The 60,948-nt window shown below is 40.6% G+C and overlaps 4 protein-coding genes across 9 annotated transcripts; 2 read left to right on the top strand and 2 right to left on the bottom strand.

Annotated features, from left to right (window-relative positions):
* Positions 1–1,592: 1,592 nt before the first annotated feature.
* On the bottom strand, positions 1,593–14,128 carry znf384a (zinc finger protein 384 a). 4 transcript variants are annotated; one of them, XM_063899540.1, is made up of 12 exons: positions 13,989–14,110; positions 12,786–12,839; positions 11,858–11,925; positions 10,712–11,027; positions 9,690–9,812; positions 9,335–9,486; positions 9,154–9,230; positions 8,757–8,981; positions 6,884–7,051; positions 6,120–6,198; positions 5,644–5,802; positions 1,593–4,169 (listed from the first exon to the last, which is right to left on the bottom strand). In XM_063899540.1, exons 2-12 carry the CDS (start codon positions 12,832–12,834, stop codon positions 3,759–3,761), a joined length of 1,827 nt encoding a protein of 608 aa, XP_063755610.1. In that variant the 5' UTR covers positions 12,835–12,839; positions 13,989–14,110; the 3' UTR covers positions 1,593–3,758. The 4 variants fall into 4 exon arrangements, with proteins under 4 accessions (XP_063755610.1, XP_063755607.1, XP_063755608.1 ...); XM_063899537.1 differs by lacking the exon at positions 12,786–12,839 and having other exon boundaries at positions 13,989–14,114; XM_063899538.1 differs by lacking the exons at positions 11,858–11,925; positions 12,786–12,839 and having other exon boundaries at positions 13,989–14,128.
* A 3,787-nt stretch (positions 14,129–17,915) lies between these two features.
* Positions 17,916–27,164, bottom strand: flot1a (flotillin 1a). 3 transcript variants are annotated; one of them, XM_063899980.1, is made up of 13 exons: positions 27,004–27,152; positions 26,608–26,671; positions 26,247–26,322; positions 25,691–25,781; positions 24,660–24,803; positions 24,277–24,396; positions 23,369–23,464; positions 22,940–23,092; positions 22,656–22,837; positions 21,730–21,775; positions 21,482–21,619; positions 21,095–21,259; positions 17,916–20,657 (listed from the first exon to the last, which is right to left on the bottom strand). In XM_063899980.1, the coding sequence occupies exons 2-13, from the start codon at positions 26,648–26,650 to the stop codon at positions 20,637–20,639; spliced, it is 1,275 nt and encodes a 424-aa protein (XP_063756050.1). In that variant the 5' UTR covers positions 26,651–26,671; positions 27,004–27,152; the 3' UTR covers positions 17,916–20,636. The 3 variants fall into 3 exon arrangements, with proteins under 3 accessions (XP_063756050.1, XP_063756049.1, XP_063756051.1); XM_063899979.1 differs by having other exon boundaries at positions 17,917–20,657; positions 26,608–26,688; positions 27,004–27,164; XM_063899981.1 differs by lacking the exons at positions 26,247–26,322; positions 26,608–26,671; positions 27,004–27,152 and having other exon boundaries at positions 17,917–20,657; positions 25,559–25,781.
* Positions 27,165–28,113: 949 nt separating this feature from the next.
* Positions 28,114–39,438, top strand: LOC134875221 (tubulin beta chain). Its single transcript, XM_063899694.1, has 5 exons — positions 28,114–28,243; positions 34,638–34,746; positions 35,692–35,802; positions 36,103–36,347; positions 37,157–39,438. Exons 1-5 carry the CDS (start codon positions 28,187–28,189, stop codon positions 37,967–37,969), a joined length of 1,335 nt encoding a protein of 444 aa, XP_063755764.1. The 5' UTR covers positions 28,114–28,186; the 3' UTR covers positions 37,970–39,438.
* Positions 39,439–41,005: 1,567 nt separating this feature from the next.
* On the top strand, positions 41,006–59,884 carry LOC134875236 (uncharacterized). Its single transcript, XM_063899712.1, has 10 exons — positions 41,006–41,173; positions 46,041–46,102; positions 46,400–46,417; positions 46,862–47,134; positions 47,904–47,991; positions 48,644–48,939; positions 49,798–50,085; positions 50,758–50,936; positions 57,067–57,159; positions 59,044–59,884. Exons 2-10 carry the CDS (start codon positions 46,057–46,059, stop codon positions 59,491–59,493), a joined length of 1,731 nt encoding a protein of 576 aa, XP_063755782.1. The 5' UTR covers positions 41,006–41,173; positions 46,041–46,056; the 3' UTR covers positions 59,494–59,884.
* The last annotated feature ends 1,064 nt before the right edge of the window (positions 59,885–60,948 follow it).

Here is a 60,948-nt window from a genome sequence, read left to right as displayed (position 1 = left end):
ACAGAGTGGATGATGGGAGAGCATTGCGGGCCATTTCCTTATTCTCAACGACTGCAATTACATCATTCACTGGTTTTGTAAGAATGTCAGGTATTCCCAGTGTTTCGCGGCGAATATCAGAGTCATAAATTCCATTGATTAGAACATCACGGATAATGTGGTCGGTATAGTCTACATTCTTGCCACACTCGCATACTGCTGTGTAGGCGCATGTCTCCGCCTTTCCTCGCACTCTGGCAGTGAAGGCACGGAATGCTTCATCCCGATCCTGGTGAAACTGAAGCAGCTCGGTGCGCAGGACACATGTGGCTACTGGAATGACAGCTAGTGAACGCATGGCAGCGATCAGATCCACCAGGGGCCCAGAGGCGATGTTGGGATTAGCTTTCAACAGGCTGTCTCCAAGATCAGGCCCAGCGCACTGAAATAACTGGAAAGGGGCCTGGGCAGCCCCTATGCCTGAGCCGGTGCGAAAGACATCCCAACGACGAGTGAATACGTTCCATTCCTCTATCGTCACGCCAACGTCGACTTTAGGCCGATCAAGTTTCGGGCCATGTGCAGTTGGGACTTGGGCTGGCGGGTTCTGATGGACAAGTCCGTGATTCGTCAACAGAGCAATGGCGAGTGCTTCGGATACATCTCCAGTTACGAAAGCGCAGCCAGGAACAGAACATCCAACAACAACCATGGCTTCTTCATGAAGAATTACACTCCTCGATGTCAGATTGCTTATTTAATGACAAAGATGAAGAAGCCCTGCAGCAATTCACAAAATAACAATATGAGCTACAATCAGTAATTCCTTCATGCACATGTCTAACACAAATATCAGCAAGAACTTAATAATGATGATATAAGATGACATAAATGACAATGATAACCAAATAAGATAAAGGACTTACATGAATTATGTTAGCATGCTTAGAATCCAAACTCTGTAACAGGAACGTCTGTATTGCTTACTGTTTAACTTCTGTAACCGGAACGTCTATGATACTTACAACAATATGGCCGACTCCTAACTGAGTATTAATAATATACTACCCCCTAGTGGCCAGTGGTAAACTCTGCAATATCAAACAACGCACGTTGTGCGTTATTGTAGCCATTTCACACATATCATCTGATTCTCCGTCAAACATCTCTTATTGAATCTTTAAATGTATCCTAATTTGTAATCTAACCACCTTTCCCTCCACTGTCTTACGAATTGATTGTCCTGGCTTGTCTGCATTCCTTTAAATAGAAGTTGGATATGTTGGTTTCTCTAGTTGATGGTGGCCAGATGTTTGAGGTTAATATCTCAGCAGATGATCTACAAAATTGTGTTTATAATTATCAATCCCAAAAACCTGCTTGAATGTTTTTACAATAAAACAAAAATGTTTCTGCTAGACTGACTCATTTACTGAATTAGTTATTCCCTGACAAAGCTGCTGGTTCACAGTGTGAGATAAGAAATATTATTAAATATTTCAGACACTTTGATCTCCAGTTTCATCAAAACATTCTAAAATACATGACATAATAATAGATTATTTTCAGTAGCACAGTCTGGAGTTGGAAAAAATAAATCAGAATATTGCAAATAGTTTTTCATCATAAACTGTTTTTCAAACTTTATTCTCCTTTGGGGAAGAAACAGTCTGTTCAGATGAGCAAGAGGTGTAATTGTGCATACAGTATGCGAGAGTGTAGCATAAGAGGGCAGGTAATAACTGTACTATTATCAGGAGCATCAGTAATAACATTAACAAGAATATTGAGAATCTGTTATTTTTCATAAAAACTCACAATTAAATACAAGGAGTATACATGAAGACAAGCAGTTGCTTTGTTAAAGGCTGCCTGAACATTTTGATTGGGTAGAGATAGCTTGTACACCAAAACATTGCAGCAGTGTCCCAGGTCACTGATTTATTATTTAGTCATTAAAATATACTCTTAGATCAAATGTTAATGAAGGAATTCTCATTGGTGATCAAGGTTGTTGTTTCCGCAATAACCCTATCTATACTGCTACACACTAAGGGTTATTTGGGGAAACCATTTTATGTAACATCCTCATTGTAATAAATATCACCACGTGCAAAAGGAAGGCGGGGCTTAAAATGCAGGAAAGGTTGCGTCATCCAACACATCATAATTAGATCAAATATTTTCCCTTAGTGTCACCTGCTTTTGGGGGTTTTCCCAAACTTCTCAGGCCTTGCAATTATTGTTTTTGCATTTTCTGATCGAGATGACCTGGGAGGCAGCCAATGGTTCGGCACATGCTAACAGGAGTTCCTTTAGTTCCATAAATGCTTTACACAGGACATACTTCCCTTTTACAGATGAAAAAAGTATTTTCTATCTATTTTATGTACAGTATACTGCAATACTATAATGCCTCGGATTGATAATAATGTGGATAACATTTGAAATAGTTATAATGAAAGTCGTAATAATATGTATGAAACATTCTTTAAAAAAAAAAACGGATTGATAACAGTACCTGTCAGCCATTTTGATCAGACAATCATTATTTCCCCAACAACTGACTATGATGTGTTGGGCCTTTTCTTTTTTTACTACTTTCTTTGAATAGCAACCAAAAAAAAAAAAAAATGGGACAAAAGCACTCTGTTAGGACCTCTCTCTGTTCCCTTCACATTCATGCATCACTTTGCTTTCTCTCTGTTGGTAGAAAAATACATACATATGATATATTAAAAAAAAGTACAATAATGACAAACATAGACATGAAGTACAAGCTTCATCAAGTGCTTTCTAGTTGGCAAAGTAAGGTTCTTCCGCCCCCCTCTTGATTTGTGAAGTGAACACTTCAAGAATAAGCTCCAGGTTTTAGCCTGACCCAATAAAACACCTCTTTATCTTCCTTCTCCAGCCCCTCTTCTGTTGTAGTGTTTTCTCAGGCTTCGATTGAGCATTTCCGATCCAACTTGTGAAGTCAAAGGTGTCATTCATAGGTCCTCCACTTATTCACTTAGTCCTTCCTTACAGTTTTTCGGTGCTGATTACCTTATCTTGTTTTTTTCTCTTGTTTTGGCTTGAACTAAATAATGGAGAATGTTCAGATTAATGTGATCTGAATGTGCTCAAAATTACACCGTTCCCTGTACCATAAACGTGCAGAGAGTAGTGTCATTTTTAAATGTACAGATATTTTACATCTTCATCCTCCAATGGTGCCTATTGCAAACAATGCAATAAAAAAGAGAAACGACACCAGTGAGCCTCTTTTATCAAAATTCTCAGAGGACTGCTGGTTTTGGATCAGTATATTAGGTCGGTTTTACAAAACTCCAATGACTCGTTGAAATTAGATTTAAACATGCTTTTGAGAAATTCAGGTCTGGATTTAATCACCATTTCATTCATAATGATGTAAAAGCCAAACCTGATCTCATAATAGGTTTTGTTAAGTTGTTACAAACTGGAAGAATGTGGCTCTAGCCTAAATAATAACCTGCTTATATCAGTGTCCAACACCAGCATTTCTACTGAGAGATACTTGGCATAAGTGGGCTCAGGAATCGAGAAGCACATTGTAAAATATCTGTGTTCTAACAAGTAATTCATTATTCTACTCAGCATTAAAGCTTCTTAAAATAAAGGAAACAATGGTATTGGGATTCAACATAGCCATTTTTTTCCTGTTTAAGAAGAACTTAATACTGAATAGAATTAAATTACCTTTTTTATATTGACCTTTTTACACCATGGACTCAATCAGTAATCAAAGACTCGGCCTATGAGTTCATGTGCTCCACCTGTATGGCTGATGTGGAGACGGTGAGGCAGAGGTCTTTGTGCGCCACTGGCAGGTCTGCCACAGTGACCGGTTTGTACTGGATCTCATTGGCTGACACTGTCTTGTATTGGTGCAGGTCGAACGGGCACTGAACCACAGCCTCGGGGGGCTGCTGGCTTTGCTGGTAGCTGCCTTGTGGTCCAGGGTTGTTGTTCTGGCTGTTGTTGTTCTGGCTATGGAGCTGGCCCGCTCTGCCTGCACCTCCTCCACCAGCCCCTCTGCCTCGGCCACGCCCTCTGCCCCTGCCTCCGCCCGGTGTGAGGCCCTGGGCCTGCTGAGCGGCTAATGTCGCTGCCACTGTTAGCGGGTCGGGGTTGTGCTTCCTCATGTGTTTCATTAGATACGTTTCCTGGAGTTAGGGAGAGAGAAAAGTATAAGACATGACGACACAACTATTTAAACCTCCATGCCTGTAATCCCTGTCAACTCTCTCTTTGGGTATACTGCAAAATAAGGGCCTTCAAGTTTCTTCCTTCTGAAAAAATTAGCCAGAATATCCAGGTTCAAAGACAGGTACACAAGCAAAGCACTGCAGGACACTTATCAGGTTCAATAAAGTGTGCAAAAAAGGGCATTTTCTTTTTTTTTACAATTAAATATTGTTATTCCTGCACTACTTTAGACTGTAAAAACTCTTTTGTGAAGTGACACCGTGCAACATATACCCTTTTGCATTTCGTTCATGTATTTACTGGCTGCTACATCCTTTGTTTTTATACATTTTAAAGGTGCCATAGAAAGCATCTATAGGTATTTAAAATTATTCTGATGTCTACAAAGAAGGTATATAACTTTGGTTGATCAAAATGTCCAGATGCAGTTTTACAGGCCCATTTATAACCCTATGATTTGGTCCTAGAATGAAACAAGCTGAATTGCCTTATTTGGGGCTCATTTAAATAATTATGACGAGCTCTGCTCTGATTGGCTGGTTTACAAGGAGCTATCCATGGCAGCCTCAGAGCCCACAGAAGTAAGTGAAGTTTGGAAACTGTGAGAGATGAACCATGGAGGCTATTGGCATCCAACCTTGCATGTTTGAGCCTTTATCGGAGGAGGAAACGGATGAATTTGAAGAACAGCCAGTTGGTCGAAGATTGGAGAGCAACGTTAAGGAGTGGTAAGTGTTACCGTTAGTGTTTCCAGCAGCTGGTGCATGCAAATGTTGGGGCTGGACTACCGTGTGTTACGTCACACACAGGGACTGTTGTAATTCGCCCGTTTTACCGCTGTGATATGCATATTCATGATTTGCACGTGAAGGAGGAAACAATGGTGTTTGAGGTTCACGGTATGTCAGTTCAATGTACCGAGCTCTCCTTATTCAACTATGCCGAGGTAAATACAGTTTTCCATTCTATGGCACCTTTAACAAAAACTTGTATAATGTATATTTATTTTCCACCTGTGATGTGTACTTATTTTATTAACATGTGCCTGCATCCCTATTCAACATGATAGTCTACTATTTCTTTTGTTTTTTATTTACACTTTGCTGTAAGAATTTAAATGTCTCCGCTGTGGGACTAATAAAGGTTTTTCTGACTCTGATGTCTATGATACACCTAGGGCACTTCATGTAGGGCCATTTTATGCTAATGTCACTAAAGGTGCTAGTGTTTTTATGGATTTCATTTTACTCATTTGTTTAATACTTCTTAAAATATTATGTGTGCCTTTCTGTTTTTATGGATGTGCCTGTAGGACAATCTCCGATCAATCTTGAATAATAATGTATTTTCTTAGTCATACTGAGGCCAGAGTCTGGGCGGTGTGTGAACTTCTGCACGCCTGATGTGTGACTGACAGGTCTGAGAGCTCACCGAGGTGTAGGATCGGTTGCAGAGGCCGCAGGAGAACAGCTTGGCGTGCTTCACTGTGTGTGTGGACAGGTGCACCTCCAGACTGGCAGCATCTGTGTAACCACGGTTACAGTTGTGGCACTTAAACGGCTTGTCTTTGTTGTGCTGCCGACGGTGAGACTGTGGGGAGAGGAACAGACTTTAGAAAAATGTAAAAAGGATTATTTTCAAATACACATTGCTTGTCAACCTGATGTTCAGAAAATGTCCACAAAGAACTAATAGATTTAATTTACATTTAAAACTTTTATTCTCAACACTTTCTTATTTAACTTGAGCTCTGCTAAGCTGTCAAGATTCTTTTATTAGATCCAAACCTTAAGTTAACATTCTTTTCTCCAACAAAGACAAACAAATGGTCGGTAAATCAAAGTAACCTGTTTGCTTTCTAGATTCTATTGGTCAGTAGCGTGGATCAAACCTGTGATTTAATTTACCTGTAGGTTGGACAACTGAGTGAAAGCTTTTTCACAGCCTGGATGGTTACACTTGTACGGCCGGTCCCCGGTGTGAATCCTGAAAAATCACAAGTCACAGGTTTAGTTAATGACAGTGTGAATTATACTTTATTGCTGCACTTGTGAAAATCATAGTGATGTGTGAGTGTTAAGAATATTTTCGATTATTGTCCATAAAGCAATGTTAAATTGCAATTAAAGTGCAATTAATTACAAATAAAAGTAAACATAGAAAGAATGTTGATTGTTATGTCGTTGATATAATAGCTGGGGAGCTCAATCTCTTGCTTTAACCTACTTAACTTCCACAAAAGGCAGATCCTTCATCCTTATCTATTACATCTTATGATTGTGAAAACATTTGTGGTTTTTTTAGGACAATTAACTCTTCCTTAAGGCTAATGTATAATAAGAAAAGAAGCAAATGTGGCATTAATAATTAATATGCAGTATAAAGCCAGACTAATAGTAAAAGCCATAAGTGCCGAAAATGATGTGAAACCTAATCAATTTTAGTGTCAATCTCTTAGTTTGGCAAACTGAATTTGAAAAAAACTGAATGTTACAAACTGCCTGACAACACAGCATTCTGTCCAGTCTTAAAATATGCTACAAAACAGACAAAGTGCAATAAGATGCAAACAACCACAAAGCACAACTCTCTGCACACTCGCTCCCATAAATGCACACATAAAAACACAAACACCCATTCTACCCCCCCCAGCCCGGCCCAGCCCCAGTACCGTGTGTGCTGCTGGAGGTGACTGAGCTGCCTGAATGTTTTCTGGCAGTAGGAGCAGGCGTAGGGCTTGGCCCCGGTGTGGATGCGGATGTGCTGGGACAGGTAGCTGGAGTTGGCAAACGACTTGGAGCAGTGGGGGCACTTGTGGGGCTTGGACTCCGTGTGGTTTCTAACACGGGACACCAGGGTTGGAGGGGTGAGGAAGAGAAAGAGAGAGAGAAACAGCGAGAGATTTTTTTTAGCTACAGCATGACCAAAGCTCATGTTTAACCAAATCATGCTTTAAAGTTGACAGAGCATTAGAGAGTGTGCTCTTTGTGCTGTGTCTGAGTTGTGAGAACACAGAACAAAAACATACAGCAGGCACAGTCACGCTCTCTCTCTCTCTCTCTCTCTCTCTCTCTCTCTCTCCATTGGTGTGCCCTGCTTTTTAGTGTGTGGATGTAATATCTGAGCGCATCTTCCCGTTTAAAATGTAAAATAAAATGGCCTGAAACCTACACAGCCAGGCCGTCGCAATAAGGGATAATAATAATAAAATCACAAGGGAGGTAATTGACCATGTCCTAATCATGAGTCATGACAGCATGAACAGGACAGATGCTTTCATCACTTATATGGTCACATATAGTTACATGTAATACAAGTCAAATCCATCTACATTTTGGATTAGCAGCTTTATCTGAATGTCTGTATAATCTCGAGGGTGCTTGGAACATGTAGGCTGACTGCGGTCCATTAAAAGAATGAAAAAGATAATAAGGAACAAGTTTTGTTTTAAAAGGGGAATACACACTTGACTTTCAATGTCAATCTTTCTTTCTATCTTGTCATTTATGAAACGTAATAAGTGCCGTTATCTCCTCAGTGTTACTTTAGCCAACATCGCACTTTTACTGCCTTTTTTAAATGGGATGTTTTTACATTACAAGGGGCATACATGACAGGGAGAAGTCATTATAAGATGCCTCAAATAAAAGAGGGATTTTTTTTGTGAGTTTTGCAAAAGCAAAAGTGTCAGACAAACTAGAATAGCTAAGAAATGGCAACATTCATACACCACCAAGCCAAACAGATATGTTTAAATAGTAACTGTCGGTGGTGAAATGTAACCAAGTACATACATTCAAATACCGTATTTCAGTAAAAAGGGATGAACTTGTAGGTTTTACTCAAATGCTTTTTTTTTTTTACATAATTAGTTGCTAGCTACTTCCAGATTTAGATTTTTATAACAAAATATAGATCAACTTATACATTATTATAAATATACTATAGGTTAAGTTACCCAGTATATATAAAGGTGTTTTAATAAATTACTCAGTGCAACATCAAAGTGATGAAGCAAAGCAAAGTATCAGTAACTATAAGCAGCAGCATTTCAAATATATTGTGCTTAAATAGGTCATTGTGCAGAATGACTAGTTTCACTTTTGGTACTTGAAGTAGCTCAAAGCAACTGTTAAGTTTAATGACAAAGCTGGCTTCCTGTCCTGACCATTATCAATTACCGGAAAGGAAATTATCTTAATTGATATATAAAGTTAAAAAAAACAAACTGAGAACCATTATTTTATAAAGTTTGGTAAACGTGTTGCTCCTTTAGAGGCGATGCATAGAGCAACACTCTCCAAAAAGACCCTGGCACATCCCCAGGCCACCACCCCTTCCTTCATCAGTCCCCACACAGAGGACCACACTGACACATGCTTTAACAATGGAGACAGCAGGCAAAGCACACACACACACACACACACACACACACACACACACACACACACACACACACACACACACACACACACACACACACACACACACACACACACACACACACACACACACACACACACACGAGCCACTCAGGCCAGTACCGTGTGTGCTGCTGGAGGTGACTGAGCTGCCTGAATGTTTTCTGGCAGTAAGTGCAGGAGTAGGGCTTGGCCCCGCTGTGGATGCGGATGTGCTGGGACAGGTAGCTGGAGTTGGCAAACGACTTGGAGCAGTGGGGGCACTTGTGGGGCTTGGCCTCCGTGTGGGACTTGGAGTGGATCTGCATGTCTGACTTGCTGAAGAACGTCACTGCACACATCCGACACCTGGACGAGTGAGCAGTAACACAGAGAAGGAAACAGGTTTAATTGAGGTGTAGGCTTTAAAGTGGAGACGACAGTGTCCGTTTTGAAAGATTACCTGATGCAAATGCTCATTAAAAATCTGTGACGGCACAAACGATAACACTTTTCTCTAATCTTCATGTTTTTCCTTTACCTGTATGATTTAGGGCCATCTTTGTTGGTATGTTCGTCCTCGTCATTTGACAGGTCATATGGATCAGCATTGTGGTGCTAACACAATAACAGCATGTTAGTAATATCGAAAACACTGACAATCAACTGGAAAATCAGTTTCAGCTGAAGCTAAAAGATTATTAAGATAGAATTGTATTCACCTGTCCACCAGCCGCCAAGTGTGCCAATATTAATGCATCACTTCCTGGAGGGAGGACCCTCCCCATTCCGGCCATTCTGCCCATCATCTGTTTGCTCTTCCTGCCTCGCTTTGATGGCATGACGGGTGGGACAGCAATGTCCTCCTTCTTGTCTAGAAACAAGTGGAAAGTGTAGAAAGAAAGGAAAGGAATGCATGGTGGGTCAAAAAAAAGGAAATTGACTTGTGTTTCATTTCAGGAATAATTTAAACCTTCTATATTCCTCAATCAATTCATAAACCTTTAACTGCAGTTCGATCGAACATGACCATAAACCAAATGACTGAGGTGACGGTGAACTGCGACCATGTTTTACCTGCATTAGATTGGTGCAATGCAGATACGATCATGGTGGTCGCAGCGGGGTGTCCGGCTACAAATGACTGGGTGGAAGCGGTGGGGACCAGAGTGCCTTGAGGGGTGGTGATCACTAACCCCGCTAAGAGAAGAGGAACAGTGATGTTGTTATTGGTCAAAACAAACATTTTACATTAGGCTACCATTCATACTAAGAATCAAGTAGTATAGGGCTGCAGGATTTGGAAAATATAACTAATTGCAATGATTTTCTTACATTAGAGGAAATGCTCATTGGAAAATTAACAAAATGATCATGGTTTAAATTTGATCTGCACTAGACAAGAATTTTTTCTTAAATCTCTAGAATATGAGTTGCAGGCCGGGACACTCAAGCAAAATCACAATACACAATACACAATGGTATTTTAACCTATTTTGCCTTTAAAGGGGTCTTTTGTTTATTCGCTACATACTGACATTGTCACAAACACTCGTCCTTCTATTGGCTAACTGACGTGATAGGCTATGGGGCAGGACATCTCTAGGCGGTTGACCAATCACAACAGAGCCAGCAAGCTAAGCAATCAGTGCACACTGGGCTCTGGTTTCAAACGGAAAAAGACGGTGCTGCAACAAAGGCAGTATGAGAAAAATAATGACCTTTTTGAACATTAAAGCATGGAGACATGTCACAGTAGAGACACAAAATACAGATATGAAACTGTAAAATTAGCATTAAAGGGCCCCTTTCATTTGGAATGCTATTTTAATTTACTTTGCCCATTCACAAATATTGCTCTTACTGGAATTTGAAAATTCTACTAGTCCATATTGCTATATTGATAAAACCATCTACTTATAAAGCCCTCGTTGAATACAAAGAGACATTTAAGATTACAAAGAAAACTTTTTGCATAAAGATTTCTAGCAGCTGCAGTTAAATACTCATAGTGACTCATATGAACACATCTTGAAGAGATACTGACAAACTAATATCAAAAGAGGATACAGAAAGGTAAATAGGAGCGGCCCACTCACCTGCAGTCATTATACCTGTAGAGGACACAGGCACGACGGTGATGTTCTGGGTGGTGTGTGCCTGGTGTAGGTGTCCGCCAAGTGCACTCATACCGACGCTGCCAACACCTCCCCCTCCTACACCGCCACCTCCTTCCTGTTTGGGGACCAACCGCACTCCGGACCCTGTATCCACTGAGCCGGGGATGGCGAGCACCGCCGTGGGGTAGTGGGGGGAGGAGGTGGAGGAGGCAGAGGTGTGTTGGAAGGAGGACGCATTGGCCTTCTCATGACCCAGCTGCTCCTTCGCCTTGTTCAGGAACATGGCGTTCTCGATCTACAGAGGGACAAGTAGAAGGGGGGTTGGGGGTTAGAGGAAGGAAAGAAGGATGGGAAGGAATAAAGCAGTGTGGGATGGGTGAGGAAGTAAGAACAGGTAAGGGAGATGAAGGGTCAAATGCCATGAGAGATGAGAAATACAGGTGAGGAGTGATAAGAGGTGAGGAAAAGAAGAGGCCATTAGTATTAAGACAAAAGGCCAGGCGAAAGAAGATGAAACAGACATGGGAAAGGACAAAAGAGGAGGAGGAAAGGATGGAAGGGATAACACAAGAATGGAGGGGGAGAAGAGGATGGGAAAAACAGTAGAGGTGATATAGATAGCAAGGAAGAAGGTTGAGGTAATAAAGGTACCACGGAAAAAATGGGTCATAATGGAACAACGAAAGAAATAAGAGAAAAGGGAAGGAAACAGAACAGGTGGATAATGAGGAAATAATAATGAGTTAGATCCATGTGTCGAGAAGACAGTTTGGAGAAGAAATCAATGGGATAGAAGATTGAATAAAGATAATGCGAGATGCCAAAAGTAAATGTAACAAGGAACAAAGAGAGGATGAAGAGGTGAGGACAGGAGTGATCAATTGAATTCTTTATACATATCAAGAATATTCAAACAACTTTTGTGTGAGATTAAACCAACTTCACCAACTAGGAGACCATTATCAGGTGGTGTTATTTACTACAAGTTCAGGGTCAAATCAATGTCTGGTGTTATGTAATGTTTACAGAATTTCCACAAATGTCATAATTGCTTCCTGGGTATGTTTCGATAGCACATACCACCACGCTATAATGTGTATTTCAGGACAATAAGGTTGTCTCTACCTGTCCTTGTACAGTGGGGACGGGAGACCAAAAGTATGATGAGTTGAAATGGGAATCGTCCATTATTTCTGTAATTAAAAAGCAACACACTTAGAAAACACCTGTTCTCCTCCTCTTCCTCCTTCTACCTATGCTTTTTTATTTTTTCACGAGACCATGCATGGCTGCATTTCAATCATCTTGGTTTGTTTCCTTTCCATAAATCCTCTCCTCTTTGGATGACTCACTAAACAAGTTTCAAGGTCAGTGTGGAGTACTCGGACAAGTCATCAGATAATACATTTGTGTTGTGGCTGTTAAATCAGCCACTTTGATAGGCAAGCAATCATTGTTTATAGGGATCCCAGTTCAAAAGTGTAAGATGGCTGTTACACAACTGACTATTACAGGGAAATGCTTTTAGGTTTATAATGTTAGATTTGTTGCTTTTGTGAAATATTTAATCAGGTTAACAGAGAAGAGGATGTGAAAGGAATCAGGCAAAGATGTTCAACCGCGGGGGATGGATATATTTAAAAAAAAAAAAAAAAAACATCTACAGGAGGATAGAAGAGGCAAGAGTTGAGAAAACACTAACAATTATCATAATATAATCAGCCTTTGAGGTTTTTGATAATGCTCTGCAACACAGTCCATGCACTTCCTTGCTAGTTCCTTACAGTTTGCATTGCTATTAACAAATAACACAATCTTAGAGTGGTTGCTTCATCAGTGTTAATGAATCTAGTTTTGGAATGCAACCCAATGCTGTGTCAAAATGTTATAACCATTTATTGATAGAAAAATGTAACACAGAGAGGCGTGTTCTTCCAAACTAGATGCTTTTACAGTATGTGTTGCAAGAGTCATCCCTTCTAAGAGTGCACATGGTTTGTTGAGACAAAACGGACTGTTTGAAAGACTACTGTCTATCTTTTCATTATCAAACCTCTGATCTTCTGTTTCCCGATCATCTCCCACTGACACATAGGCAACATGTTTTCTGTAGCACAAGGAAGGAAATTTCATAGTTTCATTGTTCTATTTTTGCATGCATTTGCACTTTATTTCCACATACTTTGCTACTGTTACAGACCAATAGTTAAAGAAGAAGTTCCGAGGTATGAGTTTCTGTATGCATGTGAAGATTGTGAATGCCATGCATAGCCATTGTGCTAACATGCCGAGAAAAGCAAGCGTGTAATAACATGTTAGTAAAGCTGAACTGATATCTGAAATCATAACTTATAACAATAACTTATAACTGTTAGGACATTGAAGGGATCATAGGCCCATGACAATTAAAGTTCAACATAACAACCTCATAGACTAATCAAATAAACTCTGAGACACCTGAGGTAACAGTATAATACATGCAAAACATTCGCAATGCATAACTCAATGCATGTTTTAGGCTGTATTCATGAGCCCCTTTCTCCCCTCCCCAGGTGCACAGCCTTCAGATAAATAATATGGCAAGATCTAAGGAAAATTAAACAAGTTGGAATAGGGTGTAGTTATTAACTTTACATTATCAGTGTTATAAAAAGTCAATGTTTCAGTGCTCTGAGAGCCATGTTAGACGAGGGGCACTAGCTGGCTACAAAACTGCTAGCTTGCGTAAGCAGTAATAGAGGAAATAATGTAAATACGAATTTGTCATAACACGGTTTAACGTGGGAACCCTTTGCAAAGCACTCAGCATATGAGTCACACTGCAACTAACCAGCTGCCAAAGGCTTAATGAGCTATCTGTGTTATAAACAAACATGGCGTTAGCTGTTTAACGCAACAAGACAAGGGGAGCTAGCTAACTCGCCTCCATTAATGTTCTGCTTTTGTTCGCTGGCTTGCTCTTGCAACAAGGAGGCCTGTATAATCATATGCTTAACTAGCTTGCCGCTAAGTAAACACAAACACTCTTCCTCTCTACGCCTCCATTCCTCACTCCCTGCTCATCTCTCTCAGAGAAAATAAAAAAAGAGAAAAAAAGTCTCGAATAAAAAAAAAAACGAAGAGTGAAAAAAACGCCGTCGCCTCTGTAGGAGACGCAGCTTCATGCAGACTTCCGGCGGTCGGGACGAAGGCGCTCTCAGACACACTGAAAATAACAGTTCATTAACAGCCGTCTAATAACTCCAGTGTTAATTACCGGTCAAATGGATTCCCCTGCAACCCCCCCGGAGCCTCCTCGGGTCGGGACAGTTGGGAAACTTTGTCCAAATCCGCCCCTCAAACCCCTCACATATGCCTTTTTTTCTTCGCTTTTTTTCCTTTTTTTCCCTCCAGCTCTCTTCAGCAGAGTCAAGTCAATTCGACGTAAACAGTGGAGTTTCCGGTCACAACTTTAAAAAATAAAACCTCTAATGATTAACATCCATGGCGTTATCCAACATCCAAGATGATAAGTAGCCAGGACAATCCACGTTAATAACTGTTCATAAACATGTGTCATTCATTTTAGATACTAATTCGTTATTTGAGGAAACGTTTGTTTTTATAAATACTTTTTATTACTATTGATTGGCCTCCATATTATTATAAGTAGACGTTGTAATGAAAACATACAATAATCAGTTCTCCAAATTAATTAAAATGATATATAAACTTCCTATTTGGCAGTAGACTCCATTTCTAATGTGTTGGTTCCACTGACCTTTTTATTTATTTATACACATTAATGCCTTTTGGGGCATTAATGTGTATTAATTAATTAATGTGTGTTGGCTTTGGGGACGTGGAATGTCACCTCTCTGGGGGGGAAGGAGCCGGAGCTTGTGCGGGAGGTGGAGCGTTACCAGTTGGATCTGGTGGGGCTCACCTCTACGCACAGCGTCGGCTCTGGAACCTTACTTCTGGATAAGGGTTGGACTCTATTCTTCTCCGGAGTTGCCCAAGGTGTGAGGCGCCGAGCGGGTGTGGGGATACTCACAAGCCCCCGGTTGAGTGCCGCTTTGTTGGAGTTTACCCCAGTGGACGAGAGGGTCGCCTCCCTACGCCTGCGGGTCATGGGGGGGAAAACTCTGACTGTTGTGTGTGCTTATGCACCAAACAGCAGTTCAGAGTATTCGGCCTTCTTGGAGACCCTGAAAGAAGTCCTGTATGGGGCTCCTGAAGGGGACTCCTTAGTCTTGCTGGGAGACTTCAACGCACACGTGGGCAATGATGGAGACACTTGGAGGGGCGTGATTGGGAGGAACGGCCCCCCTGATCTGAACCGGAGTGGTGGTTTGTTACTGGACTTCTGTGCTAGTCATGGATTGGCCATAACAAACACCATGTTCGAACATAAGGATGCTCATAAGTGTACGTGGTACCAGAGCACCCTAGGCAGAAGGTCCATGATCGATTTTGTAATCGTATCATCGGATCTGAGGCCGCATGTTTTGGACACTCGGGTGAAGAGAGGGGCGGAGTTGTCAACTGATCACCATCTGGTGGTGAGTTGGGTCGAGTGGCGGGGGAAGCCTCTGGACAGACCTGGTAAGCCCAAACGTGTAGTGCGGGTGAACTGGGAACGTCTGGAGGAGTCCCATGTCCAGGAAGCCTTCAACTCACACCTCCGGCGGAGCTTTTCAGGCATCCCTGTGGAGGCTGGGGACATTGAACCAGAGTGGGCGGTGTTCAAAGCTTCTATTGCCGAAGCTGCGGTGGGGAGCTGCGGTCTCAAGGTCTTAGGTGCCTCAAGGGGCGGTAACCCGCGAACCTCGTGGTGGACACCGGTGGTTAGGGAAGCCGTCCGACTGAAGAAGGAGGCCTTCCGGGATATGTTATCCCTGGGTACTCCTGACGCAGTTGCAAGGTATCGACAGGCCCGAAGGGCAGCAGCCTCAGCCGTGGCCGACGCAAAGCAGCGGGTGTGGGAGAAGTTCGGAGAAGCCATGGAGAAGGACTTTCGGTCGGCACCAAAGTTGTTCTGGAAAACCGTCCGGCACCTCAGGAGGGGGAAGCAGGGTACCATCCAAGCTGTGTACAGTAAGGATGGGGCGCTGTTGACCTCAACTGATGGTGTGTTAGGGCGGTGGAAGGAACACTTTGAGGAACTCCTGAATCCGACAACTCCGCACTCTATGTTAGAGGCAGAGCTGGAGTATGAAGGGGGATCAATTCCAATCTCACGGGGGGAAGTCACTGAGGTAGTTAAACAGCTCCACAGTGGCAAAGCCCCGGGGGTGGATGAGATCCGCCCAGAAATGCTGAAGGCTCTGGGTGTTGAGGGACTGTCATGGTTGACACGTCTTGTCAACATTGCGTGGAAGTCGGAAACAGTACCGAAGGAGTGGCAGACCGGGGTGGTGGTTCCTCTCTTTAAAAAGGGGGATCAGAGGGTGTGTGCCAATTACAGAGGCATCACATTACTCAGCCTCCCCGGGAAAGTTTACTCTAAGGTGCTGGAAAGGAGGGTCCGGCCGATTGTCGAACCTCAGATTGAAGAGGAACAATGCGGTTTTCGTCCTGGTCGTGGAACGACGGACCAGCTTTTCACTCTCGCAAGGATCCTGGAGGGGGCCTGGGAGTACGCTCATCCGGTCTACATGTGCTTTGTGGATTTGGAGAAGGCGTATGACCGGGTTCCCAGGGAGATACTGTGGGAGGTGCTGCGGGAGTATGGGGTGAGGGGGTCTTTGCTTAGGGCCATCCAATCTCTGTACTCCCAAAGCGAGAGCTGTGTCCGGGTCCTCGGCAGCACGTCGGACCGTTTTCCGGTGAGGGTTGGCCTCCGCCAGGGTTGCGCTTTGTCACCAATCCTGTTTGTGATATTCATGGACAGGATTTCGAGGCGTAGTCGTGGGGGAGGGGGTTTGCAGTTCGGTGGGCTAAGGATTGCACCACTGCTTTTTGCAGATGATGTGGTCCTAATGGCTTCATCGGTCTGTGACCTTCAGCACTCACTGGATCGGTTCGCGGCCGAGTGTGAAGCGGCTGGGATGAGGATCAGCACCTCCAAATCTGAGGCCATGGTTCTCAGCAGGAAACTGATGGATTGTCCACTCCAGGTAGGGAATGAAGCCTTACCCCAAGTGAAGGAGTTCAAGTATCTCGGGGTCTTGTTCTCGAGTGAGGGAACAATGGAGCGTGAGATGGGCCGGAGAATCGGAGCAGCGGGAGCGGTACTGCAGTCGCTTTACCGCACCGTTGTGACGAAAAGAGAGCTGAGCCAGAAGGCAAAACTCTCTGTCTACCGGGCCATCTTCGTTCCTACCCTCACCTATGGTCATGAAGGATGGGTCATGACCGAAAGAACGAGATCGCGGATACAAGCGGCCGAAATGGGATTTCTCCGCAGGGTGGCTGGCATCTCCCTTAGGGATAAGGTGAGAAGTTCAGTCATCCGGGAGGGACTCGGAGTAGAACCGCTGCTCCTTCGCGTTGAAAGGAGCCAGTTGAGGTGGTTCGGGCACCTAGTGAGGATGCCACCTGGGCGCCTCCCTAGGGAGGTGTTCCAGGCACGTCCAGCTGGGAAGAGACCGAGGGGTAGACCTAGGACCAGGTGGAGGGATTATATCTCTTCACTGGCCTGGGAGCGCCTTGGAATCCCCCAGTCAGAGCTGGTTGATGTGGCCAGGGAAAGGAAAGTTTGGGGCTCTCTGCTGGAGCTGTTACCTCCGCGACCCTGACGGAAAAGCGGGAGAAGATGGATGGATGGATGGATTAATGCCTTTTCTTATAGAATATTCCTGATTTAATTTAAAGACAGTTCTCTTATTTCCTGTACAAATTCAGCTATCTGTAGCTAACTTAACACAGCTGCAAACGTCCATGTGGTGCCTTCCGGTGTATTAATTATCCTCTCAGTGTGTGGAGTAGGTATTATGATTATCAATTTATAATTAATTGTTTGTCTTTGATCGGACACCATGGCTATTCACTATAATACACAACTCAGTGTATTTGTAATTACTCCTTAGGAGGCACTGTAGATCTAATGGAGCTGCTCGGGTGCTAAAAGAGGAAAACTGCAGCTCAAAGAAATTGTCAAAGTAACCAGACATCTATAATCAACATTACATTTAGTTAAACTTTACTGAATTACTCCATCGTGCATGAAAGAAATCCTTCAGGGTCCCCATAAAAAAACCTGCAGTTACATTTCAAAAACAAAACAGAAATAAAAACAGGAACACATATATACGGCCCAAAACATGCACAAATCAAACGTATACAAAGAAATAGGAGTAAAGTCTAGGAATATAAAGCAGTTGAATAAGAATACACAGTCTGTTTCCAGAATAGCAGAGAACACAATTGGGTTTTCCTTTAACAATTTAAAGAAACTTTATTGTGTATAGGTTACAATAAATTACAATGCACCAGAGTGCAAATCAGTGAGTTGAAATAATACAGACATCTCTACAGCCTTTAATACATTTTCCTTAAAACACTGCTTAGCTAACAGTTATTAATGGTGGATTGTGAAGCAAACAGTGCTGCTGTATTCAATATCAAATATATACTGAATAAATATCTATATGTAGTGCAACAGAGTATCATTACAATTGAACATCCCAAAAATAAAGATCACACTTCTATAGCTAGCCAATACATTTTCTTCTACTTTGGTAATTCCACATTAAAGCCACACAGTATTGACAGAAAACATATGCATTTGCATATATTAAAGTTACAGTTAAAGTGTGACAATTATGCATCAAAACACTTGTATACATCTTTTCATAGAATGATTTTACTTTCAGAATACCATTGCAACACATTTGGCTTTGAATCAGCAGTGCGAAGGAAGAGTCAGACAAATAGACAGATAAATAGTGAGGTTTTTAGGCCGGATTTTCTGATTGAGGCCGGATTGGTTCAATTTAGTGCTGTCAAACTAATCAGAAAATTATTTTTCTAGATCTATAAAATACAGTTCCAACATAAAACATGTTTTGACCACCCAGCCCAGGGTGACAGTGTGATACAGTTATGGAATAAGGCAAGTTAGAGCACTTTTTAGGAACACTTCAGAGCTAGCTCCTAAATCTTTACCCGCATATCACCTAGGTGACTGAATTTGTGAAATGACTATTATAAAATGCAAGACATTTTCACTTTCTTACAATGAATTGATTGGTATTAACTTTGTATCATAAATAAATAAGTTATCAAATGAATACAGTTCACAATACAACAAGATTGACTAGAATACAGTCAAATAAAACGAAAAGAACTTAACCAACCTCTCATCTTTATCTATTTCCAAAATCATTCCTGACCAAAGCTTAACAATCAGGACAACAAGTTGTAACCAGTAATCCTTAAATACAAAAAACTAATAATTTACATTTGAGCATTTCCATGCTGTTACCTCAAAATGACACAACGCTATTCCCATTGCTACAATTGAAGGTCAAAGCTACATAATGTTTACCACCTGTTCCACAAGCTACATCTTTATGAGAGCTGCTACATCAATGCAACAACAACCCAAAAGCTGCCCCACTTCACTTTAGGTTTGCATTTACAAGTTTCAACGGAGTCTGAAGATTTAGGTTTTTTTGCCTCTGTTTTGGCCAAGATCTGTTGGACTCAGCATATTAGAATGCATGTAGTTTTTTAATTAAGTGCTTCCTTCTCTTAGAACATACCATTTTAGATATATACATTTTATGTACCATATGCTGTTGTATAGATGGATACAGTGAGCTTTAATAGAGTTACATTTCTTGGCTTTCCAACAATATAAGCAGCTAGTAGAAAGGGCTTTAAAGTGGCCATTGCTGTGATCTGATGAAAGATCGAAAAAAATTAACTAGATAGCAAACATGTTTAAGAGCTTAGTATTGGACATTAATTCAAGGGAGATGGAAATATAGGTGGGTTAGTTAGTGTAAGTGAACATGCACAGCTTCTGCTAATCATTTAAGTCACAAAGAAAGGTGTGGCATGGGTCTGCTGCACAGATTTGACATGTTCTGATTCGTTATAATACTGGTATGCTTGGAGCAAAGGGTCATCAAAAAAGGCCAATAAAAATATTAACACTAATTCAGCAGGAAAAGTTTGTATGAATGGAGAACACACAAATATAAAATAGAAAACAATGACTGATATCAAAATGTATGAAGTAATGGCAAACAGATTTACACATGGCATTACATTTTTGATTACCTGTTTGCTTAGACAATCCACGACAACTTGCTAAACTTAATGTCAAAATGATTTCCTTAATCAAATCCCATGATGAGAATGGGTGATTGCCATGACCACAGGCTGATGATTTGTTCTAGTATAAGACTATGCAATGTAAGTAGGATTAGGAAATGAAGGTGTGTTTGTGTTACAAACTCATGTTAAGACGCACTTACGGTTTGGCAGCAAGGCAGTGGAGAGGCAGTTATGAAGGAGACATTTAAAGTCTAACACAGGCAGTGGGGATGACTCTAAATAAATTATCAGTACAGTGACACAGGCACACACAATGTGACATAGTGCAGAGAAGAACAGGGAGTTAAGGATATAGGACTTAAAATGAAGTCAAAAACAAATGATGGTATACGCCGAGGCCACAGTTAAAAGTGTTTTTCTTATGAAGTTAAAAAGTATTGTAAAGCCAAAGTACATTAAGTCACTCAGGGACTTTCAAAATCAAGTATGTGAGAAAGAAACATATGTGGTAGTAGCCAGAGGAGCACAGTAACTCAGACCACATAGGGTATCAGTGACCAAAAAGTTATTTTACAACACAGAAAGATCACAGCTAAAGACTCAATGGGAGCAGAGGAGAGAGGCTGTTAGTGTGAGCGGACTCATGCAAAGAGCCGGAGTGGATCTGTCCGGTCACCACACGGCTGTATTCTCCTCAGCCAGTACCTGAGGTCACCTGCAGAAAGAGGGAAAGAGCGGGCAGTCTTTCTTTAAGTTCAAATGCTAAAATGTTTGAGTCTTGTTTGTAGCCTGGGCCTATATTGAAATTCATTATTTCCGACAACTCCAAGCACATGTCCACAACATGTTAAAGATGGCAATTAGCTGACAGAAAAGCTGCTGGATGTTCACTCTAAGCTCAGGAAAACAAGATCAAATGAGATCCTAATTTTTCGCAGGTTGCTGGATGTGTAAGAAAAAACCTGTTTGCTGAAACCTGCATAATAAGGTGATAAAATGCCAGGACGGTTTGTATTTCAGCATTAGCATTTTTGAGATCTTCTGCTGCCTATTGGCTAAATAGGTATTGCAGGTTTATTCAGCACTACATGTATCAGCAGGCCAGAGTCAGAAAGTCCAGTGAAACATAGTATTTATTTAAGGATGTGTCACCTGGGAGATGTTGACCCCGGTCAGTTTCTCCACAGCGGCAGGGAGACGGACCATGATGTCCATCACCTCTCCTGACAGTTTGGCTGCGCCCACCTCCCCCCCTCCACTGGATACCATGGTGATCTTCCTAGCTTCACACAGAGGCCGGCTGATCTCTTCTGCCATCTGGTGGGGGACACAGATTTGACCAACTGTTAAAACTTTTAAAAACTCATTGAAATGAAGACGACACATGAAGCAAGAGCCCAGAGGTGACAGTGTTCATAGGAAAACTATTAACATACAAAAAACACTACATTTATTTAATACAGCCAGCAATGAGGCATACAATAATATTAGGCTGTATATACAGGTTTAATGACTGCTCATTATGGTGCTGTCTCTCACCAGAGGCAGTTTCTCCAGCAGCATGTCCACCATGGCGCCATCCTTGTACTGCTGGAAGGCCTCTGCCTTCTTTGCCATCTGCTCCGCCTGAGCACGACCTTTGGCCTCCACCGCAAACGCCTCGGCCTCACCTTTCATCTGAAGGAGACAAGGAGCTTACTACCTTAGGGAAACTCCCATCCAGAAATGCATTTAGAAAAACTGAAGACAACTGAGTGGGAATTCAGCTGCAGAGATCTGTGACTCACCTTGATGGACTCGGCTTCAGCCTCCGCCTCCATGATCATCTTAAGACTGGACAGAGAGAGAAAGACAAGCCGAGTCAGACAGATGGGTCAGCCAATAGTGAGGTACTGCTAAATCATGAACATTACTACAGCAGGAGACAAGCATGTGAATTACATTCATTTCCTAGTCATCTAGTCAGTGGCTGTAAAAAGTTCAACAGTCTTTGTGGTGACTATTGTTACTCAATATCACCCTGGGATTGACGAAACTGGGTTAGCTAATTGGACGTGCTCATGTATTCACAACGAGCTTTTTAGGTTTCAATATAGTTTATTTTCAAAGGAACACAGTGTGTGCACAGACACGGTCAAAAAGCTATTGCTCTACAGTCACAATGAATTTCACCTGTGCCAGGGAGATCATTTATATATGTTGTTGCCCCATTACGCCATCTAGTGTTCAAACATTGAAAACATATATCTAATGGGTGCAGCAGCCTTGCGTTTATTCAAGTTTTGAACTTTTTTGAGGTACTTGTACTTTATTTAAGTGTTATTAATTCTCTGAATGCATAAATAATTATGATCCAATAATACAATTATATTATTCTGATTAAGGCTGTCTCTGGATTAGTTTTATTTTAAGAATAATTATACGTTGATACTTAATAATGTACAATTTTAAATGCAGGACTGAAAGCTTCAATACCTAACTGATCTGTGTGAGTTTTAGAAATCCTACTTTCAGACATAACAGGAAAGAGTTAGCAGATGACAAATAAAAGTTTGCTATGATATACAGTATATGTTGCAATCCTCCGACACCAGGCATTCAGTATCTTGCTTCAGGGCACATAAACACAAAAATGTACTGCAAACAGGGAGATTAAACTCTGGTAGTGTACTGTAGTTTTGGAAGAGCTGCTTTTAGTGAACATGCAACTCACCGCTGCGCTTCAGCCAGCTTCTCCAGCCGGTACCTCTCAGCATCTGCAGGTTTCTTCACCTTGGCCTCCAGCTCCTTCTCCCTGCGGGTGATCTCCTGCTCCTGCAGCATGATCTGCTGCGTGCGCTCCACCACCTGCACCTGCATCTTCTCCTCCTCAATACGCTGCTTGGTCTTCGCGACCTGGAAGACACACAGTACACGATGCATGTAGTATTTTGTGCAGTATTAGACCCCAGCAGGTGTCACTGATCGATCTAACTCTTCATAATCACCCCTGTGTACCTGCAGCTGGTAGGCCATCTCTGACTCCGCCTTCTTAGTGTTCACCTCCAGGTCATAGGCTGCCTTCTTCAGCTCATAGTCCCTCTGAGCCTTGGCCATGTCGATCTCATTCTTGTACTGAGCCGAGACTTTCTCCTGCATCGCATGGGCCTCCTGCAGGGACACAGAGAGAAACAGGAACAGAGTAAGGAGGCGGGAAATAGGGATCAACGGCAATAACTTGAGAATCATAAACAAGATAAAACTAATTTCAAGGAGGACTGAGCAGAAAAGTCTCAGGAAAAATAAGTGACAAAAACTAGACTTCTACAAACAGGAACACAAACAATTTAAATAAAACCTTTTTTTGGTTGATTTTATTGTTGAAAATAAACACTTTGAGAGGAATAACAATATCCTGAAGGATAGGGGCGAGGTGATGCATCTCACCCTGATCACGGCATCTCTCTTGTTCTTGGCCTCTCCGATGCGAGCGTCCTTCTGAACCTGGGCTGTTCGAGCCTTCCCCAGTGAATGCAGATAATCCTGAGCACCAGAACGAGATGTTAAAGTTTTGCGATCTTCATTCAAGACAGAACTTAACCAAGATGCATAAGTATTTTTGCAGCAGCCCTTTCTGTTGACAACAATAACCCATAAACTACAATGAGCATCTAGTGTTATGCCTCCACCAACCTGTCGAGTTACAGTTTACCTCCTGATGTGTTAATGATCAGTTCTTCCTTGAGGCCATGTTGACGTCCAGGCCACATTTCTGAGGATTGTTTTCAATCTATTCCGAAGAGATCGAGCACACTACTCCTGACGATTGACCACCTAATTCTAACCAGTTTATCCGTAAGTACGAGTGTATGTCTAAGCGATGCGTCCTAGAGATATCGTATACACGTGAATGACAGGCACTGATAATCATATTGACAAAACATCGTCCGGCAGTGGCTCAGGGACTTGGACTGGGAGCCGTAGGGTCGCTGGTTCAAGTCCCCGAACAGACCTAAAATATGGAGTTGTGGATTGCTACTTGGAGAGGTCTCGGTTCGCCTCCTGGGCCCTGCCGTGGTGCCTTTGAGCAAAGCACAGGACAACCCAACTGTACAATAGCTGCCACCTGAGACTGAGAGATGTGCACATTGAAGGCACGTAAGTAGAGGGTAAATTGGTCGTCAAATTGTTAAAAAGAATAAAAAGGACCCTACTAAAAACCCATTGAACAAACAGAAAATCAACATCATGTAGCTGCCTCACTCACATGGCTAGTGAAGGGTTAGCTGACAAAGAGTTGAAATAATTAAATGTAAAATGACTTATTAAAATAAACATAGAAGATATGTGGGTACCTGGTCGTCGTGAACATCTTTGAGTGTGTAGCTGACCACGCTGATGCCCATGTTGACCAGGTCAGAAGACGCCACCTTAAATACCTGCTCCGAGAACTTCTTCCTGTCCTTGTAGATCTCCTGTAAGAGGAGGAAGATGTTCAGTGTCTCTCAAGGTCATGAGAGTATCAGAACTACACAAGGTATTATTTCATATATTCAACCTTTTTAGAAGCAATGTGACAAAAACAAACATTTAACATGAGCTTTCCCATCTTATACTCACTGAATGCAACTAAGAACAATGAAATATTTGAAATAGAGGCAGGTAGTATGTGATTCAGGGTTACATTGTTTAATTCTTAACCAGGTTTTTTAACCCTTAATTTAATTGACACCCTTACCTCCACAGTCAGGTGGGCGATGATGGCCCGTTGGTGTCCCTCCAGCGTCTCCAAGGCGATCTGAGCGATTTCTGCTTCTGACTTCCCCATGAACATTTGGCAAGCTGCAGCTAGCATCTGTTTGTTCTGACCCTGGATCTTCATCTGTGGGGAAACAGCAACGTGTTTAATGTCAAAACTTCAAAAGATAGCCGAGTTCCCCATGGCAGCTGTTGTTCTTTGCAAACCAATACCACACACTCTAATGTTCAAACAATCATAATAATAGCAAGTAGGGTTTACAATTTACCAATATGAGGACAAATCTGTCTTTATTTTGTAATACACACGTTTAATTAAAAGCTGCATTACAATAAACGTCGACAGTTTTCTGTATTTACCTGACTGTTTAATATTTGCAGCCACATTCCTGATGACTATTTATCAAACATATCATTGTGTAAATATTTTAAAAAGCAACAAGTCACCCATACAACATATACAGTATATCAATATTTAGTTATTTTGTCAAAAGATATTGTGAGATTTGAAACCGTTGTTTAATTTGCCTCAAGTACATACAAATAGGAATAGGTTATTACTTACTAAAGCTGAGATGTTGATATGTTACAACAGGCTCACATCTGCCACATTTACTCTGTGTTTCGTCTTGGCTTTCTATTGCTGTTAAAATATTCTGTTTTTCCATATCTTTATTTTTATTATTTTAATGGTTTTTATAAGGCTCTTTGAATTGCCTCGTGTTGAATTGTGCTATATAAATGAATATGCCTTGCATTGTATGGTGAATGTAACTTACAAAGGGATACAGACAAGCCATAATGAACAAATTGACTGAGTGTATACAAAAACCTTCCCTTTGTATTATAAAGCTTATCCGCGTTAAGATGTAAACTGACCGTTGTTTCCCTTCTAATGACCCACAGAAACTATTTGTCCTTTAGTCTAGACCTGTCCCCCTCTGGAAACTTCCTCCTGCTGGTCCCCCGTTCCAGTAGCCTGCTGCTCCCTCTGCAGAGGCGACCACTGACCTGGGCTATCCCGGTGACAGAGACAGGCACCCCATGGCGGGTGTACACTTTATCGCTCTTCACATTCAGAGTCAGTGTGTTCAGAGAAATCCTGGAGAGAGGCAGCGTGAGAGAGAAAGGAAATTATGATTATTAATTTAATATCTACTGTCCTAATGGTATGGTTTTTTTGAAAGTGGGAGATAAAAATCAAACTGCTCTTGTGAGATGTTTGTTGTAGACAAGCAGGTAAACAATGGTTTATGTACAACACAAAATGTTAGACAAAAAACGAGATGCTCCTAATCATTTTTATCTGCTAAGGAGGGGGAATATGACCGCTGTTTCCAATAGGAGTCCATCAATCATCCTGGCACTTTATTCCCACATTTGGTAATGACTTTTATATGGTTTGTTACCTTTTAATAAAATATCCTGTAGTGAAAAGAGAGTATTTCCTTTCCAATTTGTATTTTATGCTTTTGGCATGCCAATCATCTTTGCCAAACCAGGTCAGTTAAAGAGCACCAATATCAGGAATAAAGATCGACAGAAAACAGTGGAAATCTTTGCCGACCTCTGTAACTGCTGGACGCAAGGGATGACGAACACTCGGCCTCCAGGTATCATCAATGGAGGAGAACGACAAAACCCTGGGACAGATAAAGATCGAGCAGACGTCAAAGGTTGAGTGGTATGAACAACATATTGCAAAATCGAGTATTTATAGTATTAGGTTTTGTAGCATGTTTTACTTCAAAATAAGATAGCAACTATAAACAGGTTGAATTGAAATTATAATCTTTGCTAACAAAATGATCTGAATTATTTATTTGAATGGATGGAAATGATTGAAAAGCAAGAATGATAAACTCTTTGAATATGGACTTTTCTTGTTGTTGTTGAAGAAAGAGGATTTATATAGGCCATCATTTTACCTGACACCACCATAGCCTCGTTGGGACCACAGGTATAGAACATGATGGTTTATCCTCTTTCAAACTGAAAAAGAAAGAAAGCTGTGGAATAAAACAAAAATAATAATAATATTGAATCACTATTAAATAAATACATTTGTATTACTTGGTTTGGATACTTGAGAGCAGACTAGCATTGATATAATGTATTTACACAAATGTTGCGCAGTAAACAAGCCACAAGAATAACATAAAACACCCCAAATTAGAGCCACTAAAAAAAGACGTGTTATATTTCTAGGTGCATTTCGCTGGTGGCTAGCTGTTTATCCATTAACTACATTAATTTGACTCCCTTATTTGTGTTTACAATCGACAATGGGTGTGGATAGAGACGTCAAATAAAGACAGACTTACCCGTTAGAAAATAAATGATGTGATTTATGTAGAGTAAGGTGATAATGGTGGAATAAATAGCGGTCTGTTTTTGGAACAGTTATTGTAATTTGGTCCCAGGTGACGTTTATTCGCGTCAGACGGCAGCTGAAATGATGCAGTCGGTGGACACACCGCTGCAGCTCAGCGGCTTTTATTCAGCACGCCATCACTCATACTGTGAGCGGCCGCCATCTAGTGGCGGGGTGGAGAACTGCAGCAACCACACCTTTATTCTGGAAAGCAGGTTAATGTGCTTCTTTGCTTAAAACAGTGTTGGGAAAAGTACTCAAATCGTGTACTTAAACCAAAGTAGCATTAAATAAATGTAGAAATACTCCATAAAAAACTTCCTCACTGCTTATGGGAATGAGTAAGTGAACCCCTCTGGAAAACAAATTTCAAATATAAGCAATTAGTTGTGAAGGAAATTAGATCTACTGAACATGTAGTTTGTTTCAACTGAATGATGAAAACGTATTTGTATAGGTTTGCCTTTTTATAAATACCCTCTGCTTGCTTTACTTGATTTTATTGAGATAGATATTTACTTTATTAATCCCAAATTGGGAAATTATTTGGTCCTGCATTTAAATGTTTGTAAAGTGTATATAAATGTATGTTTTTTATATGCATTTGTAAAAGTGTGTGTCTATAAAAAGCCAAAACTTAGCTATAGCTACAAAGTTGGGGAAAAAAGTGTGCAAAAAACATCAAAAAACAATAGGGTGCAAATAAGGTGCACATCTAAAATACACCGAATATAAAGGCTACAACAAAACTAAAATCAGGTTGACCATTTATTTTCCTTATTAGAAAACATACAATTCTTCTTTACTCTTTTGTTTAATGTTGTTTAGAGGGGCTTCAAACAGGCTCCAACAGGGCAGTGATGACAACACCCTTCACTCCTTCTTCTTTTCCGGTCCTTGCCAGTAAGACAAGGAAACCCCTTTAGCAAAAACTCCAATCAGCAACGGGGCTCCAATAACAGCAGCCAATCATTACCATGCTCAGCGTGACGTCTGCATCCCAACACTTTAGCCCCGCCTGCAGGACTTTCTCCCACACTGTGCAGCCCTGCAGCCTGTCTGTCAGTCAGTGGGTCAGCAGCACCTCTCTATCTCTGCCAACTCTTTACTCTCATCACCAACTTACATCCATCATGAGGGAAATTGTGCACATCCAGGCCGGCCAGTGCGGGAACCAGATTGGTGCAAAGGTAAGAAACATTTTTTCAGGATTAACAATTTAGCTTTTCAATAAATGTGAAAAGCATTCTTACAGCATTTTGAAGAAGATTTTCTTTTGTTGTGTGTTTTGAGAGTTGTAGAAAAATAACTGAATTCAACTATCAAGATAAAAACAACTGCTTCACCATAAATATCTACGAGTATATTTATTATTATTTTGTTGAAAGATATAATGACCCTATTGTTTGCACTCCATCCTGATTTATATTCACCCATTTAATGTGTATACCGTTCTCTAGTTTAGTACATAGGAAATGTGATAAGTTGTTTAATATGTCATTTTTGTCTTAGAAATTAAATGGAGTGTGAACATTCATTTTTGAACAAGAAGGTGCCATCTTTAAAATCTTCAGAAACAATACTTAAATTAGTGTTTTTTAAAGCTGTAAGATGGGGTTTTTTCATCAACAACATCATTTGTTTTCAGTGCAAGCTTGTTTATTCAAAGCGAATGTACATATTTGGCACTTTTATTTCACACACATTTATCAGTAAAACTTTGAAACAAGATTCAAATCCCAATCAAAATGGAAATTAAATAGAGGAATCCTATTGTAAAAGTGGACGATAAAAGCACCAGACAAATAAAGATACAAAGTGGCATACCGAAACAATAAATCACTGTTGAATGAGTTCAGTGATGTTATATATAAGTATCACAAAGTACAGTAAAGTCTACTCATAGCCCAACAAGCACTCTAATCAAGTTGTTTTTGAAGTGTTTTAATGTAGTCGGTGAAACAATAAATGATTGAATGATGCTACTATAGCCCATAGGATTTCTGGGATGAGAACTTATCATATCTTGTCTATAAATGCAAACAGTGGCTTGTGTTTATCCGTCATTAATGAAGCGTTCCAGACTGCAGCAGACGCGCAGGGCCAGCTGCTGTGTCGGCCACCTGGTGAGCAGGGTCTTTGTCACTGAGGAAAAGTAGAAAACAAGAGGGAGAAATGAAAGGAGAAATTTGCTTAGGCTGTGCGTAGGACACAGCAGGAGGGGGCTGTAAGGAAGGGGGGGGGGGGATAACAAGTGGATCAGTGTCTGCTCTGAGAGCACAGATGAAGTAATTTAAATAGCTGCTCACATGCACTGTGAACCTAATAAACCTTGTTTACACATGGCATTAAAGTCATAAAGTAATTATCTGCAAAATAACTTGGATTTTATCAGCTGTTATTATGCAGCACTTGTTTCCTAGAAACCAACTGTCCGTTAAGATCAGCCTCATTGTTTAGCCACATAATTGATAACAAAAAAATAGGAAAGTTTTTTTTTTTTGTATTTTCAGTATTACCAACCTTTAAAAATTGTTTAAGATAATATATTAAATACCTTTTAAACTAAGTCTGTTACTTTAGCGAACCAACCAATTTAAAGACGTGCCTTTCAGGTATTTTATAATAGCTATTTAGTTTCTCTGAATTGATTGATTATGTAAAGGATCAATACTCGATCTACACAATCAAACAGTTCATTATAATATCGAGTCATAAAGAAAGTAAAAAAGTAGCCATTTGTGTATGTATTGCAGGGTATGATCTATAGTTTACAATCACCCTCTAAGTGGAGTGCAGATGGTTGTGCATTATATTGTACATTTTCTGGATTGGCCTGTTTGTGGGGTAACTCTAGGCATGGCAGAAACATATGGGGTCACCGAGGCTCAAACTCCACGACTCAATGGCCCTGATCTGTGAAGAGAAGTATTTACAGAGGGTTTAGTGAGGCGGAGGTCATCCTCATTTAATAATGGATTAACTGTGCTTGAATTCACTCACTTATCCAATCTAGTTCCAACCAAAATATGTTGCTAACGTCTGAAATATCGCTGGATAAAATTAAAGATACAATAAAATGTTGCATCAGACAGGTTTCGGTACTCGTGCCTGCTCAATATTTGTTGCACATTTTCTATCTTGCTATTGTGAAACCCAAGTTTACATCACGTGTACATTGGGCCGGATTTTGTTAATGTAATTGATTCATTTAGTAAATTATGTCATTATTTTGGACTCCAAGATGGAGAGTGAAGATTAAAAAATGAGATTTACTTGCTCTCCAATCTCTTCCCCTCTCTCTCTCTCTCTCTCTCTCTCTCTCTCTCTCTCTCTCTCTCTCTCGCGCACACACACACACACACACACACACACACACACACACACACACACACACACACACACACACACACACACACACACACACACACACACACACACACACACACACACACACACAGATTAGGGTCAGTCTTAACTGAGTTTGGCGTTAATGTTTCAAACTGAATCCTCTGAGAAAGCTCTGCACTCATTGCCCTTCTGCCTACAAGTGGAACAAGGACTTTTCTTAATTACATTTTCACATTATACACATACATTTAGAACAAAAGGCATCCAACTTAAAAGGCAGGAGAAAACAACCCTCCCCCGGGACCCAATACTAACATACACATGTTCACACACACAAACGCACACACATGTAAATACAAAATTACAACATAGCATACACATGTATATACAGTGGGGCAAAAAAGTATTTAGTCAGCCACCAATTGTGCAAGTTCTCCCATTTAAAAAGATGAGAGAGGCCTGTAATTTTTATCATAGGTATACCTCAACTATGAGAGACAGAATGAGAAAAAAAAATCCAGGAAATCACATTGTAGGATTTTTAATAAATTAATTGGTAAATTCCTCGGTAAAATAAGTATTTGGTCACCTACAAACAAGCAAGATTTCTGGCTCTCACAGACCTGTAACTTCTTCTTTAAGAGGCTCCTCTGTCCTCCACTCGTTACCTGTATTAATGGCACCTTTTTGAAGTCGTTATCAGTATAAAAGACACCTGTCCACAACCTCAAACAGTCATACTCCAAACTCCACTATGGCCAAGACCAAAGAGCTGTCAAAGGAGACCAGAGACTAAATTGTAGACCTGCACCAGGCTGGGAAAACTGAATCTGCAATAGGTAAGCAGCTTGGTGTGAAGAAATCAACTGTGGGAGCAATTATTAGAAAATGGAAGACATACAAGACCACTGCTAATCTCCCTCGATCTGGGGCTCCACGCAAGATCTCACCCCGTGGGGTCAAAATGATCACAAGAACGGTGAGCAAAAATGCCAGAACCACACGGGGGGACCTAGTGAATGACCTGCAGAGAGCTGGGACCAAAGTAACAGAGGCTACCATCAGTAACACACTACGCCGCCAGGGACTTAAATCCTGCAGTTCCAGACGTGTCTCCCTGCTTAAGCCAGTACATGTCCAGGCCCGTCTGAAGTTTGCTAGAGGGCATTTGGATGATCCAGAAGAGGATTGGGAGAATGTCATATGGTCAGATGAAACCAAAATAGAACTTTTTGGTAAAAACTCAACTCGTCGTGTTTGGAGGAGAAAGAATGCAGAGTTGCATCCAAAGAACACCATACCTACTGTGAAGCATGGGGGTGGAAACATCATGCTTTGGGGCTGTTTTTCTGCAAAGGGACCAGGACGACTGATCCGTGTAAAGGAAAGAGTGAATGGGGCCATGTATCGTGAGATTTTGAGTGAAAACCTCCTTCCATCAGCAAGGGCACTGAAGATGAAGCATGGCTGGGTCTTTCAGCATGACAATGATCCCAAACACACCGCCAGGGCAACGAAGGAGTGGCTTCGTAAGAAGCATTTCAAGGTCCTGGAGTGGCCTAGCCAGTCTCCAGATCTCAACCCCATAGAAAATCTTTGGAGGGAGTTGAAAGTCCGTGTTGCCCAGCGACAGCCCAAAAACATCACTGCTTTAGAGGAGATCTGCATGGAGGAATGGGCCAAAATACCAGCAACAGTGTGTGAAAACCTTGTGAAGACTTACAGAAAACGTTTGACCTCTGTCATTGCCAACAAAGGGTATATAACAAAGTATTGAGATGAACTTTTGTTATTGACCAAATACTTATTTTCCACAATCATTTGAAAATAAATTCTTTAAAAATCCTACAATGTGATTTCCTGGATTGTTTCCCTCATTTTGTCTCTCATAGTTGAGGTATACCTATGATAAAAATAACAGGCCTCTCTCATTTTTTTAAATGGGAGAACTTGCACAATTGGTGGCTGACTAAATACTTTTTTGCCCCACTGTATACGTATACAGATAAACTTCCCCTAGCACCCTGCATCCTCCCTAAGATGATACACCTTTAATATAGGCCAAGAAGATGTGCCATAGTCAGTTTTGCTTTGTGCGTTTTTTACCCTGGCTATCATAATCTCAAAGGCAGTCGTCTCTGTCATGAGTTTAAGCCATTCTGTAAACTCTTGGAAGAAGGACTTTAACTTGTCATAGTATGTACTGTGATCAATGGAGGTTGTGTTGGGACCAAAGCTTGAATCAAAATCTAGTATCTTACTGTATATAGTATTTTTGTAAATCACAAAAAACTGCCATAATCCATTGCATCCAAATATGTTGATTTCAGATATTCATAATCTTTCTTCCGAATTGCAGACTCCACCTTTAAGTGTCAATGGAGTTCTTTAATCAGAATCAGAATACCTTTCATCGTTCCACAGAGGGGAAATTTACACAGCAGAACGGGCTAAATCCAGAGAAGGCTCAACTCCTTTTTCCATTTCTATCCTTTGCTATTCAAACCTCATGGACTTTGCTGACCGGGTAAATAATGTCACAGGTGTAAACTTGTCTGACATTATGTAACATGATGAGATTAACCTGAGTACCTTCAGATGAGAGTGTTTCAGCTTTTTCATGCTGCCTCTAAGGCTGCAAAAGGTCAAGGCACTTTTTTTTTTCTTTCAGAAAAACAACATTATAAGATTTTTGCTACCTCTACACTCTAGACTAGAGATCCAAACAAATAGTCTATGAATCGATTAGTCTTTAAACAGAACATTTATTTATTGATCATCGAAGCATAAAAGACAGTTTTCGCTTCTGAGATATTTGTTGGACTAACAGTTATTTCACTATGCTAAGATAGTAATGTGTGTTTTCCCTTTTTTCCCAAATGTTTCATATTAAATAATATATCTGTTAATAGAAACAGAGAAGTAAATTACAAAATGAATCCATAATGAAATAATTGTTAGATAAAGCTTAAGAATGCTATTTTTAGCTTCTCATGTGTATCCTCTTATGTGTATCCCTCCCTTTGTTGTCCTGTTCTGGATTTAACCTTTGATAACTCACTTTAAAAAAAAACTCTATTATTAGGCCTGTGTTTCTGTATTTGTAACATATATTATACATCTTTGATTCATTTGGAAACTCTGACAGATCATCAAATTAAGAGTATAGTTTGTGGCTGTTATGTGACATGGATCAAAGCTACAGTCCCTTCTAATTCCAGAGAGCTTTCATATCAGAAAGAACAAATTGGACTTGACACTTTGTAAATAACCCCATGAAGGTATAATTCATTTTTAGTTTAATTTGTACTTATTTGCATAATTGTGAACACGGAATTAGTTTAAGAATTTTATACAGGCCTTATGCCATTCATTTTCCTATAGACTTTTATTTTGAAAGGTAAAATGTTAATCATACGTCACTTTGTTAGCGTGTAACTTTTTAGTACAGTGTATGATCTGGTCACGAACGGATGTAGCCTACGTGTGTAAAATAGAAGGATTTTATAGTTTTAATGGACCCGTATGAGGCCAAACAGTTCTTACGGTGGTGATAGTTTGAAAGTATAAGGAATGTAGTATTGAACAAGAGAAAATAAAACAGTAAATTTGAACCAGCAGTAAAGACTCAAACCAGTTATATACGGGGATCCGTTACACACTTTCTTATACACAAACATGAGGGTGTATCCATGTCATTTTAATCAGCATGTCAATTCAATAATACTTTTGATAATAGGGATTGCAGTTCATCAAAACCTTCACCAGGTGACTGTTGACTGCACAAAACCTTGTTTATTCACTCTCACAGAAGCAAACTGCGGTTTTGCAGAACATGTTGCTCTTTTTAGGGGATCTTGTGAGCGCAGAAGGTAATCAGATGACAGCGTGATTGGGAAGCACAGAAGACAGGAGAGTGATTGTAAACCACTCTCTTATTTAGCCTCAATAAATTGACCTGCAGTTATGGCCTCAATCTGTAACACAAAGACACCTATTTCTGAGAAAAGTTTCCAAAACTGTGTCTGCATAACTCCTCTGAGTTCACAGCGTTTAATGTACAACAGCAAATGGATATTTAAGGTTTAAAGCCCAGTGGCAGGTTGATTTTCTTTTAATGTCAACCCCTGAAGAAGTATTAGATGGAGTTCAACACAGTTGCTTCCTAATAGCGATACAAAAAATTGTCGGAACATGTTCACTGACGCTGTATTGGCCTGTGTGTGTGTTTAGTTCTGGGAGGTGATCAGTGATGAGCATGGCATCGACCCGACAGGAACCTACCATGGAGACAGCGACCTTCAGCTGGACAGGATCAGTGTGTATTACAACGAGGCCACTGGTGAGTATACACTGACACACACTGAGGTCTGATTGAGGCGAGGGGAGAGCCCCCAGCTTCCACCCCCCTGTGGAGACAATGGCTCACTGGAAATGCAAACACAACAACAACAACAACAACAACAACAAATGATGAGGTTATTGTAATTGGAAAAATTACATTTATAGACCTGAACAGCATATGTGTTATGTGCTGCTCACATAATGACATTTATTCTGAGCGGCAAACTTTATTAATTTTTAAATGTAGTGCTCTACATGAGCAATATATTTTACGGGTTCCATGTTGTAAAAAATATGGCATGGTCTGAAGAATACAAATAGTTAATTGTTCAGATTTACTGAGCAGCTAATTGTTTTTATAAAACCTAAAGTTGCACTAACTGATATGTCAATATTACAATGAAAAATAGTTGGATGAACAATTCAAATTCCATTTTAAAAACACATTTTTAGATTAGTTTTTTCACAGGGTTTGTGGTCTGAATTTGTTTAGTTACTTGTTAAAATGGATTTAGTCTAAAGTTACTTTCTATTGTTTAATTGTACTAATTCTCATATAGCTCTGATACTCATGGTATTTAATTGTTTTCTTTATCATTGTATTTTAATGTGCTATATAAAACAAGTAGTTCATAGAAGTAGCTTTTGTGTCAAAATATTATCTGGTTGCTCAATTAGGCCAGGGTAAATTTACTAATCACAATCTGTTTCTTGCTGCTGTTTTACAATACTCAACTCCACCTAGTAGCCACACAAGGTGCTACATCTATACAACAGCTGAATTTCTTCACTTAATTGAAGTACATGTGGTTAATTTATTTTCAGTACACGTTCATTATTTCCAACACCAACTGAATAAAACATTAACAGCATGCTTGCCGGTACAAATATTTGATAAATGTTTGCAAATATGCATTGAGCTGTGCTTTCTGTCTGTGTTCAGGTGGGAAGTATGTGCCCAGAGCCATCCTTGTGGACCTGGAACCAGGCACCATGGACTCGGTCCGCTCCGGACCTTTTGGACAGATCTTCAGACCTGACAATTTTGTCTTTGGTAAGAACACACTCTTCTGGAAAATCTTTTAAGGAGGCCTTGCTTTCAACATGGAGGTCAGGGTGGCAACATTGATACTTGGAAGCTTGCTGCCACAGGGGTTTGGACTCTAGTTGGAGCAAATTAACTCTAATTCCATCTCTCTTTTGGTTTTAGTCACCTTCTGTACATTCAAACTTTCTGTTAACTCACCATGAACTGGTTAGAAGAAATAACTTTACTTCCACCTCTTTGTACTAAGTACTTTCCACACTGTTTTTGCTACGAGGACAGATACTAGGTTCTTTTTTTATTCCCCAGGTCAAAGTGGAGCAGGAAACAACTGGGCCAAAGGTCACTACACGGAGGGGGCAGAGCTGGTGGATTCGGTCCTGGATGTGGTGAGGAAGGAGGCGGAGAGCTGCGAGTGTCTGCAGGGATTCCAGCTCACACACTCCCTGGGGGGTGGCACCGGCTCCGGCATGGGCACCCTGCTCATCAGCAAGATCAGGGAGGAGTACCCGGACCGCATCATGAACACCTTCAGCGTGGTGCCCTCTCCTAAGGTCACACAAACAATACTTTACCTTTGAAGACAGAAAAAAACAATGTGTTTATATACCACAGCAAAACAGACAGCAGTCTAGTCTATTTGATTTGATTCAAAATAATTGTGTCATCAATTGCATTTGTATTTAATGTTTTTTCAAAGAGTTGCTGTGGAGTATGAGCAATACAATATTCAGTGAGTTCTTGCCCAATAATATGCATTTATTAATCATATATATATATATATATATATATATATACAACTTGACATTTACAATGTTGTTGACATGTAATTGGTCAAAGAACAATTAAAATATATTGTATGATAACAGTGTCTTATGAGATTGCAGCACTATACTCCACCAGTGAGCATCTATAATAGATTTTAACTACCGTAAAACTACCCACAATAAACCTGCTAATTGTCTGGTCAACTTGAACTGACAGGAAACAAAGAAATCAATTGAATAGTTGGATATTGGTCCTTAATATATCCAATTAGAAATGAATTATTCATGCAAAAAGCAAAAAATGCGGCTTTCAGCCTCTTAAATATGCAGATTTACTACTTTTCTTTCTGTTATATCCTATACAAGTGAAATCTTTGAGTTTCGGACTAATAAAAGAAAAAATATAAAGACATTACCTTGAACTTTAAGGAACTGGAATAAACAATGTTCACAATTTTGTAACAAATTATAGACCAAACATGAATTGACAAAATAAAATAATTGGAAATAGTTAAAGTCTATTAATTGGCAGCTTGTGTATGATTACTATACTCTCCCTCAGCCTAACGCTTGATGTTCCTTGTCTCTGTCTCCAGGTGTCGGACACGGTGGTGGAGCCGTACAACGCCACGCTGTCAGTCCACCAGCTGGTAGAGAACACAGATGAGACATACTGCATAGACAACGAAGCCCTTTATGACATTTGCTTCCGCACCCTCAAACTCACCACCCCCACTTACGGCGACCTCAACCACCTGGTGTCAGCCACCATGAGCGGCGTCACCACCTGCCTGCGTTTCCCCGGCCAGCTAAACGCCGATCTGAGGAAACTGGCCGTCAACATGGTGCCCTTCCCGCGTCTCCACTTCTTCATGCCCGGCTTTGCCCCTCTGACCAGCAGGGGGAGCCAGCAGTACCGCGCCCTGACTGTGCCCGAGCTCACCCAGCAGGTGTTCGACGCCAAAAACATGATGGCCGCCTGCGACCCTCGCCACGGACGCTACCTGACCGTGGCCGCTGTGTTCCGAGGCCGCATGTCCATGAAGGAGGTCGACGAGCAGATGCTGAACGTGCAGAACAAGAACAGTAGCTACTTCGTGGAGTGGATCCCAAACAATGTAAAGACGGCCGTCTGCGACATTCCGCCGCGCGGCCTCAAGATGGCCGTCACCTTCATCGGCAACAGCACGGCCATCCAGGAGCTGTTCAAACGCATCTCCGAGCAGTTCACCGCCATGTTCCGACGCAAGGCCTTCCTCCACTGGTACACCGGTGAGGGCATGGACGAGATGGAGTTCACCGAGGCGGAGAGCAACATGAACGACCTGGTCTCCGAGTACCAGCAGTACCAGGACGCCACGGCCGAGGAAGAGGGAGACTTTGAGGAAGAAGTGGAGGAAGATGCCTAAAAAAGTAACACATATGAGCTGAAAAAGAGTTGAAGTCAATTACCAAAAAGTAAAACATGATGGGAAAAGAGTTGTTAAAGAATTTAGCAGATTGGATAGAAAGGACAGGGGTCTGAATTGGACAATGGAGGGATGGAATACATGAGTAATGTGACACCAAGTTGACCTAGCCCCCAACATCTTTTTATGTATGCTTAATTCTTGTTTTCTAGCAAATGAACAAATCAGAAGCACTTCCTCTATGTCACTTTCATCACGTAAGAATATATATGACCGTTTCCTGGAAAAAAAACACTAGGAAAAAAAATCGGAATCATTGGGGCTTTATATTGAAAAAGTCCACCATGAAGAAATGTATTAAATGCTTAAATGTTTTATTCAAAATACTATATTGCACTAAACTCATTCACACTCCAAACAAGGCTAATCAAATGACATTACTTCTTGCAAGAGAAACATAATTGTGCACTCATTTGAAAAACTAGTTTTATTCCAGGCTTAAAGCATTTAAACGTTAGTGAAGTCTACAAATGTCAGTTTTAGAATCTCGATGACTGTAGCTTAGGCTGTGTTGGGGAAACCAGGCCTGTAACCATGTGTGTGAGCCTCAGAAATGTGAAATCATGCCATTATCAGTATTTATTGATTTTATGAGTTCCTTACTATCGTCGTTATTTAGCTTAGAAGATGCACTTTAGAGATATTAGCTAGCAGAGGTTTCCTCCCTCAGGCCTGAACTGTAGGCAAATTGACAACAACATTAACTTGTATGGAGGAGTAAAAAACATTTCTCATTTTATTTCATTTAGTAGGCCTAAACATAAATGTAATGGATATCATTACGATATTTGGAACAATTGTTTCAGAGTCAGCAGCCAATTCAACAAACAAAAATAATTTTCAATTCTCAAAATTGTCACTGAGACTAAAGGTCTGTTTGATGGAAAAACAATTGTCTTAAATATGCACTTTCACTGTTTTAATGCAACAGTAGTAGCAGCAGGATTGTTCTCAGATGCCAGCCAATGTCATGAGGAGGATCACACTCTGTGGGTGTCCTGAAGCTAGGCCAAGGAAAGCATGTAATGCTAGGATTTTACAGTGAAATGTATTCTCTTTATTTGAAAGTCCTTTTAAGATTTTAAGTATTAAGGCATCTTGCAAAACATGCCAAAATGAAATGCCTGGTTTCTTTTCTCCTTCTCCTTTTATGAAAATGAACCAATTTGGAGATGAATATTACATTACATTCCTGTGACGTAGTGCACAACTGAACATTTGTGATAAATGTTGACACTACTACAGTATGCAAATCAATCAGAATTAATTTTTGTCAGTGTGTGATCCTCAATCATGTTGTTTTTAAGTCTGTTTAATGCTCTATTGTTTTTCAGTAGCTTTTTTATTTCCTGTAGTGAACAGTTTGTAACCCAGTGACTGTGAACATTTGCGAAAAATAAAGAGGCGTTTGTGTCAGAAAAACTCGTATTGTTGTTATTGAACAACACATGCCTGCAGTGAAGCAGGCATCCAAAACATGTCTGAAATTATTTACATCTCTAACACATCTTATTCAGTGATGGCTGAGTGGGTCTCTAACAACGGAAAAAACAACAATCCTATACCAGGCCCTAGCTCGCCCGATTGGGCTGCAGTCGTTGTTGATATGTAGTCTGCATTGACAGATATCTGCCTACAAATGCAACATCCTGGCTTTAGTCTGTAGTCCCTCTATTGACCTGTCAGTTTGGAGTAGTCTGTGGGTGAATGCAGGTGAATATTCTGTGCCAAAGGTGTTGTCTGCAATCTCAAAACCTGTTGGCTATAGCCTGATGATTTTTTTTATTGGCTTGTTGGCTACTTGTGAAATAATCAGGTCAACGATGTTGTCTCTTAACTCCATTCTTATGTCATAATGTCCTATATAGAACCTTGATATTACGGTGATCATTTGGGAACACAGTGAATGTAAGCAGAGAAAACTCTCATGCAGGGGGCCAATAGGAATATTGAAAGAGACCCTATTATGCTTATTGGGTTTTACCTTTCCTGTATTGTGTTATAGAGGGTTTTGTGCATGTAAATGGTCTTTGGCTCTGCCAGAAACAGCTCTATTGGACTCCTTTATTTACTTCTGTAACATAGTGACATCACAATATAACACTCGCGCTTTTATTAGCTAGCGCGAACACATTGTACATGATAGGCTAAGGGGCAGGACATCTCTAAGTGGTTAGCCAATCACAACAGAGGCGGCCGGATAACCTTTCAGGGCATACTGGGCTCGGGTTTTAGACAGAAGGTGAGAAGAGGTGCTGCAACACAGGCAGTGTGAGAGAAATAAAGACCTATTTGAACATTAAAGCATGGAAACATGTAACAGTAGAGGCTCAAAATACAAATCTGAAAATGAGCATAATAGGGCCCAAATTGAGGCCTAATCATGTCAAAACGGTCATTTTTTCAAACCCAATATATCCCATTAAGAAGTAGACCAATTTAACTCCAAATGTTTACCAAATGAGCAGTTTGGGAACTTTAGATGTCTTATAAATGTTGGATAATACCTGTATATAATTTGGTTATATTATTCCTTATCCTAATGTGGACATAGAAACTGTCGTAAACTTTTTTTCCCTTATCAAATGGGAAAAAGTCCCCATGGGGCCAGGGGCTAACATTCAGGACCTTGGACAGCACTAGCTCCAACAACAGACACTTTTTTTCACCTTTTAACAGCAGCCCCTTAAAAGGTAAGGAAAGCCTAGGACAGAGGTGATAACATTATAAGTTTACTGGTCCCAAAGTAAGATATAACAAAGGGATGATGGAAAATATTAGGATGACGTCCAAGTGCGCCAGTCTAGGGGAGTATCCCCTCTTCGAACTACCGTCTGTTTGACCCAGTGAGTGAACAGCACATTGGAGAAGTCGTGCATATGTAATGGTCGCCTGCAGAGCGGCTGTGGCTCCGAGACAGAATTGACGATTCCTACCGATGTTCCCGAGCGTGGCCGATCTCATGTGGTCCACAAACCCGACACTAGCCGAAACACTTCCTCTACTCCCGATCATAGAAGTCTGATGTTGTCGGGTTGGGGGTGATGGTGTGGACGATATTAATGAAACAAAGATTTTTCAACAAAACCATCACTCCTCAGCCCCTCCCAGTCCAGTGATTTTCGGCTTCGAGGCTTGACAAAGGTAATTATTACCATCCTCTAATTATAATTGTATATTACAGCAGTTGGTCTTTTTTACCTTTAATATTTCCTTCATACGGGTAGCTAGTGGGTTAAATTCTGCAGTTTTTTTTCCCCTTTGCCGTTTGACTATTTGCTTTTTTGAGCGAGGATCACATACGGCATAACGGATGATTTAGGGCGTGTAACCAAGAGCAACGCGGCCAAGGCGAGCAGGATGGCGGCAATTACACAAGAATAAAACAATTAACGCTTCATAGACATTAACAGAGGCGTAAACTTTCGTATTGCCGGGCAAAATGGATACAGTGCACAGTTTAGAGACAAGAATCCAAGCATTGCTCCGAGCAGACATTGGTTCATAAGGTTTTCGTGCACCTTATGACCCCCTTCCTTCTCAATATTGTCTTAATTCCGTACATTTTCTGCGGCTCTCTATGAGTGATTACCACCGTATTTACACTCGGATTTTAACTCACGATATAGAAAATGATTTCATGTGCGCTGCCCAGGCTGCGGTGCGTTAGCCTGCCCGGTGTGTGGGATATACCCGTCTGGATTGAGGGGTATTTTCTGGTCTATCCCATTGGAAATGGTTACGCAATGTACTTTGGCGCTACGGCACACATTAGAGCTGCTGACTAAGTGTTTGTCACATAGAGGAGTCATTACTGATAATCCAATACAAATGAATATCATATTCAAGTGGAACATAGCCTATCTGATGCTTTTTAAAGTGCATATTGTGGGCTCAGTTTAAATGCTAGTGTCTAAAACCTTTCATTCTCTTAAGAAAGTCACAACTGAAGTAAAGGCTATTCTCCCACTTAACACTAAATGTATATTGCTCAGACTTTCAGTGTCTGACTGTGGTGATACATCCAACCCCAACTTCCTTCCATTCTTTATTCATTCTCTCCTCTCCTCCATATTCCATCCAGGCACCCCCTGTAGTGGGGTAGCTCCCATTCATGCCAGTCGTGACACACCCTTGGCTGCACCAGCAGCTGCTGCTGGCTTTATGGGCTGCATAAATGGTGAGGAGGGGTGTTGGGGGTGGATGGGCAGAAAAGGAAAGTGCAAGTGTTGAGGAGGGACCTGTTTTGATGTGGCATTGATCTCACTGTGAAAGGTTTCTGTAAATTAGCAGTTTGCTACATTAGCAGAGAGAGAACTTGAAAAAAGTACAAGGCAAACCTATCATATCAGCTATGGGGGACATTTAAATATTATGGCAGCACATCAGAAAACAACTTTATCAGTTTTAGAGGAATAATTGGAAGGATTTTTTGGAGGGATGGACAAAGCCAACAAAAGGATGACAAGGCAGAACAAGTCTTTCAGAGGAGAAATAGAGAAGAGCAGTATTGTGAGAGAAACAGTAACCAGAGGAGGATGGAGGCATGATGCTTGTGTGGGAGAGGAGAGATGAGGAGGAAAAAGCTCTTAAGTCCGTCAGTCACGATGGATGTCAGGCGGATGAGATCATCCTGAAAGATGTAAACGCCATGCTTCGACCACGGGAAAGCTCTCAGATGTGTCACACACACACACACACACACACACACACACACACACACACACACACACACACACACACACACACACACACACACACACACACACACACACACACACACACACACACACACAGTCCAGTAAATGTTGAGCGTCCTGTAGTTCCATATAACTGCTCATAACAGAAGTCAGGAGAGCAGTGACCCCATTTGGAGTCAGATGTTTGAAATGGACATCACACCCTCAGCCAAAGGACAGAGTTACATTGTTAGCCCAGGCTCCTAAACTCATTTTTTTTCATGACACCCCGTGGTCAACCAGCTAACCTAACCCTACCTTGCTGAGGCAGCCAAATGAAAAAATAAACAATCACCATCATCAACTTCAAATTATATTTTGTCATGTTAAACAATGTCTTCATCCAGGGGTCCCAAAACCTTTTGTATATAAACATATTTTCAACCCATTCACCTTCACGCAGCCACATTAAGACATTTCCTACCGTCACTTCCTATATAATGTATTTGAAACATGTCTGTAATAAAAACATCATGGTACTTCGGTGTGTAAAATGTTACTGAAAAAACACGTAAACAGGTCACTTTCAGAGCGGAAAGATTAAAACTGACCTTCAGCTTGCATCTTCTGAGTTTGTTAATGTGTAACAGTATTTATTGATTTCCTTAACATTTTGATGCAATAATTACTCTTCTAGTCCTGCCACGCCCCTTCAATAACTTTCGATCCCCCTCAGAGGTCCCGTCCACCCCAACATTTGCAGATCTATGTCTTAAAATGTGTTATGTTTGTTCAGGTTAGCATAACCTCTATCTTCGGGTTATAAGGAGGAACCATTTGATATGATTAGGCCTACTTGTGTTTGAAGGGGCTATTATCCTCATTTTATATTTATCCTCAGGTTCATATTTGTATTTTCTGCCTCTTCTTTGACATGTCTCCATGCTTTAATGTTCAAAAAGCTCTTTATTTTCTCATACTGCCTGTGCTGCAGCACCTCTTTTCATCCTCCGTCTGAAACCAGAGCCCAGTCTGTTCTGATTGGTTTGCTAGCCAGCTCTGTTATAGTTGGTCAACAGCTTGTCCCTTAGCCTATCATGTTCAATGTGTTGGAACACTAGCCAATAGAAGCCACAGTATTACATTGTGATGTCACTATGTTACAGAAGTAAACATAGGACTACAAATAAGGGTTTCATGATGGGAGTATCTGGGAGAGAAAACTCCCTCTAGAAGGAGCTTTGTGATTTTAGACTTTGGAGACCATTTACATGCACAAAATACAATACAACACACTACAGGAAAGGGAAAACCAAAAAGTGCATATTGTGGGCTCACTGCAGGGTAGGGTAAGGGGGTGTCTGTTTGGAAGATTGAGGAGAGGAATGAATGAATAAAGAATGGAAGGAAGTTGGGGTTGTATCAGCACAGTCAGACACTTGAAGTCTGAGCATAATATATTTATTATTATGTGGGAAAATAGCCTTTACTCTCTGCTTCAGTTCTGTCTCAAAAAAGCTAAATAGGGCCCCTTCAAGTCGTAATGCATAACAGAAACTGTTTCTGCACTCAGCAGAATACATTTTTGTCACTTATTGGTTCAAAACACATGTGCGTGCAACTTCTCAATGACATACGTTGTGACCTTTACATAACCAACAGCAAACTCTAACTTTACTGCTATTTACTTCTACGTACAGTTGTCTTCATCTATAAATCAAACCTGTCATTTACGTCTTGTAGCACTCAGCACAAGTACTCACACATACAATAAGCTAATGGCTCTGTAGACGATGATTCAAACCAGCTTTACAGGGCACTGATTAGAACATATGCTATGATTACTGTGCTCTGCTCAGTGACTGAAAGCCTCTTGAGCTCTTTTTCTGCCCACTTAAACCGCAGGGCGTCATTTGGCAGTGAATTTCCGGCTGTTGATGCGCACTGTGAGATTGGCTTTTTTTGTTCTCCCTGTAAATAGCACTCTTACCCTTCATCTGAAGAAACTGGCTGAGATTCAATGGCTTTTCATTGTTCTCAGAGTGTAAAGATGCGGTTATTCACTTTGTTCCATAACACTGCAGTGGAGACAAACGGGGACATTTGTTGCAGAACTGTGAAACCTGCTTTATAGTTGATAACTTTTTGGAGGATGGATATAATGACATTCGGCACAGGACATAATGAGGCTGGGGGTTATCTAATTTTAGTCAAACATAGAGTCAATTGACTTCCGTATACATAAAGAGAGTTAAGACATTGTATTAGTACTGTACACAACCGGAAGTCTTTTCAGTGTTGAGAGGAAACAGACTGATTTTTTTTTTTGCAGCATCTTGTCACTTCCCACAATGTCAGATCTTTTATGGTAGCCTACAATACAACTCACATGACCTCATATACATCAGAATAGCTATTAGTTTTTTAATCAATTTCCTCCACATACTGCACTTCAAATGACTCCCTTCAGGAAACATGTCCAGCCCTTCCACAGAATACTTAAGCCAATATGAAGCACTGCTGTCTGATTTAGTCAAATTGAGTGTCTTTGTCCTTGCAGTCATGTGCATATGTGTTTTCTTTATTTACACATATGGTATATACATATATCATTTGCAAGAGAATATGTAGCATTCTACAGGCAATATAGTAAAGAGAAAAGAGACACTTATAGGCAAAGTATCTGACAACAATGCATCCCGTAAAATGTTTAACTGTTACTCTTAGTAATGCAATTTTCAATTCAAGTCTCTCCAGCTGTTTCTTTCTGTCTCTGCGTCTAATTATCCCACCTTAATAACTCCATGCTTTACTGCTCAGTGTAATCCAGTGCAGTAGAAGTGAAAGGTTAGCGTCCCCTCAGGCCTGCTGGCTGCTGTCCATCTCAGCCTCCCAATGGGATCTACTCTCTCTCTCTCCCTTTCACCATTTGTCTTCGTTTCCTTCCTCTCTATTGCTTTTCTTCCTTCGTCATGTCTTTCTTTGGTTTGTGGTATTTTATCATGAGAGCTGCTCTTAAGCTCAACACACAGCGCCATGTCTTTGAAACACACATTCTGCTTTAAAGATGCTTTATCTATAAAAGTTGGCTTAATAGCATTTTCTGCCTTAAAGCAGATCTATAGCTTTTCTTTTCAAGCAGTATTGGCGGCGCTCTCCCTCAGGTATTTGAGCCAATTTGTGAAAAGGTATTTAGTGCAGCAGGGTGATGCAGGATTGGACTTCAACTTGAGGACACAGATTAAAATTGGCATGCTTCTACTGCCATAAAATGCTTTTTTTCCCTTTTAGTTTTTCTAATTTGATGTGTTTTATGTGTTTCTATTTTCCAGATCCTGACCATTAAAGATGAATGCAATCAGCGCTGCAGTGTTGAGCACCCTGTTCGGCATGGGTAAGCACAAACTAAATCATTCACTTGGGAGTGGGTTTAGATAAACGACTGAAGCAGACTTCCTGAGCTGACTCTGATTTAACTGAATAATAAGCTCAGACTTCAGGAATTTCTCTTGTGATCTATTTGATCTATTATTTGAGGCATTTTCTTTCTCAATACTTACTTATTTAAAAAAAAAAAAGTGGTTTTCAACTAAGAACAGAGAAAATCTGACTTATTTTTAAATTGCACAATAGAAGACAACAAAAGAAACAATATCTTTTAAAACAAACTCATTTTCTTGTCTTTTTGCAGCTGTGTCATCTATGAAAGGTAAAATCGCATACTTGTTTTTGTAGAGCCTGGAAACATATCAATGGTTTATCGATGTTGTGATATCAGACTAGGTATTGTCTTAGATTTCTTATATGGCAAAAATGATGTGCTTTTCGAAAATGTTTCAGACTGTTCTAGCTATTCTTTTATTTACCTTAGTAACCTCAGTGAGTACATTTATTTGTAAAAGCACCAGTGATCCACCCTGCAATACTGTTGCAAAATCTGGATGGACGTATTTGGTGAAAAATGTTGTGACATTTGATTTTCTGCATATTACCCAGACCAAATCTATAATGCATGCTTAAAAATGCTTTTTGAGAATTAACACATTATATGCATGAGGAAAGATACAGTGGTGAAGTGAAATCTGGGAAGATGAGGTAGCCTAAATAAGACAATTAAGACTAACTATCATAACTTATTAAACATTTCCACCAGTTAAAGAGGAACACAGGACAGCCTTCTTTGGGGAGGACGTTCACATTGACGTCCCGCCTGGGAACCTTGGTGAGGTCGTGTTCAAACCCAGGACCAACCACTCTGCTGAGGTGGTTCTACTGCAAGCGGGACAGGTGGTGAGTCCACGGGGCCGCCTCACCCCTCAGGGACACCTGGTGCTGGACGACATGCTTGAGGAGGACGAGGGGGTGTATGTGATCAAGAACACCTACAGCCCCAAAACAGTCAAGCACCTCATCATCATTGTCAGGGGTAAGCTCTCTGTGCACTCCTATCCAGAGGTGGGGGCAGTGCTAGAATGTGTTTACCAGCTTGAGGTTGGCTGTTTAAAGTATTTTGGAATAGTAGTTCATCTTTTAAAAAATCCCTTTTGATGGGGAAAAACTACTTTTTTAGTCTTTGGTGTCTTATTTAGAAAAATAATTAACATATACAGAACTATGGAAGGATTTACAATCACATATGCTTGTTTAACAGATACACCAGATCCTGGCCCAATCTAAGCAATGGAAATTATATACAGATAGAAAAGTCACATGCTAAACTAGCTTCAATCTTTATCAACAGCATGATTGGAACACTTAGGAAACACATATGGCTACACAAATATGTAATCCTATATGTACATATATTTTGTAGACCTAATGATCATAATACTGTATTGTATGATCATAAAAAGAGTTAGTGCTATCTCATGGTATCCCTTTTTCAAATGACTTGTAAACCATTCAAAAAGTATAAAATACAAATACTGATACTAAATGAAAACTAATAATTAACATTTCATTGTTTTTAATATTGAAATACAATTAGCTTACATTTAATAACCATCTAAATAAAATTGCCATTTACAAGATTAGATTCTGTCGACGTCTGAAGATTGTTTGATTTAAGGAACCAAGCAACTAACCATAAAAACATTTTACCTATCGTACTCAGCTCAACAACATGTGATCTGTACTCACAGAATTCCACATACGTTCCTGCTTTGACCTTTATTTCCTCTGCTCTTGTTGATCAGACTGCGCTTTGGAACAGGTTGTGAAGTATGGAGAAACGTACCAAATCAATCTCAACCAAGTCGAAGGCCCCATCACCCTGGAGTTCAGGTACGGTCAGTGAAAGCACAACAAGAAAAACAATATATACATGAATGGAGTCACGCTTATTACAGATCATTTTAAAAATGTAGCATCGAAGCAGCACTATATACAATACATCTATTGTATTGCATTGTAACGTTGTTGTATAACAGTACCTGTTACACAAACTCCAAATTAAATAACGAGCAACTTCGCAATAGCTGCAACCATCACAACACTTTAATCCCGGAGAAGTTTATTCTACTTAAAGAAATTGAGGAAACTGGTTGCCCCAAAAAATTTAAGTAATGGGTTGAATGAAAATTTGAGTAGCTGAATCGGTTATTTTAAGATTAATGTACTTAAAACCAAGTTGATTTGACTGAAAATTATAAGTTATATCTGCTTGAATGTTTTAAGGCAACCCGTTTCCTGAAACATTTTAACAATTAAAAAGGGACATTTTAAATAATGACGTGGCAGAAGGTAAAAAAACAGCTGTGGTTGGCAAATGGTGGGGACATTTTGATTTTGCTGGGTATGGCTACTAACGAGGAGAGATATGCTGCTGTTTTGCTGAATGTTCAACACAGGCCAATCAGTGATGTCACACCAGGTGTTTCCAATCAGCAATTAGCACTAAAACACCTGCTGGGGCATCTTTGATTGGGCTGAACAGGTTTTACACTGATTGCTCATGTGGTAGTTTCAGTAACTCTCATTCACTTCCCTTCTCTCCGAACCTCAGGCCCGCTCTGACTCAGCCCAATCAGACTGAGATACATCACACAACAGAGCCTCCAACACGGGTGCTGTACAACCAGACGGCGGTGCTGGCCGAGGAGTACGTGGGGCGTCTCAGCGTGTCGGAGAAAAAGATAACACTGCACTCGGTCAAGATGACAGACGAGGGAAGCTTTACAGTGTTGGACCGTGAGGGCAAAGTGAGAAAGAGGAACTGTCTGAATGTGAGAGGTGAGAAGAGATTTGTGCTCTGCTGCATCTCTCAGTTTACATTTTCTGATATAGTAATCATATGTGCATGGCGCAGGGTTTTCTAGTTGTTGCAATACTTTAAATAGAACGAAGGGAAATTAAATATTATAACTGACAACTGAGATACAGTAGCTTCTTTTGTTATCTAGATTGCTTTCGTGTTAGTTGAAAAATGTTGGAGATATAGACCGTAGATATGTCTTACTTCTTTCCAATTTAAATGAACAAGATGATTCTTTGCTTGCGGAGCTAGGCAACAAAATGTATTTGAAAAACTCACAGCAATATCTCTTTTTCAGAAATCGTAAATGTATAGAAAAAGTAAAGAAACTAGTTCCTTCATAAAACTGCTCATAAGGTTTCTTATATTTTCTGTGTAGGAAGAAGTTCTGGAAAGAAATATTGCTGAAGTATTTAATGGCGCTTTGAGCAACCAAAACAAAAATATTAATCTTTGATTTTAGGTTACACTCCTTTTTAACAAGGCTATCCACAGCCATACTTGTTTTGAGGCTATTCTGTAGTACTTTTGGTTTGATATATGGTAGAAATGCTACCTATCGAATGAATTAAAACTGTCCGGAAGGTATGAAAATGTGTATTATTGTCAACTTATTATCAGACCAGCAGCGGGCAGTTCAATTAAATCAGTTTACTTGCAAATGGTCATGCTATCATCGCTCATGGTGAATAACTAGCATCTTAAGGTATTCGCTGTTCACTCGAACATGATGTGACACTGTCAAAAAGGCTTCCATCAAAAGAAATCAGTGTACATTATAATCTGCACATTGCCAGCTATTGTATTCAGTTCAACAGTTGTATTGCTTTCCACAGAGCACCAGGAATTCCTCCGCCTCTCCCACGGAGAAAACCGGAGGATAAAACTCTACTTGCACCACTCCAACGCTAACATTGTCTACAGGTCCAAATCTGACAATCAGGGCCGGCTCATCCTGGAGCAGGGGCTTCTGGTGATGCCACTGGACCCTAAGCTGGAGGGAAGGCTGAGTGTGGAGGGGTCAGAGCTCATCCTGAAGAAGGCCAACATCGCAGACTCAGGTGTCTTCATAGTGACGGACCTGGCTGGCTTTACTGTGGCTCATATCCACATAGGGGTTGACGGTAGGTTGGAAGCTTTTTTTATGAGCTTACATGCACTATATGTTTAATATATTCTCATGATTTTAGCAGCCATCCAACAACTGCTAGGCTACACATTCAACTAACCTGCATCTGTTTATTTACTGAAAGATAAACAGGGATTTGTTATGTAAAAAAAAGAAGCTTCTATTAAGCTATAGATTGTGTTTTTTTAAAGTGTTTACATCATACAGTAGGGATAATGTAGCGGCAATCAAAGTAATGCAACTTCAACAAGTACAAAAGAAGGCTGGCACATCCTAGCTGTGAATTCAGAGCTATTCTGAAACCAATGAAAACTGTCAGTGTGCAAAGATCATCTCTTAAAATAAAACTCTTCCGATTTTAGCTTTGCACTCGTAACAATGTTGGACCATCGACAGGCTCAAAATCAATGTAGCAGAACTCCACACCCCCATTTCATTGCTTTATTATATTATCTTTTATTTAGAAGGCCATTTGATACTTTATTGCTAAATTCAGTATAAGGCTTCTCATAGTTGTAAATAATGACGCTGTCATAATAGCAAAACAACAAGATGACAAGAAACAGATGAGTAGCTACACAACAAATTCAGTTTGAAGCAGCATTTCTGCACAAGGTCACAAAAGGCTGATTATTTTCCTCTGTGCTTATGGTTTCTCTCCCCCCAGCCTATAAACTGCCTCCGCTGACTGTTGCCATCCTCGCCCTGCTAAGCGTGATCGCCTTCATGCTGCTCCTGTGCCTGCTGTCCTGTGTCTACAGAGTCCACAAGAGGAACGAGAAGAACAAGAGGCTGATTCTGCTCGCTCAGCAGGCCGGCAACGGAGAAGGAGAGGCTTTCAGACAGGTAACATCCAACTATTGTGTTACCGTCTTCATGTCTTATGGATGGAGGTGTGTTGTAGGGTCACTGAGACATAAATAAGAGAAGGCCCTGGTGGAGCAGTGGACCTGTAAGCTAAATGGAGGTGTGTTTGTCTGCTGGAAAAATGATTAAAAGGTAGAGCAGGATGTTCCTGTTGTTGGAGCTAGGTTGGCCAGCTGGTACAATCCTCTCTACAGGGATCAAATGTGTACACTCCAATAAAATACAACCACAATGCAGCAGAAAACTCACAACAAATAAAGGTTGCAATCAAATTGTCTTTTTAACTTAGGAAGGTTCCTAAAAGAGGGATAAACCAGAAGGAATCTAAGCTGCAGCTAGGATCAAAGTTGGCTGAGTGTTCTAAATGCGAAGTGGTTCATTGCTCATTACATTTAGTTAAGGCGCTGGACCACAATTAAGTTGACCCTGCATGTTGTTTAATCCTTGTTTTGTCCTTGTTGTTTAATTGTACAATATGGACAATTTCAAACAAACAACTAAATGTTATAAATACATTAGCTTAAAAAATATGTAGTCTAAGTATGGTCTAGTCTATTTCAAACAGATTTTCCTTAGCATTGTGGTTGTCTCTTTTGTGCTCAGGTATTCTCCCTAAAAACTTTGTTCATGCTTAAGATCAAGAGCTTAAGAGTCAGGAAATTTGATCAGAAATACAAGTCCAAGTTACAGTCTCTATAGTGTCAGGCAGCAGGGCGTTTATCTTAGGCAATAAGAAGACTTTGGCACAAATATTTTTCTATCAACATTTGAAAAGGGTCTCTTTGCACAGGGGAGTAGTTCCCTTCTACAAATTACTGAATTTTCCTACAATAACAAGCACCACGTTTCACTCAAAAATAAATCCCTTTTGCACTGATTTATGATTCATTTTCATTTTGAACTATTAATCCGTTTTTAGCTTGGGTGCATTTTAAATGGTCGACTGACTACAGAAAGGCTTTTGAGAGTCAGTCATTGTAATTGTGAATACATTTTTCACAACTCTTCAATTAGGAATTACATTTGACGACCATCAACGTTTGAGCAGCAGTACACAAAAAACAACTGAAGTACACTTGTTGTACACATGTTTTTTCTAATTTGTATTTGAAAATCTTAGCTCTGCCTGTAATCACCTGTTCAATGCTGACTGGACTGACCGATGGGCCGATGAAGAGGAGTTGACAGTTGACCCTTCTGACATGGCCCTCCTTTTTCCACAGCTGGGGGTTTGTTAACCAACTGAATTTATAGATCAATTAAAAGCCCATTGCACTCTGATGACTCGGCTGTAAAAAAACACCCAACAACAGATCCAGATATTGATTGTTCCACAGAGGGAAGCCATATAATGTTTAGTTCAATACAGGCTCCATTGTTAAAAGAGATATTTCCAGATTCATGCATGTTTAAAAAACACGTCCTGTTTACCTCAAGTGTCTTTTCAAAAACTGCCTGTCTTATTTTGTCACCAATGATCCTAAAATTGTAATATTGATTTTGAAAAGCTTATAATCAGAGGACTGTTTTCCCAAATGAATGATAAACTTGAAAAATCTGACAGATAACCCCTCTCTCTCTCCAGCATCCACAATTAATATTCTTTGAGACAGATTGTAATTGTGGTTAAATTAAATCTCACTGGAGTCAGAATATTAGGCTTTCTGGGATCAATTGACTGTCTTTGATATGAAATAACGTGATCATGACTCCATAGATAATCCAGAAATTGAATGGCAATAATAGAAATTGTCTGAATGCAGCTTTAAAAGTAAGGTCAATACTATAATAATTTATCCAAATCAGAGCTATAGTGGGAACTGGTTTGAGATAAACATCCTGTTCTGTTGCAACACACCGTAAGCTGTGGCTGAAAGCTAGTCACCGCCGTGGGTAGCATCGTAGCTAACTTTACCCGGAAGATAATACTTTTTTTTTGTTTATATTTTTGGGGGTCTTTTTGCCTTCGGATAGGACAGTGGAGAGTGACAGGAAAGTAGGAGAGAGAGTTGGGGTGGGATCCGGACAGGACCCCGGGTCGGGAATTGAACCCAGGTCGCCGGCGTACGGTGCAGGTGCCCCGGCCAGTTGCGCCACGGCCGGGGCCAGATAATACTTTTTTAATCGTCTCTCTGTGATGGTTATTGTGATGTCAGGTCATATAAAACATGTCATCCCAACTCAGGGAAATGGAAATGTGGTTTGAAGAAATCCATTCTGAGACTTTTGACTTGAGTTCACCGACAGAGGCCAGAAGTTGAGTGGCTGAACAATAAAACAACAGGCGGGTGCATCAGTTATTTACAGGTTTAAAAAGAAAATGAGTATTTGTGTGTGATGACGCATTAATGTTACTTATGTTTGTCTCTGTTCTCTCTTTTTCACTGAGAAAAGACAGGTTCCCCTTGTAATGTTTCCATAGATTCAGGTTTTGCCATACAAATATAGACATGTATTTGCAGCATACATCTGACAGTCTTCTGAGGCTGTTAAGATGCAATATTCCTTATTCTGTCTTTTTGAGTTTGCCTCAAATGTTTTAATTGGACTTAAATTTAACTATATACATCATTCGGGGTCATGTGTTTATGTATGTATTTGTTTAAATAATATATGTGATACATTTCTAATGTGCATCTTGGTTCAGTTTGAGTACATTGAAAATAAAGCTGTGGAGACTTCATGCTCACAGCTGGATGCCTGCGACTGGTGGCCCAGCTAATGCTGTTGCCTGTGCGTTGCGTTTCTCCCTCTTACTTTAAGGAGCCTCAAACGGAGCCTCTTCTTGGTGAGACAATTGTGTTCTCGCCTCCTTTTTTTTACTGCCCTTCCCTTGGTGTCTAGAGAAATGTACTTCCCTTTTTTGGCAAAATAGTTCCTTGATCAACTTTTGACAGGTTAAGAAATGTTTGCTCACTATATAGTAAACCCTGTGGTTTTGAGATGATACAAATCCATTAAAGAAACGGCCTACCAACACACCAAATAAACCCTGAACACCAAGGAGAAACTGCCAACTGCATCAGTGCAGGCAGAAGTTGATCGAAGACCTACTTTGACAAAAGTCAATGAATTACCTGAAGTGGGGCACCACAATCTGGGACAATCCGTGTCTGGGATCCCAGAGTTTTCAACATTCAAATGATTGAGCTTTGTGCAAGTGTCCTTTACCTAAAACAGGTAAAAGACATAAGGACTATTAACCAAAAGCTTCCGGGAAACTGTGAAATCACTCAAAAATGATGTGGTACAATGATACACAGTTTTAGTTGTAGTTAGTGAAAAAAGTCTAAAAGAGTATGGTCTCTCAACAAGAGATTTTTGGATACTCAAAGGAACTTCCTAATTGGGTGTTTGATATAAAAATCAATATCAATCGTCAAGAGCATAGGAGGCAAATTATTAGTGCCTAATGTGTGTTGGTTTGAAAAGCTCAGTCATGAGTGTATTATCTGCAACAATTTTAGATATGGTTTTGAACCAGGTTGGGTGCAAACTGCAAAAATGTCCATTTCACAAAAATGTCCATTTCACAAAATGTCCATTTCACAAGTAATTCAATCTAATATTTACTATCAAAATCTTATGCTTCTTAAAAAGAGTGAAACTCTGCCTAGCTCAAAGACAGTTCATGAAACAAGGAAATGGAGAGTGGAGTTGTTCACTTGCTTTAAGAAAATAAGGTTTTAAACCTAAGTATAGGTCCTAAGTGACCTGTTAAGATGTTTAAGCGTTCCGCTATATTGGTGTAACTGCAGCTGAGCAATGATTTTACATGACATCTCACTGATGTCATGTGTGCCACCCACGCCTCTGCTTTGCCTTTCTTTCTGTCCTTCCTTGTTTCTCTCTCCCTGTCTTTTTCTTTCCGCTGGTTTATGGCTCAGCTGCAGGCCTGCAGTTACTCAAGAAATCTAGTTATAAGTGCCGACATGCTGCTTCACTGCTAACACATACAGTGTGAGGTGATTCAGCTACCAGGTGCACACACATGCACATTTTGTTTGTTGGGTGTTTTATTGTATGGAGTGAATTACAAGGTATACATGCTGTGAACGTATGGGTAACCGTGCTGGTTTTGTGTGCTGTGTATGTGTTAAGGGCAGTAGTGATGAGTTATTGAACCTTCATGATGTACAGTGGAGTTTTCTATTCGTGTTACTGTGTAATCAACTAAATGCCCAGTACGTTTGTTGGCGTGTCGTCTGTGTTTTTTTGTGTTTGTCTAGTTTCTGTGAATTAGATGTTATTTGTTCATATTCTAGTTTTCAAGCCAAAATTAACATGTGATATGAGATTGAGATTCCCGTGTGGCGTGCTGTTTTTACATTCCCAATTATTATTGCTGACCAAAAACCATCACTTGCAGTGGTCACTACTCTTCACATTCTTAGTTTTCTTCTTTGATTTTTAGAAAATTCTTAAACAGATAGGTTGTTGTCAAAATTAAAAATCAGGATTACAAAGAATAATCGAGGTGCAAAAGAAAAGTCAGGCGATCACTAAAGGTTGTAATATTCATTCTCTTGGAACCATAAATGTTTGTATATAATGTCATCCTGGCTGCATTTTAAGCTCTAACATATTAATAATAATAAAATGTTTACCTATTAGCTTTACACCACTCCCTATTGGCCATCTTTTGCCCCCTTATTAAACACATAAGATCATTTGGCACCTTCTCCAAGTCATTACCTGGTGAGTATTTGAATAAAATCCATTTTTTTAATAACCCGCCATGATAGGTAGTAATACCACACTACATTAAACAAGAACTACTTAAAACACGATTCAATTTCATTGTTCGAGCGACCAGTAAAAGTTGACGTTCAATAGGATACTTAGAATACTTATTTCAGTAACTAGTAAAATCACTGGAAGAGCAGTCATCGTAATAGGTACAAGTAAATAGAATACTACATGTAAAATCAGCAGGTCACACTCCCCTGTATATCTCACTCAGTGTGTTCATGTTTAGTTTGGGTTTGTTTGTGTGTCCAGTGTGTATGTGAACTTCTGTTTGTGTGTTGGCAGTAGGAGGTTGAGATGACGGCAGTGGCCCCTGATCTCGGTCACTCTGACATGTTATGGATTTCCTCATAGATCTGAGAATGCAGAGAACATGAGCGAGAGGATGTCAGCGATCTCTCTCTGGACAATACCCAAGAGACTGATATTAAACTAAAATTAATCATACCTCATACACCTTAATCCCTCTTCCTTCCCCCCTCATTGTTGATTTAATAAATACAACTGAAATAAAAGTGAAAGTAAACATAGGAAAATTAGGATATCTTTGAAGATGATAAATAAACTGTACAAGTCTCTATTGGACTAATTTGTTTACTTCCATAACATAGTGACATCACTACGTAACACTTGCTATTGGCTAGCACTCCAACACATTGTACGTGTTAAGTTTAGGGTCAGGACATCTCTAAGACCAATCACAACGGAGCGAGCCAGCCAGTTAACCAATCAGAGCTCTGGTTTCAGATGGAGGCTGAAAAGAGGTGCAGCAGCACAGGCAGTATGAGAAAAATAAAGAGCTTTTTGAACGTTAAAGCATGGAGACATGTCACAGTAGAGGCACAAAATATGAATCTGATATTCAGCAGAATATGAACACTTTAAATACCATGTTTCACTGCCTTATCTATTTCCCTCTTTCTCTCAAACTGCCTCTATTCACTCTCACCTGACTTATGTCCCTTTTTCATCAAATACATCTTGTTCTTTTTCTCCCCCTCTTCCACTTAGACTCTTTAATCCAAAAGCATCCATCCATTTATCTATCCTCTAGTGATGTCTTGGTGCTGTTCAGTGAGTAAGACATTTGAACGATTGCAGACCCTTTGGCTCTGTTTCCTCTCAACCTCCCGACCTCCCCCCCCCCCCCCCCCCCCCCCCCCGACAAATAATTCAGGCTGTCTATCAGTTATGTCACACAAGCTTCCTCTGTTGTGTGTGTGTGTGTGTGTGTGTGTGTGTTCTCTCTAGCAGGTATATGTGTTTAGGATGACTAGTTTGCTGCTGGGGCAGTACATTGTTTTGGCAGAATTTTGACATGTGTATCTATGCCTGTGTGTTTGTGTGTGTGGGTCTGCAGGTGGTCCATGATGCTTACACCAGGTTCACTGAGGAATCTCTGACGCAGTCTGTGTGTGAGAACCCGTCAGAGAGCACAGAGGTCACCATTAAGGTCAGAGGTGGATCAACGAACATACCGCTTATCTGTGATACATTTCATATTTATTAAAATGCCCCCCCTACATTTTTGGACAAGAAGTTGTTTTTTTTTTGTAAAAAGGAAACAGCCCATGCTCCATGATAAGATTGTTTGGTGACAAAGTTGAAATCAGGCTCATAGGTCAACAAAACAAGCAGGATATTTAGGTTGCATTACTATTTTAATAACATACAGAGTCCAAGAATCATTCCAACAATAATAAACTTCTGTTACGTCTGGGGCACAATAAAAGGATAAAACCCAAATGCACGACTCGACACAAAAGGAGTTTCCAAAAAAAGTTTTTTTACTAGAGGTAATATTCCATAGTCACAAAATTCTAAGCATACGCACCCTAGCGTGGTGATAACTCAAAACGATCTGGCACTGGGCACAGAGACAAACACAGCTTAAATACACAAGGTGAACACAGGTGTGAACAATAAGGGCGGGGCAGTTAATCAGGTCAAGGGGAGGAACAACCAAGGAGGGGAAATCAAGCTACCTGAAATGAGAAAGGATGTTAGTGATAAAATAAAACCGGAAATGACACAGGAAATGGCAGACAACAAAAAGGATTATTGGACACAGACTAGACAATACATATACATAAACTAAGGTCAAAAACCATAACCATAATTCAGCATATTTGCCGAGACACAGCAACTTCTTGATCTGGAGTCTAATACACCTTTTGTACTATAAAGGAAAGCTTTCCTACAAGGCAGTATATATCAATAAAACAACAGATCTGAAAAAACAGAGGTCATTAACCATCCTCTGTTTCAGATTGCTTGGCAGGAACTACCTGCTATATAGAGTCACATCAATGCCAAGTGCAATTAAAATGCAATTAACCTTTACACTGAGTAGGGGAATGGATTAGATTAAAATCTATGGAAAGGACCTTATGTTAAAGCGAAAGACAGGATTAAAGAGGTTATGGTTCAGGGAGCTGTTGGAATAGAGCTTCAGCATCACATGTGCTCTGACTCAAAGGATCAGAATTAAACTGAAATTGCTTCTTAGGTTTGTTGATTAAACATGAAAAAATATCCTGGCATCCATAATTGGGCAACAACTTTGTACGTGTTTGCAGGATTTAAATACTGTCTAAATAACAATCTGCAAGTGTAATGAACGAGTGAGGTGTTAGCTCTCCTGTAGATCACCATTGTATTTCTGCCTTCACAGTTTAATGTTCAGTGTTGGACTGTGTAAAATGTGTCATTCAAAAATATATAAATGAATATAGAATGAAACAGAGGCGACATAAAAACAAAGTAGCACTCCAGAAATACATTTTAAAAAGTTAGTTATATTTTAAAGGAATATTTGCAATAAGATATATTCGCGCAGAAAATACATCCGATGTCAATGTAATATTAGGTGATAGTGGGAATGAGTGTAGTGCAAAGATAATGGGATGCTAATGTTCAGGGGGCCTGTCAGCGAGGTGGTGTCATGAAAAATTCACAACTGCTGTGCATGTTGTCTCTATGTAAGGAGGAACATAAGTAAGGTTGGTAACTGGGAGTGGAAGATGAATCTATAAATATGGACCCGGAAACATGTGCATAAATTATTCAGGTCGCTTTTCCTGACCTCGATTTTTACCACCTCTCCTTCACTGCCTTCATCGCTTCCCCTCTGGTGGGGGAATCCTTGTTGTCCTGGCTTCTCTCTCTTTCTGCCCCCTGTTGTTTTATTATGATCTCCTCTATTCCCCTTTCTATTGTTCTTGTGTTTTCCTTGCCCATTTTAATTTAACATTCCTTGTGCCTTTCATGACCCTCACCCTCCTCCCGTCCTCTAACCACTCCTCTCCTGTGTCTCCTCCTCCCTTATTCTCTGCAGGGCCTGGAGGTGTCAAAACCGGGCCGCTATCACACTCTCTCCTCAGACAACTTTTTGGAGATGAGCGACTCGGGGGTGGAGTTCACCTCCTCTGGCCTCCCACTGGACAGCGACACGGACGCCGGCATGACCTATGCCTCCCACAAGCCCCTACTGAATGCCATCTCCCCCACAGCCATGACAGAAGAAGTTCCCTCCGAGAGCCTGGAGACCACCCTAGCCCCCAGCGGGGACCTCGGCGCCAGCCGGACCCCTGACACTGCCATGAGCACCAGCCCAGCCTCCAATCCTCGCTCGCCTGCTGCTGCCACCCCCGATGGCAGCCTGCATGGAGCTGCGTCGCCGGGAGCAGCCTCTGGGGGCACCTTGGGGTCAGATTCAGCCCAGAAAGAGGGAAGGGCTGAGAGCGAAGACGCAGGGCAGAAGGAGGAGTCAGCCCAGAGCACCTGAGAGGCACCAGTGTGTATTTTATAGTTCATAATCCTCATACAGTAATGACAGCCACAACAATCTGGCTATGTCCATCATATCCAAACACCCCGAGTCCTCAATCACTGCATTTGAAATGACGACACAGACTAAATATTCATACTTGGATCCAGATGTCATATTAGACTAAAAGAAAATGTTGCACAAAACGCACAATACAAAATGTAACGCACTGAGCACTGAAAAGTTAGATGCAAAAGAGTAAACCCACACTCAAAAGAAAAAAAAAGGCAATTATGTGATATGGAAAATGCATGCATTTAAATTAAACATTAAAGTAGATATCATAGTTCAGATCTACGGGAAAATGCTGACGTTAGCGTAGACTGACCGCATGCGAGCTTCACGGGCCTTAAAAGAAGCGATGTGATGCAAAAAAGGGTAAAACCCCTCAACAATGTCGGGAAAACACCTTAAAGGGATCAAATGATTTCAACCCCTGTCAAAAAGGTGACAGCTGGAGTCAGCACGCTCCGAGGAATCCGACATAATTCACTAAGACCAACGCAAAAAGCCTCTCCTGTATAGAGGAGAATCTCAGTGTGTTGCCTGACAGCGCTTTTATCGGCTCTCACGGCATCAGACAAACAGTGATGATTGAATTCCATCCCTCCCATACACAGACTCTATTATTACCAATGCCAATGTATGTCAGGAAGCGCCTCTGCCTCTCAGACACAAGTGCTTGTCCCAGCACTAGTTCACAGATATCCACCAGAAAAAACCTCTTCAACTTCTCCGTAAAAGCCTGCCCAGAAACAAGCTCTGTAAATTGAATTGCACCACTCCTATGTGAGTGATGGTGGTTGTTTTTTTTCCCTCTGATATCTTTGGTGTTTCGGTGCTTTAGATGTCTTTTCTTAATCAGCCACTTCATCTCACTCTTGCTAATGATGGATCGCCGGGAAATCACCGACAAGAGCCACAGCATACTCTTTAAACTCTTTTTTTCCCCCTCCCCCTAGTGGAGTTGTCCCGAGCCTTGTCAGAGCAAAATAAAATTAGGAGAACACTGCGCAACACTTTTGGACCGGTTCCAGAGGACATAATTGTTTTTTTTGGTCTCTTTGCAGAAAGTACCAGTTCATGGACACCATAGAGTGAGCAGCGGCGATAGAAGAGACGACAGAAATGGAACAGGGTACTATTCCAGGGAACAGATAGACTCTTATGATTTAAAGCGTCATTTTTTCATCTCGACTGCCATCCATGGGACAAAGCGCAGATTATTGTAGCCCAGTTGTTTATCAAAATGAAGGGACAGGATAGCAGGCGGCCTACATCCCCAACACAATTAGACTGAGTGTGTGAGTGTGTGAGTGTGTGAGTGTGTGAGTGTGTGAGTGTGTGAGTGTGTGAGTGTGTGAGTGTGTGAGTGTGTGAGTGTGTGAGTGTGTGAGTGTGTGAGTGTGTGAG

The sequence above is a fragment of the Eleginops maclovinus genome, chromosome 13, assembly GCF_036324505.1.
Source record: "Eleginops maclovinus isolate JMC-PN-2008 ecotype Puerto Natales chromosome 13, JC_Emac_rtc_rv5, whole genome shotgun sequence".
NCBI classification, from domain to species: Eukaryota; Metazoa; Chordata; class Actinopteri; order Perciformes; family Eleginopidae; genus Eleginops; species Eleginops maclovinus.
The sequence above is the reverse complement of the archived record's forward strand: the minus strand, read 5'-3'. Positions and strand labels throughout refer to the sequence as shown.

Excerpts from the sequence above, each read along its gene's own strand:
- LOC134875221 (XM_063899694.1), top strand. The coding sequence starts at position 28,187 with ATGAGGGAAATTGTGCACATCCAGGCCGGCCAGTGCGGGAACCAGATT. Across the intron at positions 34,747-35,691 it reads GTATTACAACGAGGCCACTG|GTGGGAAGTATGTGCCCAGA; the intron begins GTGAGTATACAC and ends GTCTGTGTTCAG. Across the intron at positions 36,348-37,156 it reads GCGTGGTGCCCTCTCCTAAG|GTGTCGGACACGGTGGTGGA; the intron begins GTCACACAAACA and ends CTCTGTCTCCAG.
- znf384a (XM_063899540.1), bottom strand. The coding sequence starts at position 12,834 with ATGTTGCCTATGTGTCAGTGGGAGATGATCGGGAAACAGAAGATCAGA. Across the intron at positions 11,926-12,785 it reads CGGGAAACAGAAGATCAGAG|AAATAATGGACGATTCCCAT; the intron begins GTTTGATAATGA and ends TTTTAATTACAG. Across the intron at positions 9,487-9,689 it reads ATTGCACCAATCTAATGCAG|ACAAGAAGGAGGACATTGCT; the intron begins GTAAAACATGGT and ends ACTTGTTTCTAG.
- LOC134875236 (XM_063899712.1), top strand. The coding sequence starts at position 46,057 with ATGAATGCAATCAGCGCTGCAGTGTTGAGCACCCTGTTCGGCATGG. Across the intron at positions 47,135-47,903 it reads CCTCATCATCATTGTCAGGG|ACTGCGCTTTGGAACAGGTT; the intron begins GTAAGCTCTCTG and ends CTTGTTGATCAG. Across the intron at positions 57,160-59,043 it reads GCACAGAGGTCACCATTAAG|GGCCTGGAGGTGTCAAAACC; the intron begins GTCAGAGGTGGA and ends TATTCTCTGCAG.
- flot1a (XM_063899979.1), bottom strand. The coding sequence starts at position 26,650 with ATGTTCTATACCTGTGGTCCCAACGAGGCTATGGTGGTGTCAG. Across the intron at positions 25,782-26,246 it reads TGCGTCCAGCAGTTACAGAG|GATTTCTCTGAACACACTGA; the intron begins GTCGGCAAAGAT and ends GCCTCTCTCCAG. Across the intron at positions 22,838-22,939 it reads AGATGGCCTACCAGCTGCAG|GTCGCGAAGACCAAGCAGCG; the intron begins GTACACAGGGGT and ends TGTGTCTTCCAG.